Source organism: Diadema setosum, chromosome 12 (assembly GCF_964275005.1).
Source record: "Diadema setosum chromosome 12, eeDiaSeto1, whole genome shotgun sequence".
Lineage (NCBI taxonomy): Eukaryota > Metazoa > Echinodermata > Echinoidea > Diadematoida > Diadematidae > Diadema > Diadema setosum.
Genome location: NC_092696.1, coordinates 6,754,987 through 6,827,075, shown reverse-complemented (window position 1 = coordinate 6,827,075; position 72,089 = coordinate 6,754,987). Strand labels below are relative to the sequence as shown.

Sequence of the window (72,089 nt, the reverse complement as noted above, 5' to 3'; positions counted from 1 at the left end):
TATGGAACAATGAATAAATAAATGAAGACTACGGAATAAACTTTCGAATTCAAGAATCGTACTGTTGTACATGTAAATACTCCTTTCACATTGTTTTATGGAAACAATTCCACGGACCCTTCTACGTAACAACTATAACAACATTGCACAGAAATCTTCGTCTGAATTACAGACAGCATTTGAAAATAAACGAAGAATATTTACGTTTTGGACAGTAAATAGACGCTGTTGTTGTATTTCTGAGTCCGTTGCTTCCTTTACAGGACACGTCCACACACCAGCGGGGAAGAGGAAAAAGACGAGTTTGAGGTGAAGAAGATCTCGATAGCTCGACGCCATTAACGGTTATCTCATACATTGCGATGGGTGGAGATGGTTGGTCGTGAGGAGTCACGTGACACTCAATGATAACATCAGGCTCGACATCAGGATCCGGTTGATCGTGAAACTTGATGGTTATCATACCTTCTGATGGAAACTCTTCATCAAAATAGAATGAATCCAAGAGGTTATGAAATCGAAGTGAATAGTTTATTCAAAACATATTTTGTACATTCTTTGTGTCTTACTTGACTTAATTAATAAATAGTGATAACATAACTACATGTATCTAAAAAAATATCGGGTGAAAATATCCACTCTTGAAAGAGTGAATACCAAAAGGAGTGAATTTAGAGTGAAATTGGAGTGACTTTTGAGTGAAAATGAACATTTTCACTCAAAATTCACTCCAATTTCACTCGAAATTCAATCTTTTCTGTTATTCACTCCTTCAAAAATGAAGAGTTTCACTCAATCTTTTTTTAGAGAGTACTATTCAGGTAATATACAGCATATTATTATAATGTTTCATTCATTGGAACATTCGTTTACCCTTTTTAAACTCCATATGCACAACTAGTCGCCATGCAGGGACTACATTTCGTCTCGCAGTGGCCGGGTGATACATGAAACTGCATTTTGAATTATCTCACGTACGTCATGCATTCAAATTCATTATACGTCTTTACCGGTGATCTGCCACCAGGAGGAAATGCTTAAGACGCCTAAATATCAATTTGATTATTTCCCTGTTTCCATGTTCTCTGAATATTCACTTTAGTAAGCGAAAATATATTAGTTGCTCCACTTTGATTGCAAAATGTTCCAAGAAAAAGGTGAGCGAGTCGCCAACCAATAGATAAAAATTGGGGTTACAATCCCTTACAAAAATTCTTTGCAGGTAACTGTCTAAAGAAATCAACATTTCGATACATGACAGCATGAGGTAATTTTAGAAGACAGGATTTACAAATATATCATTATCCTGTTAATAATGTATGTATATATATATATATATATATATATATATATATATATATATTATGATATTGTATATATACGAACAGTTCAAACAGATGTTAGAGTTACCAATGTGAAACAAATGTGATACATATTATTTTAGTGTAATCATCTCAATTAGTCAATTCATAGTCATGCATTGTGTTTGGGTGTAACTGTGATTACTTCATTAGGTATAAATTGCCATGAATTTCTAAGCAAATTAGCATTACAGAACCAGGCCATACCCCATTTTTTTTTTTATAATCTAATGTCTTATATCATAATGCCTGCAAACACGTAAGCACCCTTAAAAGCAGCTGGTTCGGTATACATTGTACAGGGTGTACGTGATTACCGACTTAACATCTTAAATTGTGATTCAGCGCATAAATCGACTTCGTTGTTACAACACTGTTTGTTTATTTGTTCGTTTCTGTGTTTCTCTGTTTGTTTGTTTGTTTGTTTGTTTGTTTTTCACGTTTTCATAGATTCAGCATTTATTATTTCATTTGTACTACCATTCGGTACTTTGTACAAAGAACAATTAATGCTTCAGTATTTGCACTTTTTGCAACGACGAAGAGAGAATCTGCTGAATTCGAAGAACTTGCAAAATGACTTGTAGTAGGCCGGCTAGTGAAATTTGTCTGATTCATCACACAGACAGTAAAGGGAATGAAGAGCTAAAGAACAGGCTGGCATGACAGGTTGCTTGACTTGTTGGCACTAAACGACTTGCTAAAAAGCAGAGAGTTTATCCATTGCGGAAGCACAGGAGAGGATTTTCACCCCAAAAAATAGAAAGTGATGTGATGTTTTATGAAAAATGTATCATGATAACAACGATAATGGTTGTGTTACGTATGCAATGTATTCTGAATATTCGAATTTCACTTTATTGTTTTTGCCTCCTGAATATTCGCTCTTCTGGTCTCCTTTTTATTCTCGCTCCCACTCTCGTCTCGTCTCTCTCTCTCTCTCTCTGTGCCTTGGTCATGAGTATTCTTTATTTCACCTGTTCTTTCTCTCACACACATATCTAATTTCATTAGATATTCGTCTTTGCTTCTACAAAATATTTATTGCATTTCTCGATCACCTCGGATTATCCCGTTTAATAACTTTGTGAACCGACATTTTATCTACACTGGAATTTCGTTCACAGCTGTGTGAATAATAGTTCTCACAATGCATTCTCATGTTTCTCTTTTCTTAATGCACTCTTTCCTCTAAATCATAATCTCATTCGTAGAACAATTATCAGGTAGGGGGTATTTCAATGACACTTTCACCTCTGATATTCTCACACAATATAAAGACACTTTAAAAGACATGAAAGTAACGCGAGTCTCCATGTTCGAATAAACCGGTTTTATTCTCTTGATGAATGGCGTTTATAACAGTGCAATCATATATTGTTTTAAAGTACCATGATTTTATTGCTATTAGATATACAGGGCTGTAGATGGTTTCGTATGTTTAAAAAAAAATTACCATAATAATGTAGAAATAGACGTTATTTTGCAAATATTGTTTGAACATTAACCGTTAACTGGTTTAAGGACTAGTAAGTAATGAGTCACGCGGCAAAACAAAACCAACACAACAAACGATTCTCTTAATGCTGGAATATCCGATAATTTAATGCTGATCACAACTAGACTTATAACTGAGAAAAACGAAAGAACCGAACAAAAGATTGCTTACTAACGTCTCGAGAAAAGTCAGATCAGAAAAAGGCCTGATTTTTCGCTTGAAAGTAATAACCGTGGCGTATCCAAAGTATTATTCGGTCAATTCCATATTAGAATAACGAATTAATGCATGCACATATCATGAGACATCGAGGCTGCATACCGTTAACGGGAAAAGGGAAGATATTTATGAATATGTACGATTCACATTTGAAAATACAACAATTCGCAGTTCTGAGACAAACGTTCAAACACAAGTAGAACTCATTGCAGTTGCAAGGATACTGTATGAACAGGGGTATTTTTTTTTACATATTGGAATCAAATGGGAGAATTGAATAGGAAAGTAAAAATCTAATAGAGTTTTATTTCAATTGCCAGCAAATCCTTAATATGGCACATAAAGGCAGATCTGATCATGAAAAATAAATCTGACTTCATGACTTAAATAGAATGGTCGTGACTTTTTCTTTTTCTTTTTTTTTTTTCTTTTTTTTTTTGAATGGGATAAATAACTTCCAAAAAAACTTGGGCATGAATTCGACAATTTGTTGATTTCTTTAATGTCTGACAACGCTGGCTGGAGCGAAAAAAAAAATCAGGAAACCGCAAACTCGTGCATTCTATGAACACGTGATCACGAAGAATTGCCATAGTCCATTGTGATCACACAATATTATCAAATCTTTCTCTTCGGCTATCCAGTGTAACATCAATGTATATTCGAGGCGAAAATGAACCATCCTCTCTCTCTCTCCAAAAAAAAAAAAAAAAAAAAAAAAAAAAAAATGAGTGTGCCATAGTCCAAGATGAATCCGTTTACTGGTCGAAACTCTGCATCTGAAAAAAAAAAATGAAGACCAATCAATTTCAGTTTGGAATGTACATTATGTTGTCTATAAAATCATTTCTGTAACATTTATAGGTGCAAGCTATTGTGTAATATCAAAGTAAGTTAATACACTACACTGTACATATTATAGCGAAATTACAATGCTCGCTTTACTGGCGTAAGACCCCTCGTTGTACGAGTTACGATATAAGCCACCTCCACTGAAAAAGATTATATTTCGTTCATGTTGCACTTAGAATTTATATGGACCGCATTTACTTGATGGCACACACTCAAAAAAGAAAGAAAGATATAACACCTATGAAATTAAATCGTTTCAACCTTAAAGACCAAACTGTCATGATTTCATGCAAGCTATGAAAGGTGTGGAGACGCGTATTTTTATATGTATTTATATATATTTACATAATATTTACGCCTTGAGGACAAGTTACAGATCAACACTTTTGACACGATTTTTTTTTATACTCTGGTGAAGTGCAAGTTGAAGGGTGTTGGTGCTTTCTTGTGGCATTGTGGTCTGATCATCTTTTAAATACCTCATCTGCGGGGAAGAATGTTCTTCTTCTGTTGACGTAAGCGACGCAGACGATTACGGAAAGGAAGAACACGACCACAAGAAGAGCGTAAGTTGTCGACGATCGCTGCAAAGCTCCTTGACGCTGAAATTCTGCTATTATTTCCACAGCTTTTACGAGTTTTTGAAAGACAATGAGACAAATGCTCACTAGTCTGGAAGACAGTATTAAGCAAGATTCCGGAATATGCTAGATTGATAAATGTAAAATCACCTCAATCCTAGGCAAAACGTGCGGGTTCATTAACTTGATTACCGTGTGGATAATAATAGTAAAGATAGAGTAAGAATATCTGATGAAGGAGACATTTTTTTATGTATAAACGGTCATTCAATATTCTATTGTTTCATGGTACACTTTATGTCTTTAAACAACAAAATGATAAATCTTCATGAAAGGAATGTTTAAAATATAAACGAGTACAAGGCTGACAGACTCGAACCGTAGTGAAAATAGAGTAGAATTGAATTGTCATTTACGATCACAACCACTGCCTCTACTCTACTTTAATTTTCTTGAAAAAATTAACTTCACTTGATATGATATCGTAGAATCTTTTTTCCTTACCTCCCTTCTTCAGATATTAAGTTTACATCGATTCAATATTATATTGTTTCATGGTACACTTTATGTCTTTAAACAACAAAACGATAAATCTTCATGAAAGGAATGTTTAAAATGTAAACGAGTACAAGGCTGACAGACTCGAACCGTTGTGAAAATAGAGTAGAATTGAATTGTCATTTACGATCACAACCACTGCCTCTACTCTCCTTTAATTTTCTTGAAAAAATTAACTTCACTTGATATGATATCGTATAATCTTGTTTTCCTCACCTCCCTTCTTCAGATATTAAGTTTACATCGATCAAGAACGCCCTGAAGGCCACGTTTGGGCAAAAACAGAACAACGTCAAGCGCATGGAAGGTATTTCTAATCTGTGAATATTTTTGTGGGCTGCCAATTATCCAACATCTCTTCATTGAAAAATGCTTTGTTCACGCGCATTCATGCTCATTAGTGTGTGTGTTTGTGTGTCTCTCTCTCTCTCTCTCTCTGTGAGAGAGAGTGTGTGTGTGTGTGTGTGTTTGTCGTAACATTTTGTTTATGAATGTTTCAGTTAAAAGAGAGACACCCAAAATATTCAAAGTAGTGGGTAAAGTCATTTTAGACTATTAAATGCGTGTGTTTGTCTTGCTTTCCATTTCTTTGCCAGCTTTGCAGTTCGTTAATCTTCCAGAAAGCAAAGTTAAAAAAAAAAAAAAACGGTGTCGATGAAACTCGAAATATTCAAATATCATCCAGATTTTTTTTTTATCCTTTGATACTAAATAGGATGACACTGACGGGATGATCTCCATAACTATTGCATTCCCACTGCAGATTGTAAGTAACACATTAAGATAACAATGAGAGGACGTCGTTTACAAAATTCATGATACTTGTAAATCAAAATATGAAACAGATTGGTAAATACTCCAGCTAGCTTTCATTTAAATGATTTCTTCATTTTAATTGATATGCTTTCAGGGTTATGTCAAGGCTTACCTGACGGGCAGAAGGTCTTGGTTGCAGTGGTGGAACCAAAATCGTTCCATCCCATACAGGAGACTTCGGTGCCCCCGTCTGCCCGAGGGGTGAAGACAGTCGACGGCGAGCGGGAGGATGAGAGAGTGACGTTATCGGCTGTGATGAGGAAGGTATGGATACCTGGTGTCGGCTGGTACTCCTCATCGATGTGACAGACCACTGTGTAGATTTTCCCGTTGTTCTCTCCCACGCGCTCGTTGAACTGAACATCGATTATGTCATCTATTATTCAATACAAGTACAGGATGAAGGGCAACCATGTAATTCGAAGGTGAAACTATGATAAAACACATATCACAGTTTGGAAGACAAGACAAGACGTAGGTACGAGATCTATTTATTCAGGAATTTAGATACACCACACGTCATACACCGTTCTTTCATATAAATGTTTTTGGAATATCACGTGCTAAGACTAGCATAATTATTGTGTCATATTTGAGATCGAAACTTAGCTATGAATATAGTAGAATAATATTCATATACATTCTTACACTAAAGCTTTTTAGAAACAAACAAACAAACAGCCTATCATGGAAAAGCCAAACTACAAATTAAATTCCCCTGCATTTTGCATATTACCCCCATATTATTATTTTGAATGTCTTAAGTAGACAGCAATAGAAACAATGAAGGACACCAGCAAAACATCCTAAGTAGAAATTCTGGATTTACCTCTAAAACAGTATAAATCCCTTGAACGCGTTGAGCCACGTCTATTCCTTCCCTCACACATAATGTTGATACACTTGTTAGGACGAGATTCCACAATCGCAGACGGGACACTTGACGATGAAATCGTCTCGCCGTCAACGGAGATCTCGTATGAGTCGATTGGAGGTGTAGGGTGGTCACGTGGTTCGATGTGACACGTGATCACAAGATTAACCTCGCTCGCGACTATCTGCTCTTCAATCTGCAGAGCTATGATGTCTTCCCCGGGAGGATCTTCATTTGTAATCATGAAGAAATTCAAAGAAACATTGTGTACTATTATCCATATCTGTAAGTGGTAACATTTACGTTGTAAACATGAAAAATAAATACAAACACCAGGCATCAAAATACACTATACACCGTCATTTTACCGTGACAGCTTTAATTTGGCATTGGTTTCAAACTTGGTTTAAAACATCATTAATTTGAGGACATCTCGTATTCCTCAAGAAAACTATCTAAGGTTTGATTGTTGAGTACATAAACTGTTGAATACTTCTTTGTCATATTCATACGGGAATAAAAGGGATAATCTACATATCTTACTCTTGTAAAGTTAAGAATTTCTGCAGTATCGGGGAACCCATACAAGCATCTTAATAATTATTGTGTAGTTGGTTCGTTTCGGTCAAAAATATCCCTTTCTAAATCAAAGATAACGGCATATCAAGATTATTGTCCGTAGATGTAGGTATGAAAGTTAAAAGGTTACTTTTAAATAATCATTAATAGAAAACTATTCTCACTTAATACAATATACATTGACGTCGACATAGATAATCATGACACCAAAATCTATAATGCTAATGAAGCTTTAAGAATGCATGTATGTATACATGTGGTTCATTTGTATTCTCGATGTTTATTTTTTCCCCTTTCTGCTTTAAAGCTAATCTCGTCATTTGTAGCACCCAGACTTTATATCCCTGTCAATAGCAAAAGACCTGATCAGTAAAAGTTACCTGTTGGACAAAATTCATTCACTGTAGATGTCGAACCAAGTTCATTCATTCCAATACACGTGACATCCGTGCAGCCTGGAGGGCTTGGCGATACCATGAACGATGACGAGCTCGAGTTTGACACTGTCACACTTCCAACTTTGATCTCGTACCTTTCGAGAGCAGGGTAGGGTTGGTCGATGTCGTCCACGTGACAGGAAATGTTGACAATACCTTGACCATTGTCAGCCAAACCTTCGTCGAACTCGATGTCAATGATATGATCACGTGGTGGATCTGCCAATGAATTTAACAGTTATGTGTTGCTGAATGGTTTACATGGCGAAGTAAATGAGGAGAGCGGTTTGATGTAAGGCTACGGTCACAACCCCCAAAATCAGCCTGCTCGGCGACCGGTCGGCGAGTTTTTAGCCAAAACCGGTCGGACAACGACCGGTGACCGATCAGTGACCGACCAGGCGCCACTGATTTTTAGGGCATCGGTCGGTCGCCGCTGAAGTTTTAAAGCGGAGTTAAAATTTCAGCGGCGACCGACCAGTTTTCACTCGCTGCCCAAAATACGCTCGGTGTCCGAGCGGGAACCGCCCAGGCACTGACCTAATCGAGCGATCGCTGCCGAGCGATTTAGGGAACAAAAATAAGAGAGACAAAAATGATAACAGCACAGAAGAAAACCAAGAGAATAGATCGAGCGGTCGCCGTCGAGCGATTTAGGGACTAAAAATGTTAAGAGGAAAATGACAGAAGCACTGAAGGAAACCAGGGACTAGATGGAGAAGATAATCTAGCGCAATTTGGAAGAAGCAGGGGGAGGGATAAGAGGCAAGGAAACCCCAACAACATCTCAGCATCTCAACATCTCGGCAACCAACATGAGGGACATGGAAGTCAGAGGCAACCACTTTGGGGCAAAAGAGATGAAAGCTAAAAGTTAGTGTTGATATGTTGACGTAATAAAATATGGTCTGGTTACCTTATCATTCATTAGAGGCCTATTGATTGAAGAAGAAATGAGTGACAAGAGATGGGGAAAATTAAAATATGAAATTAAATAGGAATAGAAAAATACTGTAAAATATAGAAGTAAGCAAGATATTTTGGAAAATTCTAATCTATTCTAATCTTTGTTCCATCTTGGGTGTTCCTCCCTTTTGTTTTATTTCCTAATTTCTAGCTATCTGTGGTATCACATAGCTGAGGTTTGTTAGTTGATAATTTAACTCTTAGATCTTTTGCCTCGAGTTTTTCTTAATTAATTAATTAATTAATTAATTAATTAATTAATTAATTAATTAATTAACACATCACAAATCGCATAGGTACATTAATAAACACAGGTAGCTCGCGAGAAATTTCCGGCAGAGACCGGCGGGTGGCCGTCGGTACGCCTACGCGTCACCGGTAGATGACCTATCGATCACCCGTCAGTCGCTGAGCGATTTCGTAAAAATCGGCCGGTGGCTGGTGGGAGATCGTCCAGTTGCCAATGGGGCATCGCTCGGTGACTGCTCGGACTCTGCGAATTGCAGATCCCCATATTTCGCCAAAATTTTACTGAAAATCGATCGGTGACCGACGGGAAATGGACAGGGCACTGCTCGGCCATCGCTAGAGTTTTACAGCCTGCTCAGCATCTCCAAAAACTGCTGAGCGGTGCCAAAATTTCAGCAGTGACCGAGCAGGTTACAAATCGGTCGGTCGCCGCTCTGAGTTGTGACCGTAGCCTAACGCTATAGTGTACGTAGTCCTTGCAGGGATCGTTACTTGACAGAGGAACGTTATAAAGAAGAAATAAAATGTTAACCATTTTAAAGGAGAGCAATCATTACGTCAGAATTATCAGAAAAAGCACACGCTTCGAAACAAAATCAATACAAAACGAAACAAACAAAACAAAAAACGAGTAGGTCAAGAGGGGCATTAAAGAATTTGTATAGTTTTGATTGAGACCTGACTTTAGGTTTCAAACATTTTGGGGCGATATTAATAGGAGAAATCTCTTATGAAATGTGAAAGAGCATGTAATTCCAAGAGGACTCCAGTGTTTGGTTAATGGAAATTGATTTTGAAGTGTCTGAGATATATAGAAAACAGAGTGAGCCTAATAAAAGGTAAGACCCATCTTTCATTACAATTGGTTTGATTTTCTTTGTTTTTTGGATGTCCCAGCCATTCCAAACCCGATTTTCATCAAATAAACTTTGAATTCATCGTAGAATGGTATGCTCTGCACCATTTCAAAAGTGGTTTCTTGGTATCTCACATAAAGATTTACAGAACAATCATCATCTCCACCAATACTATACCAATTCTTTAAGGTTTGGACTGGACGTATCCGGGCAATTACCCCCCCCCCCCCCTGCTAAATACTGGTTCGTGGTAAAGTTAGAGTTAGTATTAGTTTTAGGGTTAGGAGTTTACGTTAGGGTTAGGATTACGTTCAGGACTAGGATTAGGATTAGGGCCAGGGGAAGGGTCCGGGGTAATTGCCCAGGGGGTAATTGCACAAGACCGGGACTGGAAAGTAGAATCTGAAATGGCAGATATTTCATGAAGTGAGGAGATATGAACAGCCATGATAAACATTCAAAACTGTAATGTTGCAACACGTAGGTTTATCCTTTCCTTTTGTCATACATGTATATATTCCTATGTAAATGCATTGTCATTTTCGCACCGATACCTGTGTACCCATGCATAAATAGCGCATTGCTTGCTATGTGTGTGCTTTTCATAGCCGGAGCTAATACCACTGCACATAGGACACAGTTCATGTACATACATTAAAAATCTTCAAATATATCTATAAACACATAAGGCACCATGAATATCATGAATACGATATACAGTGAAACGAAAAGGTCTTACTTCTGGGACAGTAGGTTCTAACAGATGTTGCCGACCCGATGTCATTTTCACCAATACACGTGATATTCGTGCAGCTGTCCGGTCGAGGAGATAGGGTAAACGAGTTGGAGGTCGACAATGTTTGACTATCTCTCTTGATGACGTAACTGTCAATGGGCGGGAATGGTCGAGTATGAGAGGCTATATCACAGGATATAGTCAAATCAACGTGACCACCGACCTCCCTGAAATTTCCTGACTCTTGGAACTCAACCTGTAGAGCATCATTTGGCGGAGATGCTGTACGGGGAAACAAAAAATATCGGTACTCGGTTTTTCAACAATACAGACAACTTCAACTAAGAATAACTCAGCAGAGCTGAAAAGCATTTTGACACTTTCATTCAAAGAGTCCTACTGAACGACGCCACATGTCATTTCTTCTATAGTCTTTTAATGGGTGTACGTCACGAGACCGACACCCACGAGTCATACAGCCCAAGAGTTGTACAGCCCACAAGTCATGCAGCCCACTTGTTATACAGCCCACGAGTTCGACACTATTGAAGTAAACAAAGCCCACGAGTTCGACACTATTGAAGTAAACAAAGCCCACGAGTTCGACACTATTAAAGTGAATGAAGCCCACGAGTTTAATATCAAGTGAAATAGGCCCACGAGGTATACAGCTCACGAGTTCTACACTAGAAAAAGGGCTCATAAGACCGACACTACGCAAAGAAGGCTCACGAGACTGACACTTTCAAAAAAGATCGAGAGCTCATCTTGTCGGTCACCTGGGCTTTGTTTGCGTAGTGCTGGTCTCGTAAGCCTTTTTTCTAAGCGTAGTGTCGGTCTCATGAGCCTTTAGTGTGTAGTGTCGGTCTCATGGGTTTTATCAAATATAATGTCTAGTGTCGAACTCATGGGCTGTATGACTCGTGTACTGTATAACTCGTGGGTTGTGTGACTCATGGACCAATTTTCAATGTCGGTCTCGTGGGATGACCCAGTTTTAATATTTATGTTTTATTTATGGCAATGCGATATAAACTGTTTCATAATCTGTCACTTTGATTGTTACAGTAGTCAAGCAGTAGAAAGTCCGTTAGTAACTGCTGCATTTGCATTTGTGTATCCATACCTCTTGGGCAATAGATCGATGTACTCGATGTCTGTCCCACGGCGTTCCTTCCTTCACACGACAGTTCGATGCACCAACGAGGCCGTAGAGAAAGGACTGTAGTAGGAGAAGATGACTGGGAGAGTGTGACGCCATCAGCTTTGATGACGTATGAATTGATGGCGGGATGTGGCTGGTTCTGTGTGCTCACATGACATTCAATATTCAAGGAAGATCCCTGATCACGTGTCTTGATAGTAATCACGTCATCGACCGGGCCATCTGCGAAATAGTGGAATCAAAAGCTGCCATAAATGCCAATTGATTTGTGACTACATAACTACAAGGGACAGATAAAATACCGAAACATCAAAACATTTTGATATTCACTTTATTTCAGGCAGTCCAGGTCCACAGCCAAGGGACTCTTTAATAGAGGGAAAATGATTTGAATCATCCTTCTCAGACACGGTTACTACTACCAATGTTACTCTTCTTGAATAACGCAGACTTATGTTCACACTGTGTATGCAAAGACATAATGTGCCAGGATTTCAAGAACTCTCCGACAACCTTCGAATCGAGAAGCTCCTCATACCTAACTTGTGTTGATAAATAATGAGGTAACACTACACTAAAATTATCTGGAAGTGGTGCTATGCTATTACGGCACATTTTGGTAAATTGCACATTTTGGTAAATTACGAAAATGTGCAGTTACCAAAATGTGCCGTAACATAGTTACGGCAAATTTTGGTAACTGCACATTTTGGTAAATTTACCAAAATGTGCAGGACATTGACGGCACATTTTGGTAACTTTCTGTTCCTCCACAATCATCACAAAAACAAATTGTAAGTGCAGTTGGTTTTTGTCCCCACCGAATGAGTTCGGCAGCGTAAAGGCCGTGTCACACCTTTCCGGGCAAGCTACGCGGGCTTGTTGCGAGTAAGGTTTTCCCAGCACGCAGGAAAACTATCTCGCCCGTAGTTGTCCGGAGCTGCACTCGCAAGTCCGATTTACCCGCAGCCAAATTTTGAGCAGCACTTCGCAGGCAACTCCCACGCAGGTACTTCGCAGTCTCCGTATGCGGTCAGCGCTGCCAAGATAATGACATTCTGTCATTTCTGTTGGACTTCTGCCATTCCTTCAGATGAATTTCTGAGTTGTCAGCACCCACGCGCCTGACACGCAGGTCACACAGAATATCCGCAAAAAGAACATAAGTAGCAAGCATCCAGCAAGTAAGACACATGTGCACAAATCGCGCAAAGCCTTGTCCGCCCTCAGAAATTGTCCGGTATGCTGGAAAATCCTCACACGCAACAAACCCGCGTATAGCTTGCCCGGAAAGGTGTGACAAGGCCTTAACATGGTTACGGGTAAAAATGATTTGCGTGTGCACCTCCGGGCGACTACGGGTGAGATACGTGCTAGGTACTGTTACGTGCAGGTCATCTGCGGGGACCTCTGGATAGTAAAAATTGTTCTTCGCAAGTCGCACGCAAGGCTTGCCCGGAAAGATATGACACGGCCTGTAAGGCCGTGTCACACCTTTCTGGGCAAGCTACGCGGGCTTGTTGCGAGTAGGGATTTTTTTTTTTTCAGCACGGAGGAAAATTTTCTGCGGGAGGACAAGAATGTTTACGAGTTTAGCACTTGTGTCTTATTTGCTAGACGCGTGCTACTTACCGTCTACTTGCGTGTATTCCGTTTGACCTGCGTGGGAACTTTGAAACCGATCCTTTTTCTGTTACGAGCGACTTACGGGTACAGCGAAGTACCTACGTTGGAGTTGTCTGCAAGGTGCTGCCGGTATGGGTCTCCTACTGGTGTTCTGCGTACTGTACCCCCGCAACTCACTCGGAACATATTCTGAATATGCTCAAGGCCTTGTCACACCGTATCTGGGGAAGTTTGACTTGCGGATAAGCAAATTTGCTACCCGGAGGATCTCCGCAGTTGGTCCGCACCTGACATTAGGCCTACCTAGCGCGTATCTCGCCTATATTTGCCCGGAGGTGCGCACGCAAGTCCGATTTACCCGCAGCTAAGTTCACAGCATGAAAAAAAACAAACAAACAAACAAACCAAAAAAAAAAAAAACTTTTTTTCCGGGTGAGTCGGGGGAATTGCCCGCAGAGGTACACGCAGAACGCCAGTAGAAGGCCCTTAGCGGCAGCACCTCGCAGGCAATTCCCACGCATGTATTTCGCAGTCTCCGTATTCGGCCAAATTAATGACATTCTGTGGTACTTCTGCCATTCCTTCAGAAGAATTCCTTCACTGAGTTGTCAGCCCCATGCACCTGGCACGCAGGTCACACAGCATACCCGCACGAAAAGCAATTGCAATAGCTTACTCGAGCCTTCAGCTCGGGTGAGCTAGATAAGTGTCTTGCCTGTCTTTTCTGCTGCAGCAGGACCATAATCACCTTAACTCTTTGACCGTATTTTAAATCTCAAGCCCATCCATGGGGTTTTAGTTCAGTTACCAAAATGTGCAGGCAAATCCACTTTTAATTGCACATTTTGGTTACAGTTGATCCCGTCAGGTATCGGCACATTTTGTTAAATCACCAAAATGTGCAAGTTACCAAAATGTGCCGTAACAAATGCTGTTCCTACAAACAAACGTGAAATTGTGTCAAATGTTGGGGTCAAAATTTCTCTTGGGTAAATAGACATACGACGTTTTTATCATGTGAGATGTAACAGACGAAGGGCTCTCAGACAAACGGTTTGTATGTGTGAAAATGACGTCACTTAAACCAATACGTTGGTCTTTGATTAAAAATAAGTTAGCAAAAAAAGCTGCTGAAAACTGCTTATCCAATAAGGGCGAGCCAATGGAGTAAAATGGAGTCAAAAGGGGCCTGAGCTTTCGATCCTAGCAGAATCTTCGTCAGAGGCAAAATGACAAACATGCAGGGAAAGCAATCACATATAAGGACTTTACACAACAAGAACAGACAGGGACAAGCTGGGTACACAGAACAAAGAAACAAAGGAGAGGGAGGTCATGGGCAAGGAGCCCAACAGGTAAAAGGAGGGGGATTAAAGCAGGAGGGTGGACAGACAATAGGCAGAGGAGAGGGGACAGACAAAAGGCAGAGGGGGTCAGTGATGATCATGAGGATCAAGGAGGCGACCAATGAAGGAAAAGGATAAATAGGGAGGCAACATCAAAGAAGATAGGGAACACCAGAGGGATAAAGAAAGGGAAAGAGTGAAAAAAGCAACAGCAAGAGGAAGGGAGGGGGGGGGGGGGGCTGAGCAAACAGTGAGCCCTGAAAGGTGTACCAGGAGGAGGCAACAAGGGGAAGAAATCAAACATATCAAAGTGTATACATATACACACACAGTAATAATAATGACAATGAAATAACAGTAATGAAAAGAATATTGATAAAAGAAATAAAATAAAGCACATATGAAAAACTGGGGGAGAGAAAACTGTATACATTGTAAGTACACAAAAAGCAGGCAAGGCAAGATAAGCACAAGTATGTGTAAACAAACAAAACCGGGTGTGTGTGTGTGTGTGTGTGTATAGGTAGAAAAGGCTGTATAAAAGAGACTCGGACTAGAGGAAGGAATCAATTGGGGAAAAAAGGGTCTGCAAATGGAAAAAGGCACAAAGAAAGAACAAAATGAAATTGAAAAATGAAAAATGAAAAAGCGAATAATAATGGTGATAATAATAATAAAAAAATATATAATTATATATATATATATATATATATATATATATTAGAGATATAAGAGGTGGTTAGTCATTTCCCTCCTGGATGTTGAGGCCATGGGGTTGGATGGTGTGAAGTCGTCTCATCCAGAGCTTCTCTCTGCTGGTTCTGACTGTGTCTGGACGAGTGCCTAAAGATTCAATGCCCTGTAGAGTCATATCAGTGATGGAATGATCGGGTAGATTGAAATGGTGGCCCACTGGAGTGTCGAGCTTGGCTGTGTTGACAGTAGATCTATGTCCGTAGAAGCGTCTTTTGAGTGTTGTCTTGGTTTCCCCAACATACTGGATTCTACAAATTCTGCAAGTGATGAGATACACGACATTAGTGGTGGTACAAGTGATGTTTCCCTTTGTGTGGTGAGAGAGGCCGGTAGAGTTGCTGGTGAAAGAGTCACTCTCATGGATGTGTATGCTACAAATGATGCACCTGCTGGCTGAACATTTGAATAAGTTAATGTGATATATCCCTCTATTAATACGACTTTATCTGAATTTTTGTATTTATTTTGTTCGCTGGACTGTGTTGGTTTCATGGACATAAGGTAAGGCAGAGACCGTACGGTATTGGTACTCAAAAACGACACAAAACAAACTTGCAAAAGAAAACGGGGACGACACTGCACAATAAAAGTACAATGTATGTTGTTGTGATGTTCACATCAACACCAACATGATTCTATTCTTCTTCAAGAGATCAAACATGTAAAGAAGAATAAAACAGTAGACACTATTAACAAAGATCACTGGATGTTAAAACAGAAAAATAAAATGACCTCGCAATGTGACTTTTCACATGAACATAATTTTTCCCCTCTGCCAAGCTGTAGTATGTCCTTTGCATTCCATTATGTCTATCTCTCTTCCTTTTCTTTGTCCGATATTTGAATGCAAAATTTGCTAATTGATACAAACGTATGGCGCGTACATACTCTGTTGATGTCTACCCTATAGAATGCAATACTAGTATTAAAGAAACTTATTTTTATTAGCATCTGTCATAATAAAACAAAAATCCATACATCTTTTCATGAGAATTATGCATAAAACACATTCTGTTTGAGTTCACAAAAAGCAGCGACGACCCTCTGCAATATTTGTGACACAGCCTGTTCTATATTATTCATATTTTATTTCATTTCTTTTCGTTTATTTTCATTTTCAACAAAGAGTGTCAGTATACAACATAACATGAAGTAAAAAAAAAAAAAAAAAAAACCCACAACAATATTGAAAAAGTTTTATTAAAAACACAATAAAATGAGAAAGGTTCTGCTCTACATGCTATAATTCATGTGTATGGCTATGGGTTGCCATGGTGTAAATCCCCCGTGTGCCACATTATTCTGAGACACCAACGTAGTCATGCTTTCAGAAAACATTCTGTTTTTCAAGTCTGTGTAACTTCTATAGATTTCTGTTACGCTGGACATGCAGTGAGTAAAGTTGTAGAGAAAATGCCAAGCAATGCTTTGATGTAAATTGTATGACAAATCAATGATTGTTTTTCTTTGAAATGACTAGTAGCTGTAAAGGTATAATTTTTGCACACAAAACAGTGACCGAAACTTATAATTTACACGCAAATCTGATAGGGAACACCGCTTGATAGTCCATCACCATGTAAAATGCAAGCTATATGTGAGTCGAACGGAAGTGTGAGAAAAGCTTCTACTGTACAGCGACATTTGGCGATTTATCGATCGGTTTTGGCGGGTTTATGGGTTTGAAGTTGGGTGCGAAGTTGGCACGCCGTCGACTGAGTCGGACGTGCGAACGTGGCACATAAAGAGTTATACAATTAACTAATGAATACACACATAATTATGTAAAAGATGACTGAAGAGATTAATGGCAAAGTGATATTATAACAAGTGATTAAAATGATTTAAATCAAAAAGCGTTTAGGTAAGGTGCCCCACAATTAATAATATCCTAACTTAAACGGAAAAAAGGGGGCAAACTAAATACTCAATTTGTTTCTTTTTCATTCATTGGCAATGATCTCATAGCTTTAAATGTTTCTTTGATTTCCTGGTATATATCAGGCAAGGATTCTCAACATCCTCCGCTTGCTTACGTTGTGTAATGTCACAAGGAAGAATGATGTCAACGTCAAATAGGCGTTTTCACATCAGCCCGATAAAAATCCAAGCTTAGGCGTTTTCACATCAGCCCGATGAAAATCCAAGCTCGAAATATTTTCCGTGATTGCGAATTAGAGCGCTATTTCATTTCTTATTCACATCAGGCCGAAGAGGGGGTAGCCCGAATAGTTAAAAATTTCAAAATAGGTAATTCGACAGCTGAGTATGTGCAAACAGCATCAGTAATGTGTGTGTCCTCTCAAAAATTCCTCATGACTTGTGTGCAGTTTGCTTCGATCGATCGGGTCACACACGCTAGGCATAATGGATTCATCGCGCTAATTTCTCGAGTCGTTTTCACATTATCAAATAGCGCGCTACTATCCCGCTATTTCAGAAATTTCCCGTGTTGGAGTCGAGAAGTTTTCTCGATCAAAGCGATACAATTAGCGCGGTAATTTATGTTCACATTATCAAATAGCGCGCTATTTCGCTATCGGGAAAGTTTCCCAAGTCAGAAAATAGCGCGCTATTTGGAGACATCGGGCTGATGTGACAACGCATATTGAGTATCCCTCCTCCGCGCTCAAAGAGACAATGATGTTATGAATATGTATTTATGTAAATTAGTTTAACGTGAGCAGCCCAAGTCAAGGGGCTCTGCGGACTGACTGTGGCGCTCGAGGGGAGGAATAAAGTTCAGTTGCTTTTACTCCAAGAAAGTCTGGTATGGTGGTGATCTGTTTGGTGTCACAGAGGATAATTTTATGTGTGACATGTTGTTGAGTTGCCACCATATTTTCCTAACCTCCATAACACAGCACCTACGATAATGTCCTCGTTTGCAAGACATGACACAAACTGCGTTCCTTTTCAATCACTCACATCTATTGGGAGAGTTATGGCGGACGAACATTCTTCCTTAGTTTATGACATTTTTTTTCCTCTGTATGCCAAAGCTCTGCATGCCAAAAGACACATTATAGCTCGAGCGCGTGTGCGCGCGCGCACACACACACACACACACACACAGACAGACACATCCACACCATCACTATCATCATCATCATCGTCATTATCATTATTATTATTATTATTATTATTATTACTATCATCATTATTATTATTATTGTTAAAATTATTATTATTATTATTATTAATTACTATCATCATCATCATCACCATCATCATCATCATCATCACCACCATCATCACACCACGTTAAAAGCAACATGCAGCTGTACAATAACATTAAAGACTTACGTCTAACGTTCAGCGTGGCTGATCGTTGAGAACCGGAAATGATGCACTGTAGCGTCTTCCCGTGATGAAAGGAGGAAGGGGTGAAGGTCAACACACTTTCGATGTTGTAATACGTCTTGTAGTGATAGCAGCGAGACGAGCAGTAATAATAATATACGGTCCGGTAAGATACTCTCTCCTTCGACACTGTACTCAGAACTATCTCACGCGAGTTCATTGTCGCAATCGCCGCATGCTTTATCGACTCTTATATATTATCCTGGTACAGTGTTTTGGGAACAATATCAAACAAAAAGTGATGACCAAAAGGGAAAAACAATTTGGGTTGACATGCAAATGATGAAAACTACATTACAAATTGATTATCTCTTAATATGGGATAGCATTGCTTCCCAATGTATATTTTCAGCACAATTAATTCTGGTGATGAACGTAGTAGTATAATTTTATCTATATAACATTACTACTTATATTGCAAGTACAATTATATCATTTATTAGGATCAGTGATCCGGTACAGTTCCTGGGAAGTAATAAATATCTCGTAAACATGCGAAAACCCAGAATCACATGAATTATTTCTTGGAATTCATGTACGTGCCGTATTCGGACGTCAAAGACAATACCATGTGTAACATAAAAAGGGAAGAATGTTTTGGGCTATCTTGAAGAATATAGATTGATTTTATTAATTGCACGCACTGCTTATCTGTCTGAAATAATGGTTAGAGTATATTTCAGCATGCTTTCTCATAGATCTTTGAACTTACAAGTGAAATTATATTATTTACATTTTTTGGCGGCTGTACTAACACACGTAGACACGCCGATGAACAACTTCGAATGTGTGCCACAGAAACAACTCAACTGGTGCGACGTGTGTGTCACCTTGTATCACGTTTGGTCTAATCTAGTGTCAGTATTGGATTAAAAAAACACCTGGTCAATTCCTGGTTACTTAAGTCTTAAAAGTACATAGAGAACAAACAAAAAATACTCTTTGACGGTTGTAATACGTGGAATCATAGATACTGCCACTAGCTAATATATGTTTCATACCTGAAAATATTTTGGCTTGAAAGCAGGTGTGTTTCATTTATTTGAAACGTCAGAACTCCAATTGGGGTTACAGTTATCTCCCATCAGCGCACATTCCAGTACTCAGAATCCTTCTTTGACCACCAAAGGCATACTAAAGAAAGAACAGAGCAGAAAGGCCAAAAATGACGGACAATCATAGCTTGTCCCTTTTATGATTCAAACTTTCCAGTGCGGACAATTGAACATATAGAAATTAAGCAGCAAAGTGGGAAGAAAAACTGCAGCTGTTTCACGAGAAACATTCATCCGTAGCGGTGTGAGAGCAAACGTTACGCAAAAGTTAAACTCACAAAATCTTGTTCAACTTGTCTTTTACTAGTTGGGTGATTTGAAGTCTTTTTGGTGATCATCTGTGTTTTTTTGCGAACATGCTACTCACAGTAACTTAGCGTGGTCTACATCGGGCATACCGCTGTCTTCCATTGAGACCTGGAGACATCAGTTGCTAATTCTTTGGAAAATCTCTGTTTTTCCTCAAATCCAACAGACAAAATGATACGCTTTCTCCATGATTTAGTCTCTTAAATCCCTGTTACTCGAATGGCTAGCATGACCCCATTCTAGAACATCTGATTCTGAGATATGTCTACGTTTTTACGTTAAATCTGTAAGGGGCATCAAATGTTACTTCCGTCGCCTTCGATGGAGGAAATTACAATTTAAATCAACACGATGGCAATATCCCGAAGTTTTGATAATCAGTACTATCGGGAAGATGCTCTCGGCATGCATACTAAAGAAATCACATCCTGCATTACGAATTTGTGTCAGAGCGTGTTCATTTCCGGTAGGGTCAGTGAGGCAGAAAGATTCGGCCGAACTAGAACGACAAACGATAGTTTTGTGTCGTGGGTAAAAACATCTCATTTAAAGATATACCATTTTAGATTTAAAACCTACCATATTCATCGTTGTAGTAATGGCGATGTGGTTGTATATGGTTTTCTGTTAATTTCGTCTTCCCTATTCCAAGACAGAGAGGCCGATTTAATGCTTGAATTTTCTGCCTGTTGAACTTTCCAACACTTCTCCGAAATGAACAGTGAAACGGTAAGCTCTGCTTCATGCAAGATTTCACCCGTAATTTTTAATGGAACAGTTAGTATCTCGAGATATTGGAGTCTCTATTCTGCCTGGTTTTTCACCTCTGCCGTCCTCACGGGTGAAAGTAGAGGGAGTCTTCTGCCCCATATGAGTTTCACTGCACAAAGGTTACTTCCGTCTCTGATGTCTGTTTAGAGACTTCCCCGGCAACATAGAGTGCCAAAACAGTTTCACGCCGGAAATCGTTAAGAATAAAGTATCTCAGAATCAAGGTTGCATGGCTATTATACTGGCTCATGAACTTGCATACCCTAATAAACAAATACAAACGCACACGCACCCACCCAAACACACACGCACACACATACACATAAAGCCTATGACCTATACTTAAACCCAATGGGACAAGCAGTTTTACGTTTGACAAAAGAATGTCATTTCATTATTTTTGCTCTTTTTTTTTTCGTGTATAGATATTGAAAACTAAATAAGGCAAAGATCAAAATTAATACGTTCGCCGTTTATTGTTCAGCATGTTTATTAGTTTTCTAGTGGCAGTAAAGCATTTTACATCAAAGAACATATCATTGCAAAAATATGCATGGATGTGTATTTATCATAAACGTACACATGTCATGTTTTATGTGAAATAAATGTTCAATAATTAACAAAATTATACAATCTGTCCTTGTCACAGACATATAACATATTTTCCTATTTTCTCATTGATATTTGTTACACTTCTTTTCCTATTATGAAGCAGCGCTAACTTCAATGACATTGTCAAAGTGTCTTGATATACCATTAAAAATACCAAATTGTCGACGACCCTACCTCTATGCGTAAAAGCCAGATCAAATAGGCAGAAATATTCCCGTGTAGGGAGACATTCTAACAAAACTTTACCTGATAACTACCACCTGCAGCAGATGAGGTGCACATATTATGGCAGGTGAGTGCTACTTTGTTTCATTTATCGCAGTTAGATCGCGTTTTATAACTAACTAACTTTTTTCCGGTCAGCCTATATCAGTGGGTTGACTAGATTGTACGTTTCCCTGATAACCCCATCCCTTGTCTTGTCGAGCCTGATTGCTATTTGTGACCACACCCTCAGTGATCTGGACGCCGTCCAAGAACCAGCTCGCTGTCTGTGACTCGAGCACGCCACTCTCCGTACACCGCGCAGTGACTTGGCGGTTAGCCGTCAGGGTACTCGGTACGGTGAAAGTCACGGCAACTGTGGAATGAAATTTATAAGGAAAATGTTCCTTTTGTAAAGTCAAGAACAATTATCTATTTTGTCATGACTATATCAATTAACCTCAACAGTGCTCAAGGAGAGCATCTATGTAGAGGTTCACGTAATTGTTAATCTGTCAAAATGTGTTATCCTCAAGGTTACTTTCTTTAACAAGATTTCTTTGCGGCGAAGAGCCCAAACATTACCAAATGCAAACAATGTATTAATCGCTTTATCCTTACCTGTTCTTAAATTCAAGATGGACAGAATTCTCACGCCAACAATTATTATCCTTCCTTGAATTGCGAAAGTATCTATCGTTGCCATTCGGGCAAGAAAGTGCTGCAAACTGCAAAAGTAACGTATGCATTTTAATTATACTGTAGTCCCAATGCGAAAATCGGTTGAAGTATTTGCAATAAAGACGATCCCATGAGGACGCAATTAAGAAATGTGAGGAAGGTTATCTTACTACAAGAATGCACCAAGAAGAGTAGGATTCCACCCGTGACTGTGATCTGTTGTGCCATGTTGGTCCTCCAAGAGGGAACCTCCAAGTTTGCCATCTGCAAGAAAAAACAAAGCAAAGCTTCTTATTTAGAAGTGAATACATTGTAGGTATCAATGTGATACGATATGAATATTTAGATATACCCACACTACTTATCTGTGTCGGAATACAAATCCTTATGGAGAACATGCATGATTTATTACTCTTATGTCAAGATCTTACAGTGAATAATACCAAGTCTTCATTGCTAATATTGCAAACCCCCTCTCCTATAAGAGGCAAAGTATACATGGAACAAAAGTTCCTATAATATCACTGAAGAGTTACTACCATAATCACAAGTTAAAGTCAGAACACGTGACGCCGGCAATGACTTCTTATGGAGGCCGTAAATCTGTGAGTCATTTATATCGTGATATGATTCACGTCGAGAATGTGATCGTGCGGAAGCACAAGGTAGTGTTCTTGGTCGGACAGAAATATCACTCCGCTGTTTAGATACCAACAGTCTTGCGTCCTGAGTCGATTTCACACCGCTAAATAATAGGAAGACGCGGTTTACCAATTTCTGCCCATAGCGTAAGTTGTGACAAGACTTGTCTTGGTAATCAAACGAGTTGTACGTGGTTGTCCATCTTGAAATGGTCGCCGAGCATGGTTTAAGGAAAATGCTGATCATAATCCATTATGAAGTACTTTATGTGTTGGGGTCTTTACAGAATGTATACACCGGGAAGCCGGCATAGGAGTTAGGTGGTCCATCTGCGGACTTTGCCACAATATTATTTTGAAATGGGTGTACATTTACATGGTGAGTGAAGGGGGTTCTAACTCCGATAAGATTAATTTCATTACGTCACATTCATTCTACTCTCTGAAAAAAAAAAAAAAATCGAGTGAAAATGTTCACTCTTGAAGGAGTGAATAACAGAAATGAGTGAATTTAGAGTGAAATTGGAGTAAATTTTTAGTGAAATAGTTCATTTTCACTCATTTTGGAGTGACCTCAAGGATCACTCCAAAATCTTCGAGTGATTCCTGAGGTCACTCTAAAATGAGTGAAAATGAACATTTTCACTCAAAATTCACCCCAAAATCTTAGGGGTCATGCAATCATCCTTAAATGTAAATGTAACAATTTCAACTCTAAATGTCATATCGACACTAAATGCATGAAATGTTTTTAGGATTAAAAGTTATCATGACTGTGTGCGGTTCGCACGATTATTGAACCTAGGCCATGATTGCTCGAGTATGTACCCCCATGATTTTTTTTTACCATGGCTACTACTGAAACACTGATCAATTTAGTGCTAATTTACGTCGATGCAGGGCAATTTGTCAATCAGATGCAATAAAAACTACCTGTAGTTTCATTATTTTCAAAGCATTGATGTGAAGAAAATACTTTTAAGGTTATACGGATGTCATCATCACCATCACCTCTTTCTCTCTCCTTATAGATATACCAATTGTAGGTTATATAATTACTATCTGTAAGTATATGACTTATGTGTAGATGTACAAAATTGAAATAATTGCACACCCGCTTTTTTATCACGTCGATATTATACAAAGTCAAATAAAAACTTATATCTTTATCACACTTTTGTAAAATTGCATAATCATGTAGGCCCTTCACATAAGTTGGATGGTTATATACCACATTATACTACATTAATATTAAGTGGTATCTTTATATTAATTGTGCTGTTTGCTGTTGTTTTTCAAGATTTAGACTTCCTCTAAAGAGAGTTTACGATTATGATTTGGGATTTGGTGTAGGATACATAAATCTTTGTAATCACCGTAGTCATTACATTACCTACCTTTCAAATCTACACCTGCAAACTCGCGTGTAATTTGATGCTTGTGTTGTTTTAGCACTTGGTTCACTCTTGAAAGTGTGCTATGCGCTCTGTTGATTAAACATCTTCTTTCCTTTTTTTTTTTTTTTTTTTGGCCCATAGACCTATTCGATGTTATGATTGTGATATTCCCACGATTGAAGAAGTGGGAATGTGTGATAAATCATACTACAATCCGTGAATCATGACATAAAGATGTCACACGAGCTGCCTCTTCTTCCCTCCCTCCCTCCTTCTCCCTAGTGGGTCATTCTTAGTTTTTTTCCAATTCCCTATTATGCCTTCCGATGCCTTGCATTTCTATCAGGTTTTGTTGAATTTTATGAAAGTTATTTACATTTGGAACAATTTTGACCTTAATGCAGACTTTCACTGATGCTCTGTAAGAGAAAGAGATAACATTCCTGTGTTCAGTCGTACATTGTGATGTATTGTTTATACCATTTATTATCATTATGTTCAACAAGATACAGAGCACTCTCGTTTTGAAGAAAAAATACCCCAGTTACATCGAAATTTTGTTACCAGGGACTACAAATTCGGGTTCCAAAATCATTATAAGTGAATTACATACAATTTATTTGTTCGGCTATAACAAAATTTCATACAAGTGTATCATGAAAGAAAAATCAATTATTGAGAGGACTTCATTATAATGGGAGTAACCTGCATTTATATCATTTTGCCGCTGGTATATCGTGCTGTCGTTTGTTGTAATACCGACAATGATAAAACGTCAAAGGAGCACATGATGGAATTGGAACAGCCTTTATTTCATTTTCCTTCTTACAAGACTTCTTCTTTTCAGAACGATTATTTGGCAATAAAATGTAAAAACCGAAGAAATTTCTCACATATTTTCATGTTAACATACTCCATGCCCCTATATGCCTAACATTCTTTAGCTATGTCCCATCTTGCTATTAATGAAAAAGTATACCCTGAAAATGTCCCTGCTTCCCCTCCAGTGCTTACGAAGCTTGACTAGTGGATACAAGTTACATCCTGGACTATCCAATTTCAGATGTTTGGAAAATAAACTCATGAACACTAACCTGGGACTATACTTCCTCATTAGTGTTGAATTAATGATAGAGTCTAAGTTCGTTTTGTTATCAGACACTTCATTTAAAAGAAAAGACATGAAACATGACACCGCAAACTTTTGTTAACATATCAATCTGACACGAATGGTCGAATGGTACTTTATTTTGTTTTCATACACTTCAGTTACATCAGGTATAAGGTGTACACAGTGCGATATCACTCTGTCCACCAGACATGATGGCTGGGTTGATTTCTCTGAGGATGTGCATTATGATCTGGATTCTTAATGAATAACATACATGTAGATTTAATGCACAAATTATGGATACAACAGGGTTTTTTTTTCTTCTTTTATCGAATGGAATGTTTAACACCCATGGTGTTTATGTCTTCTTTATTGAATATTCCACACTATGTTTCATCTGTAAAATGAATATTATTTTCATTGATTTTTTTTTTTACTTAATGAAACATACGCATTCCCTCAACTTCTTGCTGACACTTGTTTATAATACGGCTCTCTGAAGAGGTGAGTCAAGTGCTCTTTAATTTACCTTGAAAAGTGAATGTGTCCATTTTTATTATTTCTTTTTATTGTGTTCTGCAGTGATGCCACAAACTGTAACTTTAAACATTCATAACTATTAATCAGATTGTCTGATTTTCCTTATACTTTCACTGTGTTCTACCCATATTGCTGTATTCACTCAATCCACATAATTACGAGGAAAAAAGAACCATACATGTAGGACAATCCTCTAGATTTCAGCCAAATGAACACTTAAATTTTCACGAATTTAGTTGTTTTGCAACCTAGACTGCCTAAAATGGCATCATACAGTTGTTTTTAGCCAGTTACTAAACCCTAATTCTAACCCCTGAAGTTTCCATTTTTTTTTTTACTTTTTCTTCTTCTCCTTTTTTTTTTACATTTCTTCTAATTTCTTTAAAAGAGAATTGATAAGGTTTCAGCCAGCAGTACTTGTAATATAATATGTAGATGGAGGACTCTTTCATACTGTTGTAAGTTTAAAAAGAAACTATCTTCACATACACTTACACAAGAATAAAGCTATGCCAACATCATTACAATCGCTGCATCACTTCATTTCTTGAAAATTCAATGCACTTTTGTATTAGTATTTATACACCAGGCACTAGTGTAGTACAATGTTCTGGAAGCGATTATGTCAAAAGCATAAAACGTGGAATGGTTCTACCTTTTGACATGTTTGTACATTTCTTGCTCTATGTATCAGTATGCAAATAGACGCATGCAGAAATTTTGTTTAGTTTCTACATGTATTGTCCCTCTGAATTCATTTTTATTGGAAGGAGAGTCAATCGCCTGTGACGGCACAAAAACTTCTTTTGACTTGGATGTCATCACCTTTCATTTTGAATGACTGGTGGAGATATCAATGGTTCTACCAGTCCAAATTCTCCCCGATGAGTCACTAACAGGGAGAGAGATGGGTTGACAGAGGGTAAAGATCCTTTGAAAGGGGTACTACATGTAGCTGCCTTCAAGATGGCACAAGCATTGCATGTGCCATGTACAGAAAACCCATGGGGTGGGGTAACTGAGTATGAGAATACAGTTGAACCTCTCTTATCCGGCCTCCCTTTATCCGGATCTCTCTTATTATACGGACGCAATCTCGCCGTGATTTTTTTTTTTAATAATTACGGGAGGAAAGGGGGATTCCCAACTCCTTGAGAACTCCTACACAAACACACATGAATTACATATTACTTCCAACATGATTAACATACATTACATCAAATTTCCTTCCAAATTGCTTACCTTCAGACATTTTAACATCCCCAAACATCCCCAAATCATCGCATTTTGAAGCGTAATTTCGTCGACTCGTACTGTTTATTTTCAAGATCTACTTGATGCATTTCTTAATAATTATTTAGGTAAATCATTCCAAGAATTTATAAAAGAAAAGGATTTCATTCTTGCAAACACGAACCTCTAGTTTGGGGTCTGTTACTGAGTGTAACAATGAAAAGGTTGCAGCATACACATTACTACATGTGGTACTACAATGGGCTACATCAGTACATGTGTATGTATATGTACATGTATAAAGCATTGAGTCTCCTGTATCTGCCCAAATCCCTTATCCGGATGAGCCCCAGTCCCGACTTGTCCGGATACGAGAGGTTCAACTGTATAACACACAATGGGGAAACTTGTAAAAACTTTGCTAGGCATCTTCTACTTACGTAGCAGGCCAACACTCTATCATGCACCGTACACAGGATGCTAAAACCATTCTGTCAAGCATGTTACATATCTAATATGTGTACCCTATAACATTTTAGTCACAATCTAGCATTCCAAATGCTACAAACGTACTACTTACTGGAGGTATTCTGGAATGAATAATTAAACATAATGCAAAGTTTGCTCTATACCACATGAATGTAGCACACAAGCCTTGAACATACAAGGTAGTGATTGATAATACTTCAACATTTCTCTCAGTTTTTCATGGATATTTTACCTGTCTCCATAAGTGTATAATGGTCTTTAACCCATTCTTTACGGGAACCTGGTTTACCAGGTTCCCGTGGGAGCAACTGATATACGGGACCCTGGTTTACCAGGTTCCCAAAATGAAGACAAGGGTGCCTGCTTCAATGGCCTAAATTCATGTTTCTTTGTGTTAAAATGCTCAGAAAAGTGGGTTTGAGAAAAAGATCAGAGTTTATTCTATCAGGATTTGTTCTGCTGCTGTTTAAAAAAAAAGGGGTTTTACAGTATTATGTACCTTTTCCTGATTTAGTTTTTTGCTTGTTCTGCGGTAAACTCGTACGAACATGTACATAATGATCAAGGCTGAGATCAGTTAGAAATGCGGGTTCGCTGACCCCAGTCACTTTATTCAGGTACCTGGTTTTGTGTAGAACAAAAGATTCTGAGAGCTCATCAGCGCACGCTCTATTCATACCTCGCACCCGATCGATATTTCCATTGTTCGCGGGCACATGTAGTTGACCGTAGAAAGAGGGACACAATGAACCGCTTGACTGCCTTCACACAGCTGGATTACCAACCTGTGTGCCTCTCTGTCGACGGGCGAAAAGAATCTCGTTTGGGGGCATTAAAGGCACTCAGAGAATTGCGGAAGGAACGGGTTAATATACAAAAGCTTCAAGTTACACAATGATATATAATTGAATACTGACACAATGTATAATTGATCTTTTGTATAAAAAGTGTGCGAGATGATTACATGAAGAAACAAACACATAATTTATCACTGGGTGCTTCAGCACTGCTACAAAACTGGACAGTGGTTGATGTGTTCCCTGAATAGCATAAATTCCCATCGCATAGACTCCCACTCCGAGTAGGAATGAATTGAGGCAAAAATGTTGGAACAGAGCCCAGAAAGTCATCTGTCTTGGCGTAGAGGTACAAACTTTGAGAAGTCACAATGAAAAATATTCCTTTGTCTCATTACACCACATCATGGCAATGACCACGCCTTCATCTTTCCGCTCCCTTCTGGAGGAGTTTCTGGTAGGCGGCCATGCCCGCTTCTCTGTAGTCCTTAGCAGCCCCAGCTGGGTCTGATGCCTGAAAGAGGGAGGGATGAGGAATGAGGAATGTAAATGAGGACAGAAGATTAATGACAGTTGAAGGGGAAAATGCAGAGTGAACAGAAAAATGCAACTACCTGGTACATGTAATGCCCCCCCCCAAAAAAAAACAAAAAAACAAAACAAAACAAAACAAAATAAAACAAAAACAAAAACAAACAAAAAAAACAAAGAGAGAGAGAGAGAGAGCAAAACCCCTCATCATGAAATGATAGGGTGCAGTCAAGACTGATTAATTTTTTACTGTAATGTTCTTCAACTTTACCATCATAAACATCAACTCTGGTAACATGTCTAGAGATTAGCCTTGTTTTTGTTTTTTCAGGTCATTATGCAAAAAAGGAAATTATATGGAATATGTAACATTATCATCTGAAATTGTAGTAAATCACTTTGGAAAGACAGCATTCATTTAATCACACACATGCCCTCAGCCCCTTGAGGACATACTGATTTTGCTATAACACACATTTCCCATAGACACCTGCCCGATTATATACTGGTCTTCGATGGGTTAACACAACTACGCCAAATTTTTTTCATCATAGGGCTCTCTGCTTCAAAACAGGGCTGATGTTTGAGATACACGAGCTCCATTTAGTGACACCACAGCTGGGCAACCACCAGGGAGGGTGATGAATCCATTAACATTGTTTGTAAATTGTATCCAATTTTTAATTACGGTGTGACTTCTACTTCACCTTATTCATACAAATATTACTATACTTTCAGAGAGAGAGAGAGAAAAAAAAAACAATCCTCTACAGATATCGCAATGAAGCATGTGCATATCAAGTAACAACTCTGAGAAAAGATCTCCTGCAACTATGCTCTTGTGCGACTGCTCTTAGCCTTTTTCAAGAAAGCTCATCTGAAGGCCACAGGTTTCAAGGTAGGATGCACACAATTTTCGATAAAAAATGACAACAACAACAACAAAATCAAAGATATCAACTTCCTACAGGCTGATTCACTTAATGGATCCCCCCACCCTTTTTTCGTTTGTTATTAGTTTTTTGTTTTTTGGGTTTTTTTTTTTGGGGGGGGGGTGATTTTTTTTTTTTTTTTTTTTTTGGGGGGGGGGGGGGCTGCTTCTGTTGGGCTCCAAACTCAGAATTTTCTTTCATCACCATGAGATTTGCCATCAACTTTGTAGATCTACTGACCTCATAAATCCCCCTGCCGACAATGATGATGTCACTCCTGCGGTTGGCGATGACCTCATCTGGGGTCAGATACTGCTGGCCGAGACTATCCTTCCCTTCTGCTAACTTCACACCTAAAGTCCAGCAAAGACAAAAACCATTTTCAATACAGACATCAGTTTGCAGGAAGCTGTACATATGCCAGTAAAATCATGTGGTACATACTTGTGTCACTAATATCATTTGTGATTGGTCAAAATAGTGGGTATTTATGACATGCACTGCTCTCATTATATGTGTACATGCAAATGCTGTTATAAAAAAAGAAAATATCAATGCAACAAGACTTTGTTAGTGCAAAGTACTTCCAGCAATAAAACTGTCATCATTTCCCTTGCTTACTTTGTCAATTTTAACAAGATTATGTTACGTATAACGAAAAAATTCCAGTGGTCCTGATTATATTGTAATGGCGGGGTTTGCCACTAGTTCATGGTCATGCATTACAGCCACAATTCTTGCACAAAAAAAAATGATATTACAAATTCAAGGTGTTCACTAGATCAAACACTGTATGGTCTGTCATGCAACATTCTGTGGTACACATAATCAAAATGCAAAGTGGATATTTTCGCGCAACTAATTTTTTGCGCTTGGCCGAGTAAGAGTTTCGCATGTTTTTACTTCCACGGAATCAAGACATCAATTACTGGAACAGATGGCATGCAAAAATATTTGCGCTCTTTTATTTTCCCGCTAGCTTCTGGTTGCGTGAAATGCGTGAAAAGTTCAACACTGCGAAAATTTCCACTTTTACAGTAGACAACTTGCATACAGCATCTTGAAAAAAAGTCTGACGAGAAAAGTAATACTAAAATCTGAAGGTAAGACGGATGGACACTGACCTGGGGTCATGTGGATGAACTTTGGGTCAGAGGTCAAGGAAGACGTGGAGATAAAGCCAATGACAAAGTCTGCATTGTCTTCAGCCATCTGAACGGTTGCTGTCGAGAGTTATGAACACATGATTTTAATCAAGTGAAAGCTCTTCAAAAGATATTTCAAAAAGAGAAAAGAAAAAAGAAAAGTGAAACAAAAAAAGCAAGAGAGCAATAGAAGACTTGGAAAATCGTGAAGCATGTTTCATTAAGAGTGAGTCCAAAATAATTGAATGAAAGTATGAACTCTATTTTTAGTGCGTTTCCCTTTTTTTTTTACGTATTCAAATTTCTGAACCAGGTTATGAGAGCATGAAATTAAAAAAAAAAGAAAAAAGAATGGTCATCACTGATATTTTCCTTGTGTTACCCTCAGTGAATAAGATTGTATGCTTGATCTGTATTATTATGAGCACCAAGGGAAAAAGATGAAACTACCTTAGACTTAATTCATTGTCACCTACTGCTTAGTGGGAAGCAGCACTACCACTGAGCTGAAGCCAGTTCATGGAAGTGAAACAATGATGTTTGAACAAATGCCAAATGCCTAAACCTCTCTATCATTCCCTCTTGGATCTTATTCATAATTAATTTACTTCCAGTACAAGAAAATCATTGTTAATTTTTTTACCTTTTGTGTAACAATGTGGAGTGCTATGACCTTAACCCTATTTTAACTGGGGGGGTCAAATTGACCCCCCACCCTCGACAATTCGCGCCACGATTCCGCAACACACAAAGATTTTGCCGCATTGTTCCATGACTTTTTTCATTGAAGTCTCCCGCATATTTTGAGACCAAATTTGCGACGTCCGATACACCGTTCTGAAGTTACGCAATGTTTTGCATATGCATGTCAACCCGAAAACAGCTGAAATTCATGATTTCGTGTGCAAATCCAATGCAAATTGTGTGTTGTTGTTTTTTTGTTTAATTGATGTAAAGATTATTTCAACATTTAACCATTGAAATTAATCAATTCTAATGTAGATAAGCTTGAAAAAGTGCCTGCAACAAATTTTGTCAAAAAACAATAGAAAACAAAAGGTCGAAAAAACAATAAAATACATAAGAAATTAACAGAACAATAAAAAACAAAAGAAACTGATTTTTTATTGCGCTATTTTTTTACAAGAAAATTGTTCAATGTGTCTTAAGGAACTCTGACCAAATTTAGCAATCCTTCAATCTCTTTAATGGAGTTATAGGTGAAACTATGATTTCATGCGTAAATTTGCATAATTTATTCATTAAAAATATAAAATCAAATTTTTCTATTGTATGACCATATAATCTCGTAATTGACATCCGGCTCTATGTTCAGGCAAAATTTTGCGGCGATCACATGATCGGCAACCGAGATCTGAAGGGGGGATCAAATTGACCCCCCCCCCCCCCCCCCAGTAAAAACTTGGTCTCAAATAGCCCAGTTAAAATAGGGTTAAACCACCCATGAAGTGACACCACACCCTTTGGGTAATCACAGTGTGGAGCCCAAGCACCATAAAACCGATGTGAAGTGACACCACACCTATTATGTTTTTAAAATGTGGACTCCTCAAACGATAAAACACAAGTGAAGTGACTAGACATCTTTTGTGTAATCACAATGAGGGGTCCTCGGACCATAAAACACCAGTAAAGTGACACAACACCTTTTGTTAATCACAATATGGAGCCCTACGACCTTAAAACACCGGTAAAGTAACACCACATGGCATCTTTTGGGTAATCACACTGTGGCGTCCAAGGACCTTAAAACACCAGTGAAGTGACACCACACACCTTTTGTGTACTCCCCAGTGGCTAAATTGCCTTTGGAGCTCATCTGGCCAATCAGGAGACAGGCCCGGTTCCTGGGTCCACCCACAGCCTTCAGGCCACTGACTGTGCCTGGACCTGCCACGGCGTGGGCGTTGGTGATGTGAGACCACTCAGCAATCCTGTAGACACCAGAGGAATACTGGTGTTGGACAGTGTTGCCGATGTCTGCAAATTTTCTGTTGCAAAGAAAAACAAATAATTAATAAAATGACCCAAAAAATAACATTTCATTTCCTGCCCTGCAGAAGGATCATATAAGGCTTGTGGACTAAAAAAAAAAAGAAAATCACATAAAAAAAGAAAGAAATCATGAATGCATCAAATGAAAGAGCTTTCAAAACTCTGTCATATCACAATGTATGTCGTGAACAAAAATATTATTTGGGGGTAAAAAATTCATGCTACAGCCTCTCTGCCTGGCAGGCGACAATGTAACACATTCAAAAACATAAAACAAGCTTAACCCGTTGAGGACGGACTGATTTTGCTACAACACGCATTTCCCATAGACAGCTGCCTGAGTATACTCGGGACTCGTTGTCAACGGGTTAAAGAGGAATCATTATAAACCTGTACTACATATGATTAGATCAAGAATTGCAAGTCTTTGGAATGGCAGAAATAGTAGTAAATGAAACAGATAAGAGTATTATCCCTTCCATACACAGTATATTAATTCACATTTCTATTATTACTGTATAGTTTCTATTTGGTTTTTCTTCATGCAATATTTGATAATAGTATCTAATTGATAAAAATTTTTCCATGGAAGTCACTTGACTAGCATGAACATTCTTTTAAAAGAAGCTCTTTCAGAGGGTCGGGGAATTATATTACCCTTAATACAATATTTCTGTAACACGTCAAAGGAAAGTGCATTCTTCTCAAGAAATGAAAATAGTCCAGATTGTTAAATTTTTCTTGAACTTAACTGGTGTGCACAAGTTACATACCTGCATTCACTTAATGGAAATGCTCATTTGAGGTAATTCCCCTTTAAACATTATTTGAAGACCCTCGAAATCCAACACTGAATGACAAAAGATAAGAGATGGTGTTATGCTTTCAGAGGGCCAAGGAATACATTTCCCTTAATACAATATTTCTGTAACATATCACAGGAAAGTGCACTCTTCTAAAGAATTGAAATAGTCCAGATTTTTAACTTTTCCCCGAACCTCCCTGATGTGCACTAGAAACATTTCTGCATTGAAAGAAAATGTTCATTTGAGGTAAATTCCCCTTGAAAACATTTTTTTTTTTTTTTTTTTTTTTTTATAAAGACCTTCAAAATCCATTACTGAATGAGAAAGATGAGAGATGGTGTTACAAGGCTGCACCTGTCTTCAAAGATGAGGAAGTTGTGCTTGGTGGCCAGCTCCAGCAGTGACTGGACGAAGCTCTGGCTAAAGTCCTCCAGGATGTCCACATGGGTCTTCAGCACACAGATGTGGGGACCAACCTCGTCTGCTAGCTAACGGAAATTGCAACGGTAGAAAGAAAGTTGAATGATATGAATTTTGTCCTGCATGAGTCAGACACTCATGATGGTAACTCTAATCATCAGCATGATCACAAGCTTAGCTCAATAGAATAAAAAATAGAGATGGCTACCACCCTTCTAACAGCAGTAACAACAGTATACCCAAAGAAATAATAGCAAGTAAAGCAACTGAGGATTGGAGTGTAGCAATGCTACAGTTTAGTCTTGAATGGCTAAATCTGACAAAGTCTAAAGAAAAACAAAAACAACTAATCAGATTTTTTTTAATTTTCATGTGTACAATCATTTCTGCCAACACTGCTTACACATTACAACCCTAAAATAATTACATGAATAAGATTTAAAGTTTCCCTCTGATAAATAATTATTTATTTCAAACAAGGTTTGATGAAGATTTGTGTGCACGTTAATGGGAGACTTGTGAGGGATGACATCACTACATCATCTTATATGTACGGGACTGTCACCGATATGATTGTTCTTGTGGAAACATGAGAAACTTCAAAATTCCCTAACTTACATTTTGCATTCTGCCTGACGTGAACAAAACAAACAAATAACAAACAATGAACTTTCAGAAGAGACACAGACAATTTATCAGTATATTTTTACACACTTAACTAGTTTAAACACAAAATTATTTTCCAAAGGCATACTGACTTTTCTCCGTGCCTGCCAAATTCTCTGATAAAGAAACTTGTCCATTACCTCTAGGACTCGATTTGACGATGTGACGTCCACAGAGAAGGCCAAGTTTGTCTGTTTCTCCTCCATGATGTTCAGCAGTTGCTTAGCAACGGGATGCTGGCACAGTCCAGCCCTGGCACCATAGCTCAAGTACTCCTGTGTCAAAGGGGGAAAACAAGAATGTTAATCTGGGTTCATTTACAATTCAGAATCAGATTCCTCCACACAAGCTACAGCATTTTCCTTTAACTTGCCAAGTTTTTTCATCAGGCTTCAGTAATACAAATTCATCAAAACTTTACCAACAGTAGTTAAGTACATGTATCTAGGGAGCCCACTCAGGTGTGGCAATTTGCCTCAGAGCGAAAGAAAAGTTGTTGTGGTACAATAGGGACTAGGGGGAATTTGGTCATCTCAAGGAGGTTTAAGAGTTGGAGTTCCAACTGGCTGTAATTACTCAAACAGCTGTCAGATTTCTATTGATGTACAAAAGAATTCCACAGGTGCACTTGTGCCTCTGATGATCGATGTTCGACGCCGCCGTCTTGCTGAGCAATCTGAAGATTCATTTTGAATGTTATTATAATGCTGGCCATATTTCACTTATTTATTCATTAAAAGAAATGAAATTTCACTTAATGATAAAGCATGTAAAACAAAAGTCAATCCCGTCCAGAAAGTTGTGCAAAAGTGTAAATCAGAGCTATATCATGTGAAAATGTTTAAAACTGTACCATCCTTGAAAGCTGGTCTTGTCACTTTTCCCCTTAATTTCCACAAATGAAACTAATATGGAATAATCTTCAAGTATAATTCTTTATTGATAGACATGTCAGATTAGTGCCCGGGTATGCCCAGTCGAGTAATTTTCATCTTTATTTCAGTATTTTTTGCCCAATTTCTATTCGCGCGTCCTCGTGTCAGTACAACCTACCTTTTATACGACGGGATAGCGAAAAGTAATTACCATCACAAAGAAATATCTTCTTAGAAAGTGGCTGGTGATTATGCAATGAGACACGAGTCTATTGTCTTCCTATCTGCGTGGCAGATCCTGTTTGGCACATGCTTCAAATATTTTTGAGTGGCGGCATCGAACATCTAGCAAAGGAAATGAGACAGTTGTGACTCCATTCTCTCGAACCTCCTTGGTCATCTCAATTCATTGCCTATTTGTTTCCAGACATCTGTGCCAATCACCGAAGAAAGCTCTCCAATGTGCATGCCAATTGGTGAACAAAGCACAGTTAGAGTTACTGCTGAAGTATCAGTGACACTGATAAGCGTGAACAGATTACCTGCATGAAACAGCAAGGCTGCTTACCTCCGTTGATGTAAAAGCATACTGATGCACAAGGGAAATTGTACATGCTATCCATGTCAAATATTTTTTTAAAGTCATATTTTCAATTTAAAGAATACCTTATCTTACAGCAATCTGTGTAAAGAGTAGCCTCTTATATAAAGAAAACAAAGGAGGCAATTCATATTTGTAATCATCGTTTAGGCATTTCTTTTGTGTGTTTGTGTGTGTGTGTGTGTGTTGTTGTTGTTTTTGTTTGTCTGTTTGTTTGTTTGCTTGTTTGGTCTGATAGTTTAGATAAAAATGTCAGCTTTGGGAAAGAGGTTTGTTGATAATTATCGCTGTTTGCATGTTATACTTGGCGGGGAATGAAAAGTAACAAGGAAACAAGAGGGATATAAAACTCACCATACGTGGCTTTTTGCTTGGTGGCGAAGCAGGCAGACTCTCAATCATGTTCTCCTGGATGAACTTGTGGACACTGTCCACCACGGCCTCACTAATCTTCTCATGAGTACGGAGGATTTTGACTACATATGGCAGATCAAAGGCACTGCACAATGATAGAAAGTGAGAAATGAAAGAAGCTGTATACAGCAGCTATACACAATAAATATCATATGCCTCAGTCAAATGTGACCCACTACAACAAAAGGATCCAAAAGCTGAGGGAGGTCAATTTTCTACAAATGACATGACATGATACCCTTACTCCTCTTCTTTAATTTCATATGTAACACAACTCATAAAAGTACTCGGTTGCAGAGATATTGATGATTTTATGAGACCATGTTGAGTGTTCTACAACTGTAGGAAAATAGCGTTTCGAGAAAACCGCCTTCAAAGTTTTCAGTCCAACGCAATCATGATCAAAGGGAGGTAAGACAGTTTTCACCTCTTGACAATGACAATAGAAGGTCTGCTCATAGTAACCTCCATGTTCATTCAAGCTTAGCAACAGCGGTCTACACACAACCAATCAGTAACCAGGATGCAAGGCACTGACCAATAAGATCACTCCCTCGTTGCTAAAGGTGTAGTCTATCTGCCGCGCTAAATCCAAATCTTCGGGCACGTTTCTGTTCCGTTGAAATTCGGAAAATCGTGGTCCAGAAAAATGCCAATTTCCTGCCTATCCTTTGATCATTTAGCTTCAAAATTTCGGCAGAAGATAGGTGAAACATTAGACTACAAAATTATGCCAACAACAGAAATTCAATAGTTTGACCAATTTTGATGATCTGACTTCAAACTCTATTTTTTTGGCTCAGCCATCAGTGACTTTCGGATCCTTTTGTTGTGGCTGGTCACACATAAACATCTTGATAAATATGACATAGAGACCACAGAATATTTTGTTTCGTCATACACAGTCAAAACATCATGCTGTGCTCTGCTATGGGAGAACACTTTTGTGCAAACGAATTGCAAAATACTGAGAAAGAACAAAGCAATGTCAATCCATTTGTTGAACATTTCAGTTCCATATTCTATAACATGCAGGAAATAAAGAAAAATAATTGGGAAAAATTAACACTAAGAGACTGGATATTGACAACACATGAAGAAAAACCTGATTCAAGAAACCTTTGAAATAAAATTGTTAATCTTCTGAGTGTTTGATGGCAAACTATATTTCTGGCTTGGTAGAGTATTTGTGATGAGATTGAAAATGTGCTGGTTTTTTTGCAGACCTTTGATATGCATTATTAGAAATACACCAATGGTTCTAACCTCAAGAGTTTGAAATGCTCTACTGTAAAACACTATATTTTCGCGGCATGAAATTTTCGTGAATGGGAGCCAACAGCCTTATTCGCAGCATGAAATTTTCGCGAGTTGCCTGTAACATTCAATGCATATAGTAGTCAAGATCATAAGCGTGCATTGTAATTTCACAAAATTCATGAATATAAAATGAATGCGAGCATTCCTCATTTTACAGTATATCATTTCTTACCTATAGAGATTGATGCCACTGTCCTGTAGCCGTTTCTTCCCTCCTTGCGCTCTGTCCAGCAGCACGATGGCATCCGTCACTTTGAGCCCAACCTCTGCCAGGGTCTATCGAACAGGAAGAAACATGGACAACAACCACATCACAACCTGTACATTATCTCCATAGTCATCACAAGAGTGTTGTATGTCTTACCAAGCTGAGAACAATGCCCGGGATAGAAATTTTCCTGCTCATATTTGCACATCATTCATACATTTATGATAAAAGACAGAATTGCACATAATATGGTTGACACAATGTTCCAGACTCACAGTAATTCATACAGTGCACTCCCGTTACAACGAACACGGTTATAACGAAATTATAACGAAGTAAATCTTCTGGTTCCAAAATTATTACCATTAAAGCCTATGGTACAAAATTCGCTTAAAACGAACACGGTTATAGCGAAATTTCCGTTATAACGAAGTCTTTTCGGAGCGCCACAGACAAAGAAAAACAAAAGAATTGTGCTCCGTTATAACGAAATGCGAATTGCTTTCGAAAATACGTAGCGGAACAAGCATTTATAGCGTCTCTGCATGGGTGAACGCTTCACACCACTGTGTGTTCGCTCCTTGTGTCTCACACAGTTTCTGAGAGGAATTTGCGTTTATTATTGTAATACAGTTATCCCATCACATTTCACATAGCTTTGCAGTGTATTCAGCCAACGTAATATACGTGGTTCCTTGTATATTGTATTTGTTCGGTTATAACGAAATTTCGTTATAACGAAAGAAAACTGCCGGTCCCGAGCATTTCGTTATAACGGGAGTGCACTGTATAAGCAAATCAAATTACAGATGACAATTGTAAATCCCACCATTCACATTTACATCAAGTGCTGTCTTCTTAGACATAACTGTTTAGTAGCATGAGGTTAATCAGGGCTGCACACTAACCCATTTTTTCTGCCGGTCCAACCTGTCTCTGTCGGACCGGTAAATGCCCCGTTTTAACATTTTTTACCGGTCTGAACAGAAAATTTACCGGTCAACAACGACAACCTAAAAAATAAACTTATTTTCTTGTTTTTTATGGACGTACCCCCCCCCCCCCCACCCACGGTACATTTTACAGATTAATATTTTTTTTTAACTTGCATTATCTATTGCACAAGAAAAAAAAAAGATAGGAAAAACTAGAATGTTTGTTTGTGAATTACAGTGTAAAATGATAATGAACAAAATTAGATTGTATCAAATGCGTTTGTGACTTTTTCTAAACATCGGCGCACGAACTTGCTGCGTAACCTGCTCTTGGTGGTCAGTTGGATTGCGACGATTTAATGAATTATTTTAGCTGTGAAATTTTCTGATGTACGCGCTCCAAGGAGTTCTTTATTTTTCGCCCGATAATCTATTCGCATTTGTGCATGCGTTCTTGAAAGGCACACGACATGCAGGGCCGAATTTGCAATCCTTTTTGCGCCCATTTCCACCTCAAGTATTAGCGGGATTGTGACGATTTCATAAATTACTTCGGCTGTAATCTTTTATGATAACGCGCCAAAATGGGTTGAAAATGTGTCCTTCATTTTTTCCCGATAAACTCTTCGAATTTCGTAAGTGCGTTCTTAAAAAGATGCACCACATGGCCGAATTCATGATACTTTTTGCGCCTATTTCCACCTCAAATATTAGCGGGATTGTGACGATTTCATAAATTACTTCGGCTGTAATATTTTCTGATGCAAGCGCCAAAAGAGGTTGAAAATGTGTCCTCTATTTTTTCCCGATAAACTCTTCGAATTTCGTAAGTGCGTTCTTAAAAAGATGCACCACGTGGCCGAATTCATGATACTTTTTGCGCCTATTTCTACCTCAAATAATCAGCGGGATTGTGACGATTTCATAAATTATTTCGGCTGTAATCTTTTATGATAACTGGCCAAAATGGGTTGAAGATGTGTCCTTTACTTTTTTCCCGATAAACTCTTCGAATTCACGGCGTAAGTGCGTTCTAAAAAAGATGCACCACATGGCCGAATTCATGATACTTTTTGCGCTTATTTCCACCTCAAATATTAGCGGGATTGTGACGATTTCATAAATTACTTCGGCTGTAATATTTTCTGATGCAAGCGCCAAAAGAGGTTGAAAATGTGTCCTTCAATTTTTTCCCGATAAACTCTTCGAATTTCGTAAGTGCGTTCTTAAAAAGATGCACCACATGGCCGAATTCATGATACTTTTTGCGCCTATTTCTACCTCATATAATCAGCGGGATTGTGACGATTTCATAAATAACTTCGGCTGTAATCTTTTATGATAACGCGCCAAAATGGGTTGAAAATGTGTCCTTTATTTTTCCCGGATAAACTCTTCGCATTTCGTAAATGCGTTCTTAAAAGATATACGACACGGCGGAATTCACGATCCTTTTTGCGCCTATTTCTACCTCAAATATCAGCGGGATTGCGATGATTTTTTGAATAACTTCGGCTGTAATCTTTTATGATAACGCGCCAAAATGGGTTGAAAATGTGTCCTTTATTTTTCCCGGATAAACTCTTCGCATTTCGTAAATGCGTTCTTAAAAGATATACGACACGGCCAAAAATCATGATTCTTTTTGCGCCTATTGTTTCCTCAAACTTCGACGGGATTGCGATGATTTCATGAATTAGTATTCGGCTGTAATCTTTATGATGCACGGGCCAAAAGGGATTGAAAATGTGTTCTTTTTTTTTCTCCCAATAATCTCTTCGCATTTCGTACTTGCGTATACGACACGGCCGAATTCACGATCCTTTTATCGCCTACTTCTACATTGAATATTAACCGAATTGTGGCAATTTAATGAATAACTTCATATGTAATCTTTTGTGATGCGTGCACCAACTAGAATGGTTGAAAATGCGTTCATTATTTTTCTCCCCATAATCTCTTCGCATTCCGTACATGCGTTCTTGAAAGGTATACGACACGGCCGAATTCACAATCCTTTTTGCGCCTATTTCTACCTCAAATATCAGCGGGATTGCGATGATTACATGTATAACTTCGGATGCAATCTTTTATGATACACGCGCCAAAATGGGTTGAAAATGTGTCCTTTTTCCCCGATAAACTCTTCGCATTTCGTAAATGCGTTCTTAAAAGATACATGACACGGCCAAAAATCATGATTCTTTTGCGCCTATCGTTTCCTCAAACTTCAACGGGATCGCGATGATTTTATGAATTATTATTCGGCTCTAATCTTTATCATGCACGGGCCAAAAGGGGTTGAAAATGTGTCCTGTATTTTTCACCCAATAATCACTTCGCATTGCGTACATACCTATACGTCACGGCCGAATTCACGATCCTTTTAGCGCCTATTTCTACATCAAATATCAGCGGGATTGCGATATGTCATTAATTATTTCGGCTGTTATCTTTTGAGATACATTCACCAGAAGGGTTGAAAATACGTTCTTTATTTTTCTCCCGATAATTTCTTCGCATTTGTGCATGCGTTTTCAAAATTATACATTGCATGCAGGGCCGAATTCGATATTCTTTTTGCGCCTATTATTGTTTACTCAAATTCCAACGGGATTGCCAAATTTTCATGAATTACTATTCGGCTGTAATCTATATGATGCAATCGCCAAAAGGGGTGAAAATGTGTCCTTTATTTTTCTCCCGCTAATCTTTTCCCATTTCGTACATGCGTTCACATTCACGATCCTTTTTGCGCCTATTTCTACCTGCAAATATCAGCGGGATTGTGGCGATTTCATGAATTACTTCGGGTGTAATCTTTTGTAAAGCACGCACCAGAAGGGTAAAAATGTGTTTTTTATTTTTCTCCCGACAATCTCGTCGCATTGGTGCATGCGTTTTTGATGAACAACACGGCATGCAGGACTGAATTCAAGATCCTTTTTGCGCCTATTATTTCCTCAAATTTCAACGGGATTGCGTTGATTTCATGAATTGTTATTCGGCTGTAATCTTTTATGATGCACTCACCAAACTGTTTCCTTTATTTATTTTTTTTTTTCTCCTCTATAATCTCTTCGCATTTCGTACATCATAAGCTTTTGAAAGATACGACGCGGCCGGTCGAATTCATGATCCCTTTTGGGACGATTTCTACCTCAAATATGTAAGCGGGACTGCCATGATTTCATAATTTTTTTTTCTCCCTAGTATAATCTCTTCACATTTTGTGCATGCGTTCTTAAAAAGTTCACGGAAGGGCCGATTTTGTGATCCTTTTTTTGCGCCTATCTTCATTATGAGACCATTCTGAGCGAATGAAAATATTCATTTGTGAAATGACTGTGTAAAATGAAAATAAACGCAATCAGATCCATTTACTGTATCGCTGAATATCGAATGTGTTTTTACTTTTTCTAAAAATCGACACTAGTATATTAGTTCTAACATAACTGCCACGCTGCAGCGAAGCCGGGATCGGATCGATCTTGCGTTAAAAATCATGAGTAAAATGACCCAGAAATGCGTGCGCTTCTATCAATGCTTCTTGTCTGGCATGACCGCCGATCGCAAGCAATCGAAAAGCAGTTACACTGTATACATGGTATGCTTTGCATGTATTGCATTGCATGCAGTGCGTGAGCAGCGCCAAATGCGCAAGCTAGCGCGACTCCGATAACTGGTCGACTGCTAGTAGTGCTCAAAACTAATCCCGTTTACTGTACAAATTGCACCGGTAGACATAAACGAAAACTTGCGTAAAACTTGTTGAACAGTGCGATATCTTGCATTCTGTTTCTCCCTGATCGGGGCTGCTCTTTTTCTTTCTACTGACCCACCAATGTTTGTTTGTTTTTTTTTACTGGTCATGTCGGACCGGTAACTTGTGGATTTCCTGAAAAGTTACCGGTCCGACAGTGACTTTTACCGGTCTTTGACCGTCGGACCGGCGCCAGTGTGCAGCCCTGAGGTTAATTCTTTCTAACCTGTGGTGATGATGTTGAACAGATGGTTAATATTAATAGTTTACCAGTTGAGAACTTGAGCTACATTGTACGAGCAAATCAATAAATCAATAAACAGGAACAAAATAGTGATACATTAAAAAAAAAAAACGAAAATAAAGAAAGAAAAAAATGGGAAAGGGAAAACAAGAGTTTCCTATGTATCATTTACACTGCCAGAAAAATCAGAAAGTTTCTGCCGATTTTGGCAGGAAATGCATATGCACAGGGTTATGTTGTTTTGTTTTGTAAGTGATGCACATGTGCAACTTACCAGCCTGTCTTTGAGTGTAGCGCACACAATCTCTGAACGAGGATGGAAATCATGTGACCAAAAACTAAACTAAACCGGCGAGTCTGGGAGCGAGAACACTAGCAAAAAAGGAAAAAAAAAAATAATAATAAATCTGCAGAGTTTCAAACAACTCCACATCTTAGGAGGATTTTTCGATTCTACTTTTTCGCTCACATACCCTCTGTTGCCCAGTAACTTCCAAAAAACATGAACTGGAAGGTGAAAAAAAATATGGCTGATGCAATCTGTTTGTGTATAATACACACGCCTGCTGCGTTGTTGCAGGGAGGTAAGAACTCACCTCCCTGGTTGTTGTATATGTTTGCAGTTAATCTTGCTACCATCTTACTGAGACCTCTGCATACCTGGGCAGTCTCCTGCACACTGGAACCACTGGTTACCACATCCTCCACCACCAGGCAGCGATCACCCTCCTGGAAAGCGCCCTCTATCATCTTCTTGGTGCCATACGATTTGGCCTCCTTGCGGCGAATCAGCATGGGCTTCTTGTGTTTCACGGCAATCAGCTACGTGGGGAAGGAAAGAAATATGACATGGTCATAGATTGATATTGCCAAAATTCATCTTTACTTCATAATTCTGTAAACAAAGTTAAAATCTGTGGTAGACAGATGCACGATACAAGAGGGGAATCTGCAGAAAACACGAGTATTGATATTCAATAAATAAACAGCAGGGATAGAACACCTAAATCTCATTGGTTAGCGATGCCTCTGTGGCACGATTGTGTCATGGGCAGGTCACTCTTATTGAGTGTATTCAGATGGATAAATGTGAACCTGTTCCACAGACTCCACAAAAAGTCACCCACAATGTGATTTTTCCCTATTTTTATTTGTTTTATGTCTTAGAGACCATACTGAAAATATAGAAGAAATACAACAATTAGGATCAAGATAAAATAAATTTTGATTATACAGAGTCTGCCCATAAACTAACATACAGTACATACTTCTGAAAGTATGTCTTCCCAAAGTTACACACAGAACTCCATTCACTTACTGTAGCAATTGGTAGAGCAGTGTAAGGAACCCCACAGAGATTATCACAGCTCACACCATTGGTTGTTGCAGTCTCCCACAAGACATCTGCGACAGCATCCTGTATGGGGGAGGGGTTAATGTACTGTTATATGTGCAGTGCAATTCTTCTCACAATACAGTATCAAAGATTAGTTGATGATGAAATAAATAACAATCTGTAACGTTAAACATTATAGAACAGTGGGTGGTGAGGTGATTAGGCTAATGAAATTGAAGAGGGAGACCACTGCCCCGGCATACCATCATAATCTTTTCACACTCGGGCAGGTGTCTATGTGAAATGCGTGTTGTAGCAAAATCAAACCGTCCTCAACGAGATAAATTCAGTTCGACTTCGTGAAACATCCCCAGGGCTGTGTAGTAAAAGTTAATGCTCAACGTTCATACAGAAAGCAGTTGCTCAGCTTCAGACAACATCTGGGCCCTGTTTCATATGAAGTTGATTGATAATGAAAGCAACTCTTGCTGGAATGATAATTGTTGTGGTAACGGCAAGAATCCAGCTTCCTGATTGGCTATTGCTGGAAAGAGTTCCTTATGCCCCCCCCCCTCCACTAGTTTGCGCAAGATAGATGGATTACTGGTTTGTTTTTGTTTTTACTAGTAACGAACTAAATAACCATTAGGGCCTAGGGCCTATACCATTTATGGGAAGACTTCCTTTTGAGACATAACCCTGGCATGGCCTTCATTTAGTTTATTATTGGTGAAGAGGAGTAGTACAGTAAGGGTACCGGTTTTCGACACTTTTAGCACATTTCCTTGTTTACCATCAATACTGCACCGTTTTACCTCGGAATTTCGATATGAAGTTGAGCTACAAAGGCCAATAATAATATGCCTTGAACGAATTCCCATTTGAATGCACTCGTGTTCAATTTTAGCGATTTCCGTCACGCTGTCGCTGGCATCAGATTTCGACACCCAGCATTTTTCGACACAATCACAGCGCGCATCACGCATAAATCACATGGCGCGTACAGTATGCGTACACTGCATTGTGGACGCAAACCAGCAAAGTACCGGCGCAAGAACTTGTTGTTTCCTCTAGTTATATTGTGTCTTATCATGGGAATGTCGAAATCTGGTGCCACATTCTCAAAGCCAACTCTTTCTACAAGTTTGCTCATTTATCACGAATTCAGCCATGAAATTACTAAATTATAAGTGTCAAAGACGATTATGAAATCAAACATCAGGATTTGGCAAACAAACTGATACTAAAGTAAGATAACCGGCATGGGTGAATTTCATTTTACGGCGATATACAAAATGCGTCATATTGTTTGAACCCCTGAAAATGGCAGACATCAAAATTTCTGCTGTCACTGTGTTGCTTTTCTCGTAAATATTCTACCGTCGGATTATGATGACAAGTGACAAACGGTGTTTATATAAGACTAGAAATGTGATTGATGACTTGGTTGATTGTTGAAGTCAGACGTTTGTATTGAGTATAAAATTTAATAAGAATTATCTGCTGGGTGTCGAAATCTGGGTCCTGTCGAAAACTGATGCACTAACTGCTAACGGTAATTTGTTTGTTTTGTGCAAGTTGGTGGGGGAGGGGACATAAGGAACTCTTTCCCTATTGCTAGTGGAAGATGCCATTCTAGCGAGAGTTGGTATTTGCCTATATATATGCTAACATCTTTTATGAAATGGAGCCTTGGTCCGAGTGGTCGGGCCAGCTCCAGCGATGCACTGGGCCCACTCGCACCCCACTGCACTGCACTGGAACTGCACCGCACTGAAGCTGCACCGCACTGGAACTGCACCGCCATCTGTCCCGTCTCTAGCTGTCCACAATCGGTATTAAAGTACGAAAAATGGTCTAAAATTACTAGAATTAACTCCTCTCTTCCGTCAGATCTTTCGGTTGATTAGTTAGCTCTACGTTCAGAAAATTTCAAGAGCTTTAAAACTTTCTTCCGAAGCGTTCCCTGTAGAACAAAACTGTACGGTTGTCTCAATGTATGTGTACGTACATCGAAACGTGTGCATTCTATATTAACAAATCACACTATGCCGACGTCAAACACGGTCGCCGAGCACCACGAATATGAAACACGACGACGTGCAATTTACTCACCATTATCTCTGGATATGACACCATCACCCTCAAATCGAAATACACAGGTGATTGGATTCCACTTTTCAGCGTAAATGAGCCAAACTTGACTGCATTTACGTCAAAAAGCCGCAAAATTAGTGACTCTATGTCCATTGTTCTTGAGGATGTGTTTACTCTCTGAGCTCGTTCCCAGACAAATTTGGCGGTCCATACGTCCAGCTGCTGAGACATGAGCTGTACATCAACTACACGTGCTACTTCTTTTGTTTTGTCGGATACAAGAACTGAAGCAACACGCCGAACTTTCTGGTCATGCAGCCGCTGCAGGAGCTCAACGAGCTAGACACTAGAGGAGGTATGGTTGGGTGTTCATAATATCGGACACCTAACGTTTTTCTATCAATAGAAACGTGAAAAATCTCACAATTTGCCTGAAATTTTACTCACGTGTGGAGAAAATACTCCGGATTCACAAGAGCGCACTGAAAATGCGATCTGAGGTACGCGCTCTATTGACCGATTCGGGTTCGTTGAGGGCAGCAGACATTTTACGGCACAGGGCGCAGCCATAGTGGGTGTATCAGCCGACCCCCCCTGCTCTCCCCCACCCCGGGGCAACATGTTTACACGCACTTGTAACAAAGGTTCGCGCACTAAGCAAGCATTCGCGCACTCAGTACGAGACGCCCATTGGCTAAAGCAGTTTTTCATTCTGCGCGCGCGCTAATGTAGGGAGAGGGGTGGGGGAGTGCGGAGGGGGGGTCGGCTGATACACCCACAATCAGCGTGTTTCTACAGAGAATCCGATAGACCTAGCATTTGCAAGCGCGTAATCAAACAGTGCGCTAACGCAGAACCGGGTTGTTTCTACAGGGCAATTCCATAAATTCGGACGTACATTTTGAACACATTAATAAGCTGCCAAACATACAAAGATTGAGAATATGAAACTTTTTTCTGGCCATGATATGACAAGTGGTTAGTAGAAAACAATTAACTATGAAAAAATTATGTCAAGACCTCAGTGACCTTGGAATGATTAAAAAATAGCATGTGTTCGGACGTACACAGAAAAAGTGAATTTTCTGACTTCATAAGTTCAGTCACAAAGTTCTGTGAAGTATGCAATATTTTTCTAAAAATTCACATTATATCAGTTAAAGTAGATGTGAAATGATGTAGAAATGTAAAAAGAATTAGCAATTTAAACAATTAACATGGAAATTATTATGTTTGTTTTTTGTTTCGGACGTACAGTTTCGGACGTACACGACCGCCGTTTCGGACGTACACTATGTACACCCTCAACAACACTTATAATAAATGCAAAAAGAAATTTGTTACATAACTATTATTCATCCTGGGCCCTTCTCAGATGATAGCACTTGTCTATCATGTCAGCATTACCAGTGTAAATGAATAAAACCTCTTCAGAACATGAAAAATACTGTATACATAGGGTCTGTGCATTATCAGCTGCCTTAATACATGTAACAATATTCAGGCATGTTAAGTACATTATGTATATATGTACTTGTATTACAGAACCGGAATTCTAATATCAAACTTTGTGATTATAACACAAAATACAGCCTAAAAACTTACTGGCCAGAACAACAGAAACACATGTGTTGCAATCTGTAGGTAACCAATTACTATATTAACTATAGACACATTATATTTCTGTTTATTATTTTTTTTCACAATGTGATAAAGGTACAAAATAATGTACGGTCAACGAAGTACTGTACCAGATGCATATATTTACAAACAGAAAGAAAAATAAAATTTGTGGAAAATCAAAAGATTTACATGAAGTAGCCAATAACTGTTTGTAACATACTGACTAGATATCTGTTACATGTACTATGTATACCATGGTGGCAAAACAATACATTTTTTACAGACAACAGTAGAGTAATCCTAACACAATGGATATTGTTCATGGGCAAGTCAAAGCTATTTGATTTTGCCATCTTAAATGGGAAATAAGAGTAAAAAATAGGCCTGTTTTGCCAATATTAGAATTAAACCCTAGTCTATATTAAAGCATATTGCAGTTAGTAAACAACGACCTTCACAAATATGGAAAAAAATAGTCAAAAGAAACTATTTGCTGATTACTTTATGTTGATTCAACAGTAAGTACATGTATTGGACCAGAACATTTTACATGAATTTTTACTCTATTCTCAAGACTCTCTGAACTTACAATGAAAAGAGCAAAGCAAAAATTGCATGGTCACATTCAATTTATGAGTGATTTATGTATTAAACACAACATTCAGTGTAATTTAAACATTATGGGTTCCTTTTTGTGAGACAAGCTCACAGAAACATGCATGGTAATGTACAAAATGTATGAAGAAAGTATCATATGCGACAGTTTTGCATTAGGCTTGGAATATTCTGGTAATCAAAGGCCTTTAGATGTTGTTTTTTATATATATTAGATTGAGTGAAATGTTATTGAGTACCTGCTAAACAATGGGCTATATGCAGTGTACTTTTGTTGCATAATCTATTTCATGGAAAAATCTTATTCACTCTGAAATACTTATCATTATAAATCACTAACACTATAATAACCATTTTTATGGCATGACCTGCTCCAGTACTCCTTCGGCAGCAACATCAGTCTGTAATTTTCAAATGAATGGTTAAAGTGCATGAAGGTAAATCACAAATTAGATAGGGCTGCACACTAACCCATTTTTTCTTCTGGTCGGACTGGTCTGTCAGACCAGTAGGTACCCAGTTTTTCCATCTTTTACTGGTTCATTCCTTTAAAAAATTACTGGTCCGACAGTAATTTTTACTTGTCCTGGAGACCATCGGACCAGTGCCAGTGTGCAGCATTGAATTAAATCATTAAATTAAAAAAATATGATATGACATAGATACAGTAGACCATGAAACCGATTTTGAAAGAAGACAGGATATACATCATAGCTTTGTCAAGAAAATTGACAAAAGGTTTAGGAACTAACCGAAGTGAATTGAACATTGTATGTCTATGAGGTCTTAGGTCGTAACAATGTATATCATATTGTTGTCTAAATTGCAGGCTGTGTGTCCATTAATCTGTAATCAAAATGCATGAAGATGCAGATGATAACTTTAAGTTACAAGATTAGGATTGTAAACACCAGCTGACAAAAATGATAGGAAACTACATTGTAGTATTGCAATGTGAACGCAAGGTGATAAGAAGCTGAAATACTCAGTCTTGGCCAAAATAGGAGGGTATTTCATACAACAAGCCACCTTCTCTGCTCTACGTGTATGTCCCACAAGTAAGCAAGTAATCAATATCTGTCCTTGTAAAGACACATTGCCTAAACAATGTTCTCAGAATTTTGATATATGACCATTCCCTACTGTTGGTGGTTTTCATACATTCCACAGTATCAACTTCAAACCACGCTTTCCGTTCAGCCTAACTTGTTTGTGTGCACACATACATGGACAGAATTTGTTTATTTAATAAATAATTAAAATTGTATTGAATATTAATTATAAACCTACTTATACAAGAGGATTAGACACAGAAATGTATTCCTTAAACATATAAGCTCAATAGGATTGTTTTCAATGGGTTCCAGAGCACAGTAAGAAGTCAACATGAAAAGTGTTTCGGACGTACATAAAAGTTGTTTCGGACGTACATAAAAAAGTGTACGTCCGAACACATATTTTTTCATTAATTAGAGATAATTACAAAATTCTAAAGTTACACTTTTGAAAAGCAACAAAAACTTGCTTTGCACTGAGATTTTGTAGTTTACTAGCATTCAAGTTTTTATGTAAGATTAAAAAAAGGTGTTTTTTTGTTTCGGACGTACATTGAAATAATGCATAAAATAAGAGTAAAGAAGACAACATAAATTGTCACTCTCACATTCTCTACCCTATGGATATGGAAAAAGTGATTCATTACCTTCATATTTAATGATGTAGTGAGTTGAAAAGTTTTCTTTTCCTTCACAAAAAATATCAAATGAAATAGTGGATTATAAAAGTGGTTCCAGAGCAGTTGTTAAATGGCTTCATTGAAATCACTCCTGTGACCTTGACCTTGGTTAAGTGCATTTCTAATTTACATTTTTGAACAGTAAAAACAATTCCCATCAAAATGATATATAATTTGTGCTGATAATTTCATTTTGAAAAATTGACCCTCTGGTTGACAAATTTATGGAATTGCCCATCAGAAAGCGCATAATCGGATTGAATCCGATTCTCCACCTGAATGCAGGTGTGACCGGATGTCTGGAAAGTTGGCTGGTGCATTGTGGGCCCTAGCCCGGGTCAAGCATCTACTGATGATGTGGATGCGATCACCGATTGAATGAAACTGAGTACAGGGCCTGCCGGCCCTGGGCCGGCCCGGCGCCGGCCTAGTGTGGGTACAAGTACAACATACAAGTTACAACCGGCTGCTGGACGAATTTGTTTTCATCTAACTTAACGTTAGGGCTCCTACTCTAACGTTAGCTCTTCACAGCGTTTATATGGATTAGAAACTAGTTTTCTACCAATTCTTTGGTTCGTCAATTTTTCACGGATTTTAAGATTGGATTTTTGTAACTGGATTATCACATGTGACGAGACAACATGAGTTCACAGAGACACAGCTTCTGTCGCGTCTGAGTTCTGTAAGTTCTATCTCTAGATTCTAACTAGTTCTAACAAGTTAGAGTAGGGTCCTAGAAGTAGTTTTCTAGAACCTCTAGGCCCTACTCAACTGTTGGGCTAGGCCCTACGTTAGGCATATTTCTAGTCTAACATTTAACGTTAACAAGTTAAGATAAGAAATTATTTCAGATTAGGGCCTAGGCCTAACGGTAGTTAGATCCCTCTACACGTTTTATGTGTAACGTTATAACGTTTGATAGATCTAGGCCTATATCTAACAATTGTTAGATGATCCCATAAATAAATCCCAATTTTATTTGAAAACATCACTTTCGCCGTGAAACAAATATCTCCATTGTTACAAGGGGGGTTCTAAGAAACATTCCATAGGCTCTAGCTTACTACTTTTTAACATTTTTTTTCTTCTATTTTTCTTGAGATTACTTGGGAACGCCCACAAAAAAATCCTTCAAAACTAACATATGTTAATCAATAGTTTTAACGTTAACGTTAACAGTTAGAACTAGATCCAGTCTAAGTATTATTCTGATATAAATATTCTTGAGATGACATCATCTGTCAATCATTGCTGAAGTACAGAAAATGAGAAATGTTTAACAAAAGACATTTGGAATGCACCTTCCTTTCGACTCAGCATAACTTAGATTAGAAGTTGCATGTTTCTATCATATAATATCATTGGGACTAAAAAAAAACATGGCGAGGGAAGGTGTAACTGTTATTCTAAATCTAGGGCCTAATGTATTATTTTTGTTAAATATTTCAGTACTTTAGTCTTTACCAATGACTGACAGATGAGGTCATCTCTAGAATAATATTGATTAGAAATGTCTTAAAGTAAATCTAGCTGTTAGCCCGTTAGAACTAACATGTAAGTTTGAAATGTGTGTGTGTGTGTGTGTGTGTGTGTTTTGTGGGCGTTGCCAAGTAGAACTCTAGAGTCTAATCTGAAGAATAAAAAAGAAGAAGTCGTTAAAAATAAATGGAATGTTTATAACGTTAGAATATTCGTTTCACCAATAAAGTGATGTTGAGAACTTGAGGGTATTTTAAATCAACACAAATCAACATGCATTTGAATTTCAGGGCCCCTTTAAATTAGGCCCTAGCTGAACCACTCTAACTTAACAAATTAAAATGTTCAGTTGTCTAACTGTTAAGAGTATTAAACACAAACGGCCTAACGTTACAACTAAACTAAGCCTAGGATCGACTGTGTGTCATTGGATTTAGGCCTATAAGTAACGTTAGAACAAAGGCCTAACGTTACAACTGTGTTAGACCTCTTTCTTCGGGCAGGTAGGATTTAAATTCAGGTAGAAACTCGGGTCTATGGAACATCTACTACACTAGAACTGTAACGTTAACGTTAGTTAGGTATTCCAAGTCAACGTTAGATTTTAGAATAGAAGTACCCGAAGTAGCTGTTGCTAGGATGCCTCACAAAACAGTTAACGGTTATCGTATAGCGTTGATTTTAAAGTTTGTTAGTTAGGCACCCTGCCTCTAAATCTAACGTTCGTTAACTAGACATCTAACGTTACACCCCAAGTGGACTCACTTTTTTCCGTTATTGGATTGACAAAATGTACTTTAAATGTTTCGATAAATCAATGTTTTTTAATTTCCTTTCATTTTCGGACTAACGAAACGTCGTATTTTTATAGGCCCTACCAAGATCCATATTTGATTCTTTGTCGGATTAACAAACTATAAAAGACCCTAGTAACGAACCTCTAACACAGAATAATGACAAAAAGTTCGCAAAAAAAAACCAAAAAACCCTAGGCCTAACACTAGTTTGCTAGTGCTAGACTTGATTAGAGTTTGTCTTTTCCGAACTAAAAAGTATTACTAATTAGGCCTAGAATATCTATTTAGACCCCAATGTGCATCTCACACGTATTGTTAGCGCTAGTAACCGTTAGTAGTATAGTATTGTCAATAATAGAATGTAACAAGTTAGTCGTACTCGTACTAAGTCGTAAAACTAGCGATAGGTTCTAGACTGAGTAGGCGCCTAGGCCTAGTCTACTACTAGATCTAGCTCGAATCTAACGTTAACTGTTACTAGTGTTAGTTGCCTTGGTTTTAAAATCACAGCGCAACCGTGTTAAAATAACACCCCTGCCCCTGTTCGTGTGTCTTTTCTTTATGCTAAAATTCAGAGTATTTTCTTTATAAGTTTGTCAAATCTGAGGCAAATTGTGACTAGTAACGTTAGAACCTGATACTCGGCCGTGTTGGAGACACCCAACTAACGTAGATGAGTCGTTAGATAAATAGCTGCAGCATGCGCAATGCATGCAAAACATAAAAGTCATGGCCACATTACCGTACACGTGTGTGTCAAACTGGTGATTGTCTTCCGGGTCAGTATCGGATTATTGAACCTGGCGTGTTTCTACAGCGCTGACACTGGAAACTACCCCGGAAAGAACTACCTCATTAGACGGTTAAGTTAAGCGGAATCGGTATCGGAATCTGCATCGGAAAGAAACCGTTACTGGTGTGTTTCTACAGCCCCCTCTATCGGATACAATCCGATAGACCCGGAATTTGGGGTTCTGTAGAAACACGCTGTATGGCTGCGCCCATGCCAAAAATACACATAGCGCGTCACAGAATCGGTCAATAGATGGCGGCTTCGAACGCGTGGGGTGTCATTTTTTCCGCACTCAGTTGCCCGGCTGCGTTTTTTTTAAAGACGGCACAGATTGGGGCATGTCGCGTGTTAAACCTATGGGAAAAACGTTGGGTTAGGGTTTTTGGTTATGGTTATTGTTAGGGTTAGGGTTAGAGTTGGGGTTAGGGTTAGGGTTAGGGTTAGGGTTAGGGTTTGATGGTTAGGGTTAGGATTAGGATTAGGGTTAGGTTTAGGGATAGGGTCCCCGATAGATTTTTAGTTACGGCTCATATCGACCGACCACCCCGCCCTCTATTGACAATACGTATAAAGCGTACTTAAACGCGTTTTTTCGACAAACTGCTGTTTTTTTCTAGTCGTAATTTTTTCCCCAATAATATTTCAATATATTTTGAATCCTTCGATATTACTTTTGAAGGACTGTTTGATGAATTTGACTTGATTTTCATTAGGAAACTTTTCATCGTAATTGAAATAAATTAGATGAGTCGGTTTGTTTTTTCACATTCATTTCTCGTTTCTGCATCAACTCGTACGGTCGTAGCGGGCGACAAAATGTTTATGTCATGTGTATGTGTAACGTGTGTGCACGATTGTACAAGCGGCGGTGACAATTTTGCGGTCAAAATCGTCAAATTTATTACGGAAGTGTAACGGTATTTGATCGTGACCATGTACCAATTTGGGGTGGCGATCTTAAAAGATTTGCCCTATCTGCCACCAAACAGTAACAAGGCTAGATCTCCGTAACGGTAGCTCATTCAATCAATCTCATCAAATATCACTCATTCGAAGGTAATGCTGCCACCAGGTTTGTTCAGGTAAACCACGCCTTGCCAACAACATAACTTCCTTATTTGTCAGCAGAACTACAGAGAGAGAGAGGGAGATTAGCTAGAATCTGTTCATAACAAACACTGACCAATCGGAAAGTTCCTTTTATAAGTGCCTAATCGACCCTGAATGCCACTATCATACTGAATGTGCAATTGGTTGAAAGTGCGTACATGTAAATGAGCTAACTGACTTGTTGACCGCCAAACAGTCATACTAAGCCATTGCTACTAGCACCTCAATGCAGTGAGTCTCGTGATTTTGCACTGAAATCTCCTGTTTCAACAAGACTTCTATGCCAAGTTTCTAACAATCTCATCATTCAAGCATTCAGCATAATATAGGTGAGTTGATAATTCGATATTTAGTGTCTTTGTGCATAATCGTGACTGTCAGAATAGCTAGTGTTGATATTTAAATACCACGAGTCAGCTGTGCACGTTTCAGTCATTGCACCACAACACTCCATACAGCGACAATTTCTCCACACGTGTTTCCAGCACACACACAGTCAAACTGGCATGCTAAGCATTCTCAACCACTCTCGAGCATAAGTTCAACAGGCCTAACTGTCATGTACATTTCACTTGTAAATTGCGGCACACACATTCTGGCATTCCTACAGTGTATCCTAACTACTAGTAATCCCTTCTCTCTCAGTAACAAAGTTCTTATCAAACTGATTACTAGTACTTAAACTGGCTCGAGCGTCGATGACGGGTTCGTTTGTCCACAGTATATGGACGTGGTCGTGGGATGATGGTCTTGTTTTACTGCTACTCTTAAATTATTTCACACATCACAACTGCAACTACAGATTACTAAACAGACTTTCAGTCATTCGTCACACAACACTTGACTTTCTTCGTAACTTAGTCTGTACAAGCAGGAATTGAATTCACAACAACACTGAACGTTTAATTCTAAACTTCTATGTACATTGTCGCAAAGTGTGATTACATGTAATACTCTGACGGTCTGTACACTTTACAGTATTGTACAGTTCAAACATTTACACACGGATTGTTTCCATTTTAGAAAACCTAGTATTGATACTTATACTCTGTGCCCCAATTCTTATATTATTACCTTTTAGGAGAAGTATGAGTGCATTTCTTTACTTACATACTAACTTACTAAATCACCTTCAGTTTCTAAGTATTATTAACGCTACACTCAGTGTGAACTTAGATTTTATCAAGTTTTGGTTATACTTATAGTGTCTTTAACTGAAATTGAATTACCGGTCCTCCATTCTAGATGTTACTTAGCTCTGTTCCTGGCATTTGTCTCCAAATCTAGACTGCAAGCAGTCTTCCTTGGTTTTCTCCTTTATAAAGCACGGCTCAATAAAATACGCAAACAACAAGAATAAATAACACGCGTCTTTCTGCTAGTCTCATGACACTATCCGGATCTCACCCCGCCGGGATTTTAACCAGCACACACTCCACAGATACATTTCTAGGCCCTGTCAACAGTTCCTTGCAAGTTCTGCACTCACTCTGTCTGTGTCAGACCCTGCAACCTAGGTATCTCACTGCCCGGTACTCGGTGATAGCATAGACATCAAGTGGGTCACACTCCTACCTATCACTGGTGGGACACAAACACCGCTTTCAAATAACTATCTTCTGACACTAAATCAGCACCTCGACCGTTACTGTGCACTAGTCAGGCCTGCCCTAGGCACACTCGATTTTGACACTTGTTAAATTTACTAAAAGTAATGAGTGAAAGGACAGAAACATAAGGAGGGGAAAAAGAGGGGGGGGGGGAGGGAAGAGGAAAGAACAGCAGCTTGCCATGACCACATCACGCTAGGAGTAGGACATCAATTGCCAGATTGCAGCTAAGCCCTTGTAGTTTCAGCATCATCGAGACTCAACCTTCAGCTAAAGCATCAAACTTGTCTTTCATCTCGAACCCAGTCTCTGACACTGCAAACATCACAACTGCTGGTTTGGCATGGTAACACGTCACTCATCAAGCTGTAGAATCTGCTGTCAGTCTTTCGCCTCATCAGGGAATGAAAGGGAAAGGGGGGGGGGGGAAGGGGAAAGGGGAAGGGGAATCTGCCCAACACTCATCACAACCTACACCTACGTGTAACCTATTCGGTATTCAAATGCAAAGAGCACTAACGTTACCATGGTACCACCTCATGTCTTCATAAGATGTTAAACTACAATCCACTGCACATCACATTATCATCATAAAATATTCTAAGTTCACACTTCCCTTGAAAAATTTCTAAGTGCTGACACTGTCAAAAATTTCTAAGTCACACTTCTCTGAAAATGACTAAGTGCTGACACTGTCAAAAATTTCTAAGTCACACTTCTCTGAAAAATTTCTAAGTGCTGACACTGTCAAAAATTTCTAAGTCACACTTCTCTTAGAATGACTAAGTGCTGACTAGTGACACCATAAAATATTCTAAGTTCACACTTCCCTTGAAAAATTTCTGAGTGCTGACACTGTCAAAAATTTCTAAGTCACACTTCTCTTAAAATGACTAAGTCTCAACAAGTGTCTCATACAAAAGCAGAACTAACAGTTAGATTCTAGACGACACCAACTAGAATCCTAACACAGTTTAAATTCCAAACACTAGTTGCCAATCTGGGTAAAATTCTAGCAACAAACTGGATAACAACTTGGGTAACAACAATAATTAGACTGAGTCTATCCTAGGAGACATCGTTCATGACCCCCTATCCCAGGGTCCCAGACCCTGCATTGCATCATCGCCATCTCTCTGTTTAGCAAAGAAAAACAACATCCTCTCTTAATAAATATGCCTAAGAGACTGTGAGCATGTAAGAAAAATATTCTCAAACAATTGATACTCCATACTTGTCCCTACTCTATTGAGAAGCAGTGTTTTGAGTTATTTTCGCCTAAGTCAATGGGAAAGAAGCCCTAAATTCGCTATCCATCTTCTTAATAAAATTGTTTCCAATTTCCCTAACTAGGAAGACCATCACAAATATTTTCTAAATATTTGTTTATATCCTCATATCTCAGTTTATAAGTTCTAACAATGCTAACAACAATTTAAGGACTTAGAGAATTTTAGACTTACAATTGCTCTAACTTTATAGCCTCAGACTTTATCAGATCACAAATGTAGCATCAACAAGACATCAAGGATGTACAGAGTCAAGATCATCAACGAAATTCTCAGCCAGGGTAAAATTTCAAGCTTCCCGGGCCCCCTTTTATACCCCTTGACCCGGAGTCCTAAAGTGCAGACAATACGCCTCTGAACGCTGATTGGCTAAAAGTTTTTACGTCACGCACAGCGGTAAATTCGATTGGGAAGTACACTGCAGCGACCATTGTTCGCCAGGGAATTAACCTGGATACAACAAAAATTACACTCTCATCTTTGGACATTACACTTCCAAAGCAAATTCTGGCTATTCACCAACTTATTTCTCTTCGGTATAAAAGGTAAGCAGTGAAATTACACATTTCTTAGTACCATTTCTCGTGCGTAAAATACACTCGATCTTACCTCAGTCCCACATGTACGATTCTATGTTTTCTGACTGAGCTATAATTAGCACACAGGTTTCGCCGTTGCCGGTTGATTTTAGACTTGCCAGTAAAACCACATAGTCTCATTTTATACTTGTGAAAACATTCAAATGACATAAGTTTCTTCCAAAATCCAATCTTTTCTACCAAAAAGATCTACGAGAGTCAAAACCTATGTCATAAATTCTGAATTCGTCTGTTGACATTCTGTGATACGGTAACTACGCCATACACTGTGCAATTGTCTATTGTAACCTAGCTAGCGTCTACACATTGTCATTTACGAGTGCATCCTGCTAGTCTTCTATCATCACTGTTCATTGTTTATTACACATATTCTTCAATAAAATCTTCCTTACTTTTATATTCATTTTGTGTAAAAAGGCTCAATTTTGTTGTTTTATATTTCTCAGAATTTTGTTCACATTCCAATGTTCAACGTTGCTGACAATTTTGAAATACTTATCAACACATTGCCTATATCCAAAGACAATATCAACATTGCTGTTCTCATTATGTACTACATGTATTGTATTGTATTGTATTGTATTTTTTTTTTTTTTGGGGGGGGGCGGGGAATAACAGCATTTTCCTCACACTATCCCCCTCCTCGACAATCACTGTCCCAGTGATTATTACCACCACCTTTAAATTTACAGATCCCAATTATAACTTTTAATGTCTTCCTGAATAAGCAGAATTAATAAAGTTCCTACTCATATCCTACAACATCAAATATATGACATATGTTACATCTCATATATCTACACTTATTTACAACAACAACAGTAACTATCAGTTCATATTACACTCTACTCTTCTTTCACTTCACACAGGTCTGACTCCGGATGAACAATGTCCACTGTCTCTCTCAGGAGCCGGGTCTGTCCATGTGCTGTCACATAAACCTTGCTCCTGATTTCGATGCGAGTGATTACGCGGATCCCCACACACGGCTTTTTCAGAAGAATGGTTAGTTCATCATCGCTCTCGTCCCGCAGATCAATTGTGCGCTTCCTCGACGTCTCTGTACTGGGCTTTGCTGGGGTGCTGTCTCCATTCTCAACGTTGCCATCGTCATCGCTAGAGTTGCCGCCAGCGTCGTCATCATTCTTAGCACTTCCATCGTCATCACTACAGTTGCTGCCAGAGTCGCTGTCAGAGTCGTCGTGGCTGCTGCCCTCATCACTGGAGTCACCATCACTGAAGATCTCCTCCCACTCGCCTTCGTCTTCCACTTCAACTGTTGTTACTTTTTCTTCATTTCCCTTGCTTAGCTCCTCCTTCTCTTCCTCGTCTCTCCTTTCCTCCTTCTTTTCTTCTTTGTCTCTCCTTTCCTTCTTCTCTTCCTTGTCTCTCCTTTCCTCCTTCTTCTCTTCTTTGTATCTCCTTTCCTCCTTCTTCTCTTCCTTGTCTCTCCTTTCCTTCTTCTCTTCCTTGTCTCGCCTTTCCTTCTTTGTTATCCGCTCCCCCCTCAACTCGACCTGGGACCTATTCTTCATCCAGTTTTTGCGATACGTCTCGCTAGCGACACCATACTGGATGGTGGGCAGGCGTCGATGGGGATGATGTGTTCCATGGTGGAGATCGAGCGCTCGCTGATTCTCGACCTCCCTCCCACAGATCCTGCATCTGCCCGTTATGGTTGTCTCATGGTGATTATTTAGATGTTGGCGATACACCTCCCACGTGTTGTAGTATGATGAACAGAAACGGCACTTCATCTGTGAAGCAATCAGGTGGGTAGAAACAAAACAAATATGATCTGGTTAGTCATTCACTCATCATTCCTCCCAAATCTTAGTGGAGGCAGTCAAATTCTATGGGGATTGCGTCTCACAGTCTCATCAAGCCAATTCTTGCGGGGGGAACCATCATAGATCTTAAGTCTATTAACGTGTACCACTTTTGGTGCAGTCCTCTGTGACTGTTGGATACGATACACAACTTCAGACAGTTTACTGGTTACAAGGTACGGACCCAGCCACTTCATCATCAACTTAGGTGATAGACCTCTTCTCCTCTGGATACTTTGCAACCAAACCCAGTCACCCTTCTTGAATGTACGCATCACAGTGTTTCTGTCATACATCTGTTTCTGCTTAGAAGCTGCTAACTTCAGTTTTGATCTCGCATTCTCATGTGCATCTTGTAGCGAACATCTTAACCCGTATGCATAATCATCTTTGTCATTTTCATCATCAGGTGTTGGTGATTCTATCGTCAAATCTACCGGGAGAGTGGTTTCCCTTCCTAACATCATCATAGAGGGAGTTTCACCAGTCGACGATTGGATTGACGTTCGATAGGCCATCATAGCGAATGGTATCCTCTCATCCCAGTCTCTCTGATGACGATCAGGGTCAAGTGACGCAGCTAGTGTAGTCGTCAAAGTGCGGTTGAATCGCTCAACGAAGCCGTCTCCCTTAGGATGGTAAGGACAAGTTCGGGTTTTCTTCACTCCTAACATCTTACATACTTCCTTCATCAGTGTGGACTCAAAGTTGCGTCCCTGGTCAATGTGTAACTCTTTGGGTATCCCAAATCGACAAATGAATTCCTCAACAAAGACCTTAGCAACCGTCACAGCTTCTTGATTAGGAATGGCAAAAGCTTCAATCCATTTAGTAAAGTAATCTCCGATGACAAGCACATAGACATTCCCTCTATCAGTCTTAGGTAGGGGTCCCATGATATCCATCGCAACACGCTCTAATGGGGCTCCAACTCCATATTGCTGCAAAGGGGCAAGAAGTCTCTTGGGCGGATTCTTCATCATGGCACAAGTGTTGCATTTTCTCACCCATGACCTCACATCACTTGCAAGTCCTACCCAATAATACCTCTGCTGTACTTTGTGAAGCAACTTATGTACCCCTAAGTGTCCAGCTGTCGGAGAATTATGCAATTCCATCAAAATCTCTGGTCGTAGTGTACGAGGGAGAACAAGTTTCCAAGTCACATCACTACCATCAACAGACTCCCATTTTCTCATCAGTACCCCATCTCGCACTGCCAGTAAATCCCAGTTCACCCAATAGGTTTTCACTGCAGAGGAAAGGGCACACACTTCTTTCCATTCTGGCTTCACATCATTTGTTTCTTTCCATCTCAACAAATGTTTGATGTCAGCATCTTGCTGCTGTGCTCGTCTAATTCTCTCAAACGTCACAGAGGGAAGCAAAGTAATTGCAGCAACTCTCTCTGTCAACTCATCTACATCAAAAGCTGTATTCTCAGCCATCATCCATGAATAACTTGTATCTAAGTAAGAAACAACAACAACAACAATAAAATTCAAATGTCTGAAACTTCAATAACTTCGTAGTTTACTCCACCATTTCAATTAACTACTCGACACGCTTAGTCATCAGTATCTAATTCACTGTCTCTGTTTCCTACACAGGCATCATTTAGGCGGCCACACTGGGAACAAGGGCGTCTTGACAGTCCGTCAGCATTCATGTGAACTCTTCCAGCGCGATGAACCAAGGTAAGGCGATACTGAGTAACTATCTCTAACCATCTAGCAAGCTGACCTTCAGGATTCTTGAAATTGAGTAACCATGTCAGTGCGCCATGATCTGTTCGAACTTGGACCTCTTGACCATAGAGATAATGTCGAAAGTGCTTCAGAAAGTGAACAATCGCTAACAGCTCTCGTCTCGTCACGCAATAGTTTTGTTCAGCTCGACTCAAAGTGCGACTTGCATAGGCTATGACTCTCTCATGCCCATCTTGTGCTTGTGATAACACGGCCCCGATAGCATACTTGCTTGCATCAGTGTCCATAAGAAATGGTACTCCTTCTCTTGGGTAGGCTAGAATTGGGGAGGTTGTTAACTTCTCCTTCAAAGTCTGGAATGCCGTCTCACACTCTGAGCTCCAGTCAAATTTCTTCTCTTTCTGAGTGAGGACATGAAGTGGTCTTGCAATTTCAGCAAAGTCCTTAATGTACCTGCGATAATATGACGCCAGGCCGAGAAAACTTCTGACATCAGTTGTGTTAGCAGGTGTAGGCCACGATTTGATTGATTCTATCTTCTCAGGATCTGTGCGTACTCCGTTGTCAGACACAATGTGACCGAGGTAGAGGACTTCTCTCTTGAACAGGTGACATTTCTTGGGTTTCAACTTCAAGTTAGCACTCCTCAGACGATCTAGAACGAGTTTGAGTCTGTCAATCACCTCCTCCACTGATGAGCCAAATACGATAACATCATCCAAGTAAATGAGTAGTATCTTCCAATGAAGTCCTGCCAGCACAGTTTCCATCAATCTCTCAAAAGTAGACGGTGCATTTGATAACCCAAAAGGCATCACTTCAAATTGGTACAGACCTCCAGGCACAACAAAAGCCGACTTCAACTTTGCATCATCATCAAGGGGAACCTGCCAGTAACCAGAGGCTAAGTCTAATGTGCAGAAATACTTTGCACCATCAAGAGCATCAATTGACTCATCTATTCTTGGAAGGGGAAACGAGTCTTTCACAGTGTGTTTGTTGAGTAGGCGATAATCTACACAAAACCTCTTGGTACCGTCTTTCTTATCCACGAGTACAACAGGGGAAGACCACGGGCTGCATGATGGCTTGATTATGCCTCGTTCTAACATTTCTTTCACTTGTTTGTCGATTTCATCTTTTAGACCCATAGGCGGACGTCTTGGCCCTTGTCGTAGTGGTGCATTACATGTCGTGTGAATGGAGTGATACATCATCGTAGTTCGACCTATGTCATTGCCTCCTCTTGCAAATACGTCTCCATACTCGGCTAACATCTCGGCTATTTTGGCATGCTGTCGCTCATCAATGTTGGCTGTTGCTTCGCTATACAAGTCTCTCAGGTGTTTGGGTACATCATCAATCGGTTCATCAGCACTAACTTCAACTCTCTGAACACGGCTTCGTTCATCACTCATACTGGCACAGGAAATAACCTCATTGTCTATCACAACTAACTCCTCTTCACAGTTTATTCTCGCATTGGTGCATTGGAGAAAATCCATCCCCAAAATTCCATCTTGCTCAATATCTGCTACCACTAACTCAACTTCATGTACTCTACTTCCAATCTTCATCTCTACTTCAATCTCTCCATACACTCTAATTGCAGATCCATTTGCCTGAGAAAGCTGTACTGCAGAACGACACATATTTGCTTGATGCATTGTGCTGACTACATCATGAGAAATTAATGAAATTGTTGCTCCAGTGTCAATTAAGAAATGCAACTGTCTGTCATCAATCATCACGGGAATGAACATAGTGTAACTGACATCACTGATAGTGCAAATTCTAGTTCTGTTACTCTGCTGTTCATCATCTAGTTGTGTGGGCCTGATCGCTGGTAGTTGGGCCGTCCCCTGGCCAACAGGGAAGGCCTCCTGTCGTTTCCCTGCTGAGCTCCACGATTTGGGCACTCCCTACTAAAGTGTCCAACCTGCTGGCAAGCAAAACATGTGACAGTAGATCTATCAATCTTTGGTCTCACATCACTCTGTCTCAACACTTCAGTCAACTGTTTGAGAGTAGATTTCAGCTCATCAATTTCATGTCTCATTTTGTCATTCACAGGTGCAGCCTGGATCTGGTTCTCCACTGTCCTGACGTATCGAGTTGGCCTACATCTCTCGCGAGCTTTCTCTACCTTCAAAAAGGATTCTGTCGCGAGCCCTGCACGGATTGCCTCATCTAGAGTTGTTGCATGAGCACGGAATATGCCACTACGAATCTCTGAGTCATCAATCGCTTCTGAGAAATGTCCACGCGCCAGTCTCTCACGTGCATCATTACTCAGTTCAGGGTAAGCTAAGGCAGTCAAATCACGGATGGCTTGGCCGAGTTCTTGCAGAGTCTCATCTTTCCCACGTCGCCTCATTCTAAGTTCCATCAAGAAATTTTCAGCATGCTCCCCTGGACCAAATCTATGTTCCAAGTGCTTCACTAAGTCCTTGTAAGAAATGGGTGCACCAGGAGGCAAATTTGACAACACCTTCAAAGCAGGTCCCTGCAAACGAGTCGCCAAATACTGCCCAGCCTCAGAGTCAGTCCACGAATTCAACTCTTTGCAAACCTCAAAATGACGGCGATAATCAGCCCACGGCATCTTGCCACTGAACTTGTCCGGAATGACATCCTTGCGATGTACATCTGTGGTTCGCATCATCACTTCAGTTGGGACATCACTTGCGACATATCGGGGGTTGGCATCAACTGACTAGCGGTATATTCACGTCGTCGTCTTGGCGGGATGCTATCACCATACTCATTCATTCTGACAGCTATCTCTGGATCCGTACCATCAACAGCCCAACTTCTAGTGACTACATCATCACCCCCACCAGTACCCTCTGTCATCGTCACAGGACTCACTGGACCAGCTTCAGTCATGACCGCCTTTTTTTATTTTTAGCGTAGAAATGGGGTTGTGAACGTGTCTCTTACAAACAATCAGGAGCAAGCTCCCCTATGCAACTAGTCACCTATGTACTACTCTTTCACTTTAACTCTAACCAACCAGTTCGTGAATAGAGTTGTAACTTACACTACGGTGCGAAGTGTGCATTTTTACCGCTACTTAACTATCTTACGTGTATTAATACTTTGTAATACGCACTCATACTCTCCTATACTCCCAACCAAATTTAGGAACAGCACTTTATTACTTAGTACTCAGAATTTTCAGTCTATTTCAGAGCACAGGTACTACATGAACCCCTCGACAGTCCAGCTGTCCTAACCTCAAACTTCACTACCAATGTCACCGTAACTTCTCCACATCACTATCTTAGGTCTCACAGCTCCCTGCTGTTCACCTATTACTAACTCACAACTTCAACGTCACTACATCGCCTTATCTCCACAACAGCATAAGTTCTCCAAAACTCCAACGATTTGTCATGTAATACCAGCGTCCAAGATAGCACAATCACCTCATATTCTGTACTTCACTTTTAACCACTAAGTACTTGTTAGTGCTATAAGCCTAAGTACTATTTCCAAAACTAACAACCTGTTTGTAACCATACCAACAAATTTTCTTCTACTGTCCTAATACAAAATTCACTAACTAAATGTCTGACTTAGACCTTTACAATAGACCATCAGACCGCTCACATGCTTATATAATTTCTGAAGTAAAGACTTAAACCATCACTCCGCTTACAAAAATTTTAATCTGAACTAGTGCAGCGTGACCATCCCACCACTTACAAAAATTTTAACTTCTGAAAGTATACGTGACCATCCCACCGCTGCCACCAAAAATATGTAACGGTATTTGATCGTGACCATGTACCAATTTGGGGTGGCGATCTTAAAAGATTTGTCCTATCTGCCACCAAACAGTAACAAGGCTAGATCTCCGTAACGGTAGCTCAATCAATCAAATCTCATCAACTATCACTCATTCGAAGGTAATGCTGCCACCAGGTTTGTTTAGGTAAACCACGCCTTGCCAACAACATAACTTCCTTATTTGTCAGCAGAACTACAGAGAGAGAGGGAGATTAGCTAGAATCTGTTCATAACAAACACTGACCAATCGGAAAGTTCCTTTTATAAGTGCCTAATTGACCCTGAATGCCACTATCATACTGAATGTGCAATTGGTTGAAAGTGCGTACATGTAAATGAGCTAACTGACTTGACCGCCAAACAGTCCTACTAAGCCATTACTACTAGCACTCGAATACAGTGAGTCTCGTGATTTTGCACTAAAATCTCCTGTTTCAACAAGACTTCTATGCCAAGTTTCTAACAATCTCATCATTCAAGCATTCAGCATAATATAGGTGAGTTGATAATTCGATATTTAGTGTCTTTGTGCATAATCGTGACTGTTAGAGTAGCTAGTGCCTAGTGTAGATATTTAAATACCACGAGTCAGCTGTGCACGCTTCAGTCATTGCACCACAACACTCCATACAGCGACAATTTCGCCACACGTGTTTCCAGCACACACACAGTCAGACTGGCATGCTAAGCATTCTCAACCACTCTCGAGCGCAAGTTCAACAGGCCTAACTGTCATGTACATTTCACTTGTAAATTGCGGCACACACATTCTGGCATTCCTACAGTGTATCCTAACTACTAGTAATCCCTTCTCTCTCAGTCACAAAGTTCTTATCAAACTGATTACTTAAACTGGCTCGAGCGTCGATGACGGGTTCGTTTGTCCACAGTATATGGACGCGGTCGTGGGATGATGGTCTTGTTCTACTGCTACTCTTAGATTACTTCACACATCACAACTGCAACCACAGATCACTAAACAGACTTTCAGTCATTCGTCACACAACACTTGACTTTCTTTGTAACTTAGTCTGTTCAAGCAGGAATTGAATTCACAACAACACTGAACGTTTAATTCCAAACTTCTATGTACATTGTCGCAAAGTGTGGTTACATATAATACTCTGACGGTCTGTACACTTTACAGTATTGTACAGTTCAAACATTTACACACGAATTGTTTCCATTTTAGAAAATCTAGTATTGATACTTATACTCTGTGCCCCAATTCTTATATTATTACCTTTTTAGGAGAAGTATGAGTGCGTTTCTTTACTTACATATTCATACTAACTTAATACTAGACCACTTTTCTAATAAAGTGCTATTATTACTAACGTTACACTCTGTGTGAACTTAGATTCTATCAATTTTTGGTTATACTTATAGTGTCTTTAACTGAAATTGAATTACCGGTCCTCCATTCTAGATGTTACTTAGCTCTGTTCCTGGCATTTGTCTCCAAATCTAGACTGCAAGTAGTCTTCCTTGGTTTTCTCCTTTATAAAGCACGGCTCAATAAAATATGCAAACAACAAGAATAAATAACACGCGTCTTTCTACTAGTCTCATGACACTATCCGGATCTCACCCCGCCGGGATTTTAACCAGCACACACTCCACAGATACATTTCTAGGCCCTGTCAACAGTTCCTTGCAAGTTCTGCACTCACTCTGTCGGTGTCAGACCCTGCAACCCAGGTATCTCACTGCCCGGTACTCGGTGATAGCATAGACATCAAGTGGGTCACACTCCTACCTATCACTGGTGGGACACAAACACCGCTTTCAAATAACTATCTTCTGACACTAAATCAGCACCTCGACCGTTACTGTGCACTAGTCAGGCCTGCCCTAGGCACACTCGATTTTGACACTTGTTAAATTTACTAAAAGTGATGAGTGAAAGGACAGAAACAACACAAGGAGGGAAAAAGGGGGGGGGGGGAGGAGGAAAGAACAGCAGCTTGCCATGACCACATCACGCTAGGAGTAGGACATCAATTGCCAGATTGCAGCTAAGCCCTTGTAGTTTCAGCATCATCGAGACTCAACCTTCAGCTAAAGCATCAAACTTGTCTTTCATCTCGAACCCAGTCTCTGACACTGCAAACATCACAACTGCTGGTTTGGCATGGTAACACGTCACTCATCAAGCTGTAGAATCTGCCGTCAGTCTTTCGCCTCATCAGGGAATGAAAGGGAAAGGGGGGGGGGGGGAAGGGGAAAGGGGAAGGGGAATCTGCCCAACACTCGTCACAACCTACACCTACGTGTAACCTATTCGGTATTCAAATGCAAAGAGCACTAACGTTACCATGGTACCACCTCATGTCTTCATAAGATGTTAAACTACAATCCACTGCACATCACATTATCATCATAAAATATTCTAAGTTCACACTTCCCTTGAAAAATTTCTAAGTGCTGACACTGTCAAAAATTTCTAAGTCACACTTCTCTGAAAATGACTAAGTGCTGACACTGTCAAAAATTTCTAAGTCACACTTCTCTGAAAAATTTCTAAGTGCTGACACTCAAAAATTTCTAAGTCACACTTCTCTTAGAATGACTAAGTGCTGACTAGTGACACCATAAAATATTCTAAGTTCACACTTCCCTTGAAAAATTTCTGAGTGCTGACACTGTCAAAAATTTCTAAGTCACACTTCTCTTAAAATGACTAAGTCTCAACAAGTGTCTCATACAAAAGCAGAACTAACAGTTAGATTCTAGACGACACCAACTAGAATCCTAACACAGTTTAAATTCCAAACACTAGTTGCCAATCTGGGTAAAATTCTAGCAACAAACTGGATAACAACTTGGGTAACAACAATAATTAGACTGAGTCTATCCTAGGAGACATCGTTCATGACCCCCTATCCCAGGGTCCCAGACCCTGCATTGCATCATCGCCATCTCTCTGTTTAGCAAAGAAAAACAACATCCTCTCTTAATAAATATGCCTAAGAGACTGTGAGCATGTAAGAAAAATATTCTCAAACAATTGATACTCCATACTTGTCCCTACTCTATTGAGAAGCAGAGTTATTTTCGCCTAAGTCAATGGGAAAGAAGCCCTAAATTCGCTATCCATCTTCTTAATAAAATTGTTTCCAATTTCCCTAACTAGAAAGACCATCACAAATATTTTCTAAGTATTTGTTTATATCCTCATATCTCAGTTTATAAGTTCTAACAATGCTAACAACAATTTAAGGACTTAGAGAATTTTAGACTTACAATTGCTCTAACTTTATAGCCTCAGACTTTATCAGATCACAAATGTAGCATCAACAAGACATCAAGGATGTACAGAGTCAAGATCATCAACGAAATTCTCAGCCAGGGTAAAATTTCAAGCTTCCCGGGCCCCCTTTTATACCCCTTGACCCGGAGTCCTAAAGTGCAGACAATACGCCTCTGAACGCTGATTGGCTAAAAGTTTTTACGTCACGCACAGCGGTAAATTCGATTGGGAAGTACACTGCAGCGACCATTGTTCGCCAGGGAATTAACCTGGATACAACAAAAATTACACTCTCATCTTTGGACATTACACTTCCAAAGCAAATTCTGGCTATTCACTAACTTATTTCTCTTCGGTATAAAAGGTAAGCAGTGAAATTACACATTTCTTAGTACCATTTCTCGTGCGTAAATACACTCGATCTTACCTCAGTCCCACATGTACGATTCTATGTTTTCTGACTGAGCTATAATTAACACACAGGTTTCGCCGTTGCCGGTTGATTTTAGACTTGCCAGTAAAACCACATAGTCTCATTTTATACTTGTGAAAACATTCAAATGACATAAGTTTCTTCCAAAATCCAATCTTTTCTACCAAAAAGATCTACGAGAGTCAAAACCTATGTCATAAATTCTGAATTCGTCTGTTGACATTCTGTGATACGGTAACTACGCCATACACTGTGCAATTGTCTATTGTAACCTAGCTAGCGTCTACACATTGTCATTTACGAGTGCATCCTGCTAGTCTTCTATCATCACTGTTCATTGTTTATTACACATATTCTTCAATAAAATCTTCCTTACTTTTATATTCATTTTGTGTAAAAAGGCTCAATTTTGTTGTTTTATATTTCTCAGAATTTTGTTCACATTCCAATGTTCAACGTTGCTGACAATTTTGAAATACTTATCAACACATTGCCTATATCCAAAGACAATATCAACATTGCTGTTCTCATTATGTACTACATGTATTGTATTGTATTGTATTGTATTTTTTTTGGGGGGGGGGGCGGGGAATAACAGCATTTTCCTCACAGAAGGATACTCTACATCTAACAACGAGTCAGCAAAGGTAGGCATGGCACTAGTTATATGTAGTTACGCGATAAACCTTATTCGATTTTGCTAAATTTCGGTAATTTAGAGGGAATACTAGGTTGTTTTCGCCACATTTTACTCGGCAGCGTAGCCCAGTGAAGAATCGAACACCGTTGCGCGTAGTCCCATGCGTACATTTTCTTTCTGTACGCGCAATGCCATTATAATGCGCGGTCGGTCGGTGGGTTGGACCCCTACCATACTAGTATCCTATCTATAAGGCTGCAGCTAGCTACTGCATCCTATGTACCTCCGAACAGAAGGTGGCGCTCACCATGATTGTGTACAATCTTTTCAGAGCGATAAGAAAGGGCTCTCTATCTCCTCATTGACTAGGACGAGTGTGCTTATCATTCGGCATAGTATAGAGACTGGCACTCAAAAAAAATGTAGGCCTATATGATCATCATAATTTTGGGTAGTGTTACTGGATGCCGATTAATGGGCTACAAGAGAATATTGCACATATCGAAGACTGCACATGAAAATCACGCGGACAAGAATAGGCCTTCACATAATGCGCACCACCAGCAAAATCCCAACAAACATTTAGTGAAACTGATAAAGCGTGACACGCAAAGCACAAAATAGAAAAATAAGAAGAAAAAAATGTTTATAATTGTTATCCAGACAGCAAAACCAGATTTTGAGCCTAATTTATGATGGATGGTTGAGGGTTTTGAGATTTAAAAAAAAAAAAAAAAAAATCTTTACAAAATGGTAAAATATTGTGGAAGCTGAACTCATGGTGGAAACTAGATACCTACACACTTTGCATTTCGTCGATCAAAATAATATTAGTAGAACTCCTCAAATCAGCCAAACTAGTATCCAAAATACCCCTACATTACAAAGATATCCCAATAATGTATATGTCTCCATTTTCTTTTTTGATTTTCACAGCTTCTCTAAGAGATGAAAGTCTGACGCTATATTTATGCGAAAAATACGTAAAAATTGCTTCCAATTTATTCATTAGCCACCAAGATTACCCTTAAGATAAGAGTGAATCTATAATGAAGTTGAGTAGCTGCGTGTGACATGTTTTTGTTCTTGACGTTGTTGTTGTAGGTTGTGGTGGTGGTCGTGGTGCATGGTGGTGTTTTTTTTTTTTTTTTTTTTTTCTTAATGTATTTTTGATTTCAAAAACTAATCGCTTGGGACTGGGAAACACATCTTTATTTTGGTAATCCCTTACCCATGCTGATGCAGAATTATAAAGTATTATGTTGATCCTGCTTTGAACACAATAATTATTCTTGCAAATGTGGAACACGTTATGGGCGGCGATCCGGGGGATCAACCTCCTCCAACCCAATTTTCTAAGTTGATATCGTTATATTTGAAGAGTTTGTACGCAAAAACCGAAAAGTCCATTTCGAAGATTTTGAAGTACGGTCTCTGTCATAAAGTACAAAATAATACCTTTTAAATGATATTGGTCACTACATAATCTATAAAGGTACATTTTTGAAGTTATGGTCAAAAGAAGCAAAATTTTTCTTATTATTCTCTTTATTTTCCTTGACCTTTAATCGCAAATATCTCCATTTGGCAAATGTATTATGGACTTATCGGTTTTTGCGAACAAACTCTTCATTTCTTTCTTCCTTTTTTTTTTTTTTTTTTTTGGATTGATTTTATATTTGCGACCCTGTTCAAAAAGTAAATGTGGTGTGAATGAAAATATTGCGAATAATCGAATTCATCCTCCGGTCCCAGGACCACCTCCACGGTAAAATAAGATTTGAGTACG

At 39.1% G+C, this 72,089-nt stretch overlaps 2 protein-coding genes across 4 annotated transcripts; both read right to left on the bottom strand.

Moving 5' to 3' along the window:
- Window positions 1-3,727: 3,727 nt before the first annotated feature.
- LOC140236322 (uncharacterized) lies at window positions 3,728-14,116 on the bottom strand. The gene is made up of 8 exons (XM_072316275.1): window positions 14,051-14,116; window positions 11,710-11,887; window positions 10,587-10,865; window positions 7,719-7,994; window positions 6,715-6,987; window positions 5,998-6,261; window positions 4,410-4,558; window positions 3,728-3,857 (listed from the first exon to the last, which is right to left on the bottom strand). The coding sequence occupies exons 1-8, from the start codon at window positions 14,114-14,116 to the stop codon at window positions 3,837-3,839; spliced, it is 1,506 nt and encodes a 501-aa protein (XP_072172376.1). The 3' UTR covers window positions 3,728-3,836.
- A 7,347-nt stretch (window positions 14,117-21,463) lies between these two features.
- Window positions 21,464-47,192, bottom strand: LOC140235559 (uridine 5'-monophosphate synthase-like). 3 transcript variants are annotated; one of them, XM_072315564.1, is made up of 14 exons: window positions 47,007-47,192; window positions 44,874-44,972; window positions 44,216-44,377; window positions 38,578-38,681; window positions 37,026-37,170; window positions 35,336-35,470; window positions 34,464-34,597; window positions 33,085-33,299; window positions 31,267-31,365; window positions 30,383-30,495; window positions 28,562-29,193; window positions 26,986-27,052; window positions 22,642-22,735; window positions 21,464-22,166 (listed from the first exon to the last, which is right to left on the bottom strand). In XM_072315564.1, exons 1-11 carry the CDS (start codon window positions 47,139-47,141, stop codon window positions 29,104-29,106), a joined length of 1,431 nt encoding a protein of 476 aa, XP_072171665.1. In that variant the 5' UTR covers window positions 47,142-47,192; the 3' UTR covers window positions 21,464-22,166; window positions 22,642-22,735; window positions 26,986-27,052; window positions 28,562-29,103. The 3 variants fall into 3 exon arrangements, with proteins under 3 accessions (XP_072171665.1, XP_072171666.1, XP_072171668.1); XM_072315565.1 differs by lacking the exon at window positions 26,986-27,052 and having other exon boundaries at window positions 29,078-29,193; XM_072315567.1 differs by lacking the exons at window positions 21,464-22,166; window positions 22,642-22,735 and having other exon boundaries at window positions 25,712-27,052.
- Between the last annotated feature and the right edge of the window lie 24,897 nt (window positions 47,193-72,089).

Coding starts and splice junctions, on each gene's coding strand:
- LOC140236322 (XM_072316275.1), bottom strand. CDS start 14,116: ATGGTCCTGCTGCAGCAGAAAAGACAGGCAAGACACTTATCTAGCTCA. Junction 10,866..11,709: donor ATCGATCTATTGCCCAAGAG/GTATGGATACAC, acceptor TTCCCCGTACAG/CATCTCCGCCAAATGATGCT. Junction 6,988..7,718: donor GAATGAATTTTGTCCAACAG/GTAACTTTTACT, acceptor TTACAAATGAAG/ATCCTCCCGGGGAAGACATC.
- LOC140235559 (XM_072315564.1), bottom strand. CDS start 47,141: ATGGACATAGAGTCACTAATTTTGCGGCTTTTTGACGTAAATGCAGTC. Junction 38,682..44,215: donor GTGTGCAGGAGACTGCCCAG/GTATGCAGAGGT, acceptor CCTGTTCGATAG/ACCCTGGCAGAGGTTGGGCT. Junction 29,194..30,382: donor TCGGCAGGGGGATTTATGAG/GTCAGTAGATCT, acceptor TCCCTCTTTCAG/GCATCAGACCCAGCTGGGGC.